The 72089-nt window shown below is 41.9% G+C and overlaps 2 protein-coding genes and 1 long non-coding RNA gene across 4 annotated transcripts in view; 2 read left to right on the top strand and 1 right to left on the bottom strand.

The window, feature by feature from the left end:
* LOC138359707 (uncharacterized) overlaps positions 1 to 10107 on the bottom strand; it is a 12677-nt gene extending 2570 nt beyond the window's left edge. The window contains exons 1-3 of the long non-coding RNA XR_011226015.1: positions 9616 to 10107; positions 6505 to 6668; positions 5169 to 5259 (exon numbers count right to left, since the gene is read on the bottom strand). This is a non-coding gene — a long non-coding RNA (uncharacterized lncRNA). The remainder of the gene's footprint in view (positions 1 to 5168; positions 5260 to 6504; positions 6669 to 9615) is intronic.
* A 5271-nt stretch (positions 10108 to 15378) lies between these two features.
* Positions 15379 to 32664, top strand: Faf2 (Fas-associated factor 2). Its single transcript, XM_045769996.2, has 8 exons — positions 15379 to 15535; positions 19506 to 19640; positions 22412 to 22661; positions 24058 to 24241; positions 24841 to 25110; positions 27650 to 27866; positions 28705 to 28847; positions 31893 to 32664. The coding sequence occupies exons 1-8, from the start codon at positions 15476 to 15478 to the stop codon at positions 32026 to 32028; spliced, it is 1395 nt and encodes a 464-aa protein (XP_045625952.2). The 5' UTR covers positions 15379 to 15475; the 3' UTR covers positions 32029 to 32664.
* Positions 32665 to 43102: 10438 nt separating this feature from the next.
* Fancl (E3 ubiquitin-protein ligase Fancl) lies at positions 43103 to 59483 on the top strand. Of its 2 annotated transcripts, none has more exons than XM_069319202.1 (11): positions 43103 to 43297; positions 44072 to 44174; positions 46988 to 47107; positions 47938 to 47994; positions 49266 to 49417; positions 50334 to 50448; positions 51178 to 51331; positions 51878 to 52002; positions 54548 to 54757; positions 55896 to 55967; positions 59410 to 59483. In XM_069319202.1, the coding sequence occupies exons 2-11, from the start codon at positions 44079 to 44081 to the stop codon at positions 59434 to 59436; spliced, it is 1128 nt and encodes a 375-aa protein (XP_069175303.1). In that variant the 5' UTR covers positions 43103 to 43297; positions 44072 to 44078; the 3' UTR covers positions 59437 to 59483. The 2 variants fall into 2 exon arrangements, with proteins under 2 accessions (XP_069175303.1, XP_069175302.1); XM_069319201.1 differs by having other exon boundaries at positions 43104 to 43311.
* The last annotated feature ends 12606 nt before the right edge of the window (positions 59484 to 72089 follow it).

Genomic DNA, 72089 nt, shown 5'->3' with positions numbered 1-72089 from the left:
CAGGGCAACCATAATCGAGTTTAGACAGGACGAGAGAGGAGTGCAAATAGAGGAGCGTGCGCCTATCCACTCCCCAAGAATTATGGGACAAAACCTTAAGGAGGTTAAGGGCCTTAGAGCATTCAACTCGGAGGCAAGAGATATGGGCTGACCGAGACAAACGAGTGTCAAAGACTAACCCCGAAAGCTTCCCGGAATCCCTGTACACAATGAGATGACCATAAAGCAACAACAATGAAGTAAAGGTCCTTTCAGTAAGAATCTATCATTCACTGAAAGTTGCTGCAGTTAAAAATAAAAGAAAATACAAGTCCCTAGAAATAAACAAGCAACCTTTTTGACTAAGGAAAAGAAGGTAGTTATTCTACTGTATAAATCTAAGTATTCACTTAGATAACTGTATCCAAGCATAGAGGTTCCCCCCCCCCCCATCCCTTTCAGAAAAACATCTACTTTCGAAAAAGTTTAACATTGGCCAACAAAAATGATTCCAGAACTAAATTGCCTAATACCAGGAACAACTGAGAGCCATGACAAACACTGCAACCCTCTCCTACCCCCAAGTCTTATGCTATTTATGATCCAAGGTAATTTGAGATACTATACTCTACTTCCTACAGATGAGTCTAGTGAGAGGGTGATCTCCTGGCGATTAAATTGAAGCACGATACAGGTGTCAACGAACATCAGTCAGCCCACTTGTCAGCACAGTGGATAACTAATGACATCATAATCTGCAGTGTTGTATGCCTCCCTGTGGCCATTTAAATCAATAAAACACAGGGTTGTGGCAATGTTTACAGCATAAGGCAAGGTATAGAGGAATCCTGGAATGCCATGTAATGTGTAGTCCTTGAATGTGCTTTAGGCAACCAAATTGAATAACAACATTTCTGGTGTTCGGCTATATAATCCGAGTTTCTCATTCGGTATAATGTTTTAAACCTAAATAGGAAATCACTTTAAAGGTCAATTTATTTGGAAAGTGCTAACCAGATTCCAAATTACTGAGCTCTGAAAGTACTACAAGGCAAGTTTAACCGAATGAGTGTTTGCCTATCCATACCCCCATGAGGTATGTGACAACACTGAATAAAGAAAGGGTCTTTGAGCATTCACCGTGCAGGTATTTGACATGACCAATATAGCCAAGTGTTAAAGATCATTCTAAGCAGTTCTGCACAATCCATATACTATCAATTAATATAATTGTACAATGGTGCTTGGTGGATGATATTTCCTATTAAAACTCATTGGACAACTGTTTGTATTAGGCATTTTAAACCTACAAATGGTAGCCCTAGATATCGCACTACAGTATTAATTACAAGATGAACAATGTAAAATCAATACCACAACAGCAAAGGATGACGGCTTTTCAACAACCGACAAACACGCAGGTCTAACACTAGCCATCCCGAGAGAGGACGTCCCAAGCATGTACACCCACAACTTTACATCACCTTTGCTACCTCACGCGAGCACGCAACAGCATGAGGATGCCATACTCCCAAACCAACTCCATGCACTTTGAGGCTTTAACAACTCAACATTTAAAAAGTTGATTTAAAAAATCAAACACCTGAATTTTTCCCTAATTAAATTTACTAGGGAAATGCACACCAAGCCATGAAACTTACAATGAAGATGAACAAACTACACACAGCTGTCACCAAACTTCCACATACCACCCCCCTCTCACTCCTGCCCTCCTTAGGTGCTCTGATTGGCTGAGCACCTAAGCCACCACCACTCACCTCTTGTTGTGAGAGCCTAAAGCATGTTTGGTTGCACTTTAAAAGTTCCCCAGTGTACTCGCCTAATTGTGAGTACCGCCTGCCCGGTTCACCATTTTGTTTTTCAATCTACCTCAATTTACCCCTTTACAGTCAAATATTATGCAAAATTCTGTTTAAGACTTGTCCCTTCTTAACTTAAATAACTGCTTTGGCCATCTGCAATCTTTCTAGGTGGGTAACAATGACTCTTGAGGCCAGAAAGGACTTATCAGACGGCGATCATAACAATACAGTACACACACAAAATCACAACCTGATATACACCAAGCAGAAAATCCACTGGAGCTGTGAGGCGACGTAAACCCTTGCCCAAGGCACTGACAGCTGCATACTCTACCACAGTATATTAGTGACTTTGTAAAAGTCTTACAACCGGATTTCCCCATAAATCACAGCAAGTTTTGAGGCCACTCCTTGAGTCAACGTCTTACGTAAGACCTACAAGCACTCAGGTGAAGGCTGAAGCAGTTCAACACCATACGCCCCAACTTCAAATACACAGTTGAGAGGCGGGACCAAAACGTGATTTTCTGTGTGTGCCTGAAGTTGGGGGCATACGGTCTTGCTTCACCCTTCACTTTACCCTTCACCGGCGTACTTCAGGGGTTTTATTTAATACAGTACTTGGACTGGCTTCAGTAGGGCCTCCAGACTTTCTGTGGCTTCACAAGTGTCACGTGAATCCCCTGCATAGCAGTGGAACTGCCTTTTCCCTTCACCTTCAATGCCTCTGCACTGGAAGTATACATCTACACCAGCCCAGAAGAGTCATCAGTCCTGCCACCTCTCCATACCCCCCAGGGCCTGGCACGGCCTGGTACGACTCAGAGGCAAGCCGGGCGCCACTGCTAACTGGCAGTTTGTCCCCACAAACAAGCAGTTAGCCGCCTTCAACTGACAGTGGTACAGCTCAACACAAAGGCACCGCCAGCCACAACGAGCAGTTTGCTAGTTGACCAGATGTCCACCTCGTGTTGACACTGGATGAGTCATCACCGCCGGACTATATAGAGCGCTGCCTCCCTGGAGAGGCAATCTCTCCCTTAGTGCTCTAGGATCACCTTCATGTCTCTAACCCGTCGTCCGCTTCCAGCCAACGTCGTGTGACTGATGCCATGGTGGTATGGTAGCTGTCTTCAGAACACCAGTACCCAGTATATCTTCATACTTTTATTCATTGCTTATAGTTTATTTTTTGCATTTAAGGTCATACTAACTTGTTCACCTTTGCATTACATGATAGTCAAGTATTGTCATGTGTTATTTTTGTTCATTACTATTTCAGTAAATTGTTTAATTATTTATTTGATAATTTTCATTTGTTTCCACCTGCAACTTACACACTGCAAGGCCAATAGCAGCATTTCTTTCATTTATGTGAGGGAGAGCCATACCATCTTGGTTCAGTATAGCTGTGATACCATAACCCGTCACACAAGATATCCAGTTGTAAGACTTTTACCATCAGTGGTGGTAGAGTATGCAACTGGCAATGCCTTTGTTACAGGTTCGCTTCATCTCACAGCCCCAGTGGATTTTCTCACACATTTGAATACATGAAACAACTTTATTTGATACATTCCAAACCAAAGTAGTGTACAGTACAGTAATTATCAAACCATCAAATGTGTGGGATAATCATAGTGCGCTAAATATCACTAACGTCGCCAATACAAGAACAAAAACGCATACGGCGAACAATATCAAAGGTATTGAATTTACCAAGAATTTTATCGAGGGACAATTGACAGTGAGGGATGGTCGGGAAGCAAGACACATAAGTCCTGGAAGTCAGGACATGTAGAGACAACGGTTTGGACAATAAGAAGCAGGGCAGCGCTCCATTAAGTGCCCGTGAGTTAAACGTGTATGACCAATATACAACCTCGCCAGAGCCGTTTCCCACCACCGGTTACGGTGGTAGGAGGAAGGCCACGGGAACACACTACTCGTAAGAGCACGCAGTTTGTTACCAGTAACAGAAGACCAACAACCCTGACAACGGGCAAGAATGGGGAAATGAATAACTGGGTAAAAGTCATAATAAGGAATACCTTTACGGGAGATGGGACAGATACGGATAGCTTCCTTAGCGGCAGTGTCCGCACGCTCATTTAAGAACACACCAATATGGGTGGGAATCCAGCGAAATTCCACTGTCTTAAATCTACTGGAGATAAGAAACAGCCAATGTTGAATTTCAACTACCAAAGGATGGACTGGATTAAAGGATTCTAGAGCCATGAGGGCACTGCAAGTGTCAACTACAAACACAGAGGAGGATTGACAGCGAGAAAAGAGTTGATGAAGAGCATAGAGAATAGCATAAAGTTCTGCCATGAAGATGCTAGTCTCCGGAGGCAGGAGACACAAAGGTGCAGTCAGGAAAAACAACAGAGTAGCCTACACCGTCTGCAGACTTAAGACCCATTGGTGAAGACGGAAATAGAGTGGAAGTGTGAAGAAAAGTGTTCAAGTAAAAGGTGATTTAGAACTGTAGGAGGGGTAAAAGTTTTAGTCATGTGGGTCAAGGCTTACAGAATTTAGGAACGGGGACCCCTCCACAGGGGCAAAGACGGAATGACACGAGGGGAAATATTGGTAACACAAACTGAAAGAGCATTTTGTAAGAGAGACAACCGTACAGAAAGAGATAGGTGGTGAAGGGGAACAGGAACCACAGGATGGGTAAAGGTCAAGGCATGACATAAGCAAGAGTGAAGGTGCTGTAAGGACCGTGCAAGGTGGAGAAGACAGTAGCGATCATGGCGATCCTGTAGAAACAGGACGCCAGTTTCAACATACAGGCTTAGGGTAGGTGTCGAAGGAAAGGTACCAGAGTTGAGCCGTAACCCAGTATGATGCAGTGTGTCCAGATGGTGAAGGGTAGAAGGAGAAGCAGACGAGTAAACAGGGCCATAATCGAGTTTAGACAGAACGAGAGAGGAATGTAAAGAGAGGAGCAGTGTCGATTAGCTCCCCAAGAAGTATGGGACATGACCTAAAGTTAGTTAAGGGCCTTAGAGCATTCAACTCGGACGTAAAAAATATGGGGCGACAAAGACAAACGAGTGTCAAAGATTAGCCCTAAAAGCTTTAGCAGATTCTTTGTACAAAAGGGGATGACCCCTGTTACCTAACAGTAAATAGGTATCTGGGAGTTAGCTGTTACAGGCTGCTTCCTAGGGGGGTGCGTGTGTGGGAGAAAAAAAATTTTAGTAGTTAACCACTGAACTGCTCTGTCTCCAAATAACACCCTGGTGCACAAGAAATAAATTCTTTCCAAAAATTTTTTTTCTCTTCTTATATTGTTAAAATGCAGAGTCTGATCACGGGGAAACTAAACAAAAAATATTGTATGTGACTTACTTTAGCTGCAATGGAGCTGGGAAGTTGAGCAAATTATGGGCGCTGAGCGTTGGGGGTCTGTCGGCCCCGCCACCCCGTGCGACGGCAGTTGCTGTGAATAAAATGTTGCGCAATTATTTTGAAGTTTCTCATTCATTTCTTCCTTTTTTTGCTGTAATATTATTTAAAAGTGTGTAATTTGTGGAATTTATATAATTCAAAGTATAGAACATCACTATGCTCAAAATTATGGGCCTCATATATGCGACATATTCTACAATCAAACAGTGTTTTTGTTGTTATTACACTATATACACACATTGTATATACCCATCTACGTATGTATTCACCATAACGATCCACTATGTTGGTATGGTGAGCCCAAAAAACATGAGTGAGCTGCCACACCCTGCCAGTCCTCCCTCCCTCCTCCAACACATTACTTGCCAACATTCCTCCTCCCAAAATACTGTTATTGTGTTTATTACACTATTTACACACGTTATGTATAAGTATGTACATGTTTTATTCATGTACATACGTACATACTTGCCATCTCCTCACCTCTCTCTCTTGCCTACTTAATGCTCTTGCTTCCCTCATCTCATCACAATCGACTTTATAATGGTCCAGGACGGATCGAAATGTCGTCGTCTATTCAATTTCCAGTGTGTGGTTTGGTCAACAATGAAATCTTCATGCAAGATCTTATAAAGAAAACCCCTAGGACGAGTTTTGCAGATACGAAAGAGTTTAAGGTGAGTAGGGGATGGTTTGAGAAATTTTGAAAAAAGACGTGGTATTCATAGTGTTGTGAGGCATGGTGAGGGTGCCAGCTCAGATAAAGTAGGGGCTGAAAGATTTGTTCGTGATTTTAAAGAATTTGTAGATACTGTATTGATGGATATATTCCACAACAAGTGTTTAATTGTGAGGAGACATGGCTATTCTGGAAAAAATTGCCGAAGAGGACATACATTACCCAAGAGGAGACGTCACTGCCCGGACACAAGCTAACTTGGGCTAACTTGTGTCAGGATAGGCTAACTCTTGTGCTGTGTGGCGATTTGAAAATTAAACCCTTGCTCGTGTATCATTCCGAAAATCCAAGAGTTTTAAAAAATATATAACGTGCAGAAAAACTGTGATGTAGAGTGGTTTGCCCTGCCATCAAAAAATATCTGCAAGAGAAAAGTTTGACACTAAAGGGCCTGCTTCTCGACAATGCTCCTGCTCATCCTCCAGACTTGGAGGATGCATTGTTGGGGCCACTTTTTTTTTTTTAGGGATATTCCTGCATGGGCCCTAAGTTTCTGGCTAATGAACCAATGACATGAAGGAGGAGTTTTCAACCTACCTTGTGTTAGGTGTGCAGGGGTCAATAGGCTGAACATAATGTCAGGAGCAAAGGGGGGCGTTTGCCTCTTCAAACACAATTGTGACCATCTTCATCTCTTCGAACTATCCTAAATGCTCTCTTCACCTGTCTGACCAAATTGGGTGTCCAGACCACCTTTGAATCTGAAATTGTAAAATTAATAGTGATTTCAGAATATTCAGTCCATTTATACTAACAAAATTATATACAGTATACTGTAATTGAAATTTTACAGAATGATAAAGGCAATTTAGTAACTTTGTTAAAATGCACATGGGGGAAATACATGAAAGTAGGTTAATATGGTTTGTAAGGTTGATGGGAAATGTTTATTACTTTTATGATTTAAAAGATGTACAGTATAGCCCTAATACTCCATCCTGGGTGCATTCCACCAGGTAATGACCACAGCAAAAGTTTTCCACGAGGCTCTATTGTCACACAAACTTTTCACATTTTCAAACTTGATTCATCTTTTTCCCCCTCGTTCCAGGGGGTTTCTTTAAAAGGTCTTCATGCAAATGCCTTGGTTTCTCACAAATGATGGCCTCTGAAATGCTATCACCTGCTAACTCCTTGTTGTGTATCCAAATTAATTAAAACTTTTTAACATCCTCAAGTGTTTGTGTTCTTTGTTTCGGGATTGTTGATATGCCTTTTGCCACTTTAATGCTCATAATGTCCTTTTTCTTAGCAAGTATAGTGCATATTGTTGACAGATTTGTTGTACTGCCTAGCTAGTTCAACAACCTGTGCACCATTTTGATGTTTATGAATGCTCTCTTGTTTTTCCTCTATGGTCATTCTCACATGTGTTTTCTTGGCTTGAACCTTACCACTGGCTTTCTTGGGACTCATGGCAAGATATATCATAACAAATTTTATGTTCAAATAGCCAAAAATCCCAAAACAAATGTAATGCTTTACAAAAAATTCAGGCGCGATACTTACTAGGCAGGAGACACTGGTAAACTGAGGCGCGATCACCATGCCACCACGCGCTAGGTCAGCCCATACGTATATCAACAAACTCCTTTCCCGAGGCAAAGTTTGTAACCCGATTCAAATTTTTCGAAGAAATTAGGCTCGTAACCCGAAAAGTTCATAAATATTCATTTGTAAGCCGAGGTGTCACTATATATAACTAAAAAATTAAACTCGGGATTACTTTCAACCCCCACCCCTTTTGCTCTACTCCATCGCCACCTACCTTCACCCCCCTCTATGATGTACTCTTCCATAGACACCTACCTTTGCCCCCCTCCTCCCCTCTACTCCTCCATCATCACCTACCTTCACACCCCCTCCCTTCTCCTCCTCCATCGTCACCTTCCTTTCACCCTCCTCTATGATGTACTCTTCCATAGACACCTACGTTCACTGCATATAATGCTCCCCTCTACTCCTCCATCGTCACCTACTTTCACCCCCCCCCCTCCGCTCTACTCCTCCAGGGTCGCAGACAATTTCATGAGCGTGAGAACTACGAGTTCTCTAACCACTCTCACACTCCTACTCTCTCACCAGTGAGGGGGAGGGAAGGAGGGAGGAAATGAAGGAAGAAAGGTGGGGGAGAGAGAATAGGCAGGGGGGAGGAGGGCCTAGATACATTTCTTCCATATAGATAGGTAGACTGAGGGAGAGCTGCTTGCCAAGAGCCCTATCAGACAGGCTTCCTATTCCTCAACCCTCCCTAATATGCCACATCCTGGTCAGGACAACTTGCTCGATTGTTATTCTTGGTGTGACTCGAGAACTGACCTCGAGGCGGGGCATGGGCATGGATTATCTCCCTGGGGCACGCACCTCCCTGCCCCAGCTCTCTCTCTCTCTCACATAATCTATCAAGGGTCTAACATGAGGTCATTGTGCCTACCAGAAGTGTATGTGTCCAAGGCTGGCCACCTGTCTGGACCATTCAAATGTATAAACACGTAATTAGTCTATTAAAATTATATATAATGCTACAATTATAAATTAATTTGTTCATGGTCATTCGTTTATCAGTATTTTAATATGAGGTATATATACGCATGTATGTATACGTTGACGTACACATATATGATTATTGTATGGAATGATTATGATTATGTGTAATCATATATGATTATATCTAATGGAATGCATTAGTAAGTGATGTGGTGGAGGCTGACTCCATACACAGGTTCAAGTGTAGATATGATAGAGCCCAATAGGCTCAGAAACCTGTACACCTGTTGATTGACGGTTGAGAGGTGGAACTAAAGAGCCAGAGCTCAACCCCAGCAAGCACAATTAGGCGAGTATATGAACGAATGCACATGTACACTTTCAAATGAATTAAGATACCTTGAGATACACAATGACTTAGTTTAAATAGTTTAAACACATTATGGTACTGATTTTGACATGCTGATGTCTGGAAGGGAGAGGGGGTGTGGGGGGTAATTGTCTGAGGTGGAGGACCAGAGGAGGGGGTCAGTGGAAGGATGGTGGCTGGAGGGATGCCATTGTTCTAATGGTTATGAAAACAATTATTGATGGCAGGAATTCAGTGGGTGTGTACTTCACCCGCACCATCACCATACTGTGCACTGCTACAACCCCCCCCCCCCCACTCCACCCATGCTGTGCAGGGCGTATTACACATTATGGGATAACCGACTGTCTGTCCATTCCTGTCTGCTCGTTATGCTGCCCTTCCTTTCGAAAATTGTCTGCTTTATCGACTTCCTTCAAGACCACACGTTAGCCTCTTATCACGCCCTCTTACCACTCTCAGGGAGCCGGCTCTTCTATACAATAGTTACCACTCAGTCCCCAAGGTGAAAGTGTCCGGGCATATGACTTGTTACGTGTACTTATTTGCGATTCGTTTGGGCTGTCACGTGTGGTGATTAGTGTTGGGTAAGGCTAGGCCAGGTCAGGTCAGACTAGGCCAGGTCAGACTAGGCTAGGTAAGGCTAGGCCAGGTCAGGTCAGACTAGGCCAGGTCAGACTAGGCTAGGTAAGGCTAGGCCAGGGCAGGTCTGGTCAGGTCTGGCTAGGCCAGGCCAGGCCAGGCCAGGCCAGGCTAGGCAGGGTGAGAGAAGTAAAGCGGCAGGTACTTACGTTTCCAAGAAAGTAGCGGCGGTAGTATATTGTTGATTTAGATTCGACGACATCCTGAAGCTAGTAGGTGGCGGCCTCATCGCTCTCGAACTTCTTGTTGTTGTAGGGGATACGAGGCACACCCAATATCCCCCTTACATTGATCACATCGCACACTAATATTTTTACTATTTCGGACACCAGATTTGTCTGTTTCGTATATGTATAATTGTTCAATATTAAAACCACAATAGAATGCTCTTAACAGTTACAATTTTCAACTTAACAGCCATATTGACAACATCGCACACTAATATTTTTACCACTTCGGGCACCAGCTTTCGATGTTTCGCATATGTGTACGTGTTCCACATTAAAACGACAATATAATGCTATTAACAATTAAAATCTTCTATTTAACAGGCATATAGTTATTAAATAAAGTTTAGTGATGTAATAGACATAATCCGGAGTTGGTAAGGACGCCGCCCGCCAGCGTAAACACAACACACCCGAATGCCCACAAACACGATACAACGCACAAAACACAACACTTCTGTCAGTTTTTAGATAAACTACTTTTATATTTATTATGTGAGAGTTATACTTGTATAAAATGATAACTATTATAGGTAAGCGCCTAATATTTAATATTAATCAATAAAAAAGAAGTCAGAAGCCACACGCCTGTCTGTACATGTCTTTTGTGTAAAAGTATTTTGGGCGCTCATGTACTTGTGCGCTAGCTGGCGTTCACAACTGTTCTCGCCTACAAGCATTAGAATTAAACAAACGAATTTATTTTTTCATTTATATACAAGAAGAGAAGGCTACCCTTGAGTCTGTAATATTCATCTGATCACTGGTCTCCCATTTGGTCCTCATTGCTTTATCTTACTATTATTGAATGTCAATAACCGTATTATGCAATTTCAATTTCTTCTATTTCTTTCTTTATTATGCACCCCATACCCATCCCGTGGGTGGTGGTGTAAAGGATTACAGAGGCACATAATCGGTTCAGGAACTGAACCCTCTAGTTCGTTTAGCTAAGCAAATAACAATGTTTGACGCTAGTTACAAAATTATTAATGTTGTATACACATGTACACACACACTCATACACACACACACACACACACATATATATATATATATATATATATATATATATATATATATATATATATATATATATATATATATATATATATATATATATATATATATATATATATATATATATATATTCATATATATATATATATATATATATATAATTACACCAGTATAATCTAATAATATATACTGGTCTAATAAAATAATTAGACCAGTTAATACTCTCACTCGTTGTGTTAGGATATGTTAGCTTGATAAAACTGACTGTTCATTGTTGAGAAATGTATTAACACAATATTTTCTGACCAGGGGGAGAAAGATACTGGCAGTATGGGGCGTTAAAGTTTATTGAAGATTAAATTCTGCAGAACATGTAAATATATAAAGTTCAAATATAAAGTAAGTAATTATATAAAGTTTATATTAAACACAGTTTATATTATAAACTTATAACAAAGTTGATATTATTAAACTTAATATTGAACATGTGAATATATAAAGTTTCAAATATAATTTAAGGAATATATAACGTGTATATTAAAATATATAAAGTAAATATATAAAGTAAGAATTAACAGTAACAATTCCAAGTCCGAGGACTAGATTTAACTTAAAAGGTACACCCGTAGTAAGTATGAGACCTTAGCCTATAGTGACATGGAAACTAATTCTGCAGAAACCTAAAGGTTAACTGGTACTAGAATTAAGGCCGAGTGCAAATGTGTAGTAATTATATAACACTAGGATATAACAGGCAGGACACAAAGAATAACTAATAAGTGAGAGACCACATAACACGTAATGTACCCGGCCAAGAGGCCGTAAAAGACCTAATGGATAAGGAGAAGGGGGTGTGACTACAAGTAGGGCTTACTAGCACCTAGACTGGGCAAAGTATTAGCTGCGGACAGCGGGACACTTGGGGACCGGCGCTGCACCCCCACCGCAGGCCAGCGACCAAATATATATATAGTATCTTAGTGTCTGTGTTTATTTGTCACCATACTTTACGTAACAATAGAAACGTTACATTGGTGACCCCAGAGATACTTTCGACGATACCTAGCCACGATGGACTACAACATGGACTCTCACTGGACCTCTACTGTTTGCTGTGATGGAACACTGCCAATACCCTCGCCACAGCTATGATTTTCATCGCGTCCATCTCTGCATTTTCATCTACTACGGCTTGCTGCTCCACGATCGTTACTCACTCATCTGACAGCCTCATCAATGATTACATCATGTTGAATCTACAGCTTGTCCTGCCGACTCTCCGTCGCTGCCAGGGCACTGCTTGTCCTACGCCCACGACAGCTGCTCTGTCATCAGATTCATCTACACGTTCACTGCATTTTGATACTCGGCCGACTCAAGCCCTTTGCGCAGTACAGGACTTACAGCTTGCGTTTCCGACTCTTCGTCGCCTCCAGGACAATTCAGCTCTAGCAGTGATTACCTCGTTGTCCTAACTACGTGCCTACATTACCTCCTATTGTCCTGGTGCCCGAGCCCATCCGCCCCGGATCTAAATGCTCCACCAGCGACCCAAGGACGCAACAATTATGCACATTCTTCTCTCCTGCTACACCGAGCTTGTCCACACACTGCCTACATCTTTTGGTACCAGACTACAATTTCCACAGTCAACAATGTAGTACTCGGCGTGTACAGTCCTAATCAACCTGTAACGGTTCTATTGTTACGTAAAGTATGGTGACAAATAAACACAGACACTAAGATACTATATATATATTTGGTCGAATATACAGAAGTACACAGGTGATACGTTGGTGTGAGTTGAGCGCACTGAGCGTTGGTACAGTATCTCGCAAGTGTCTGCTCTAGACCACACTTGAAAGTAGACTAGTTAATGTTCGCTACACCGCTGCTTATATTGCTCGGGCATCTCACCGTGTTGCCCGGGCAACGCCTCACCTCATTCATCTCCAAAGGTTGACAGGAACATTAACACTATATTTGGAGCGAGTATATTATTGGGATAATCTACTCGCTACAGAACTCCCCCTCCCAGGGGATGAAAGGAAAAATACTTGATCAAGGAACTTAGCTGGTCGGTGAATTGTACGCCCTGCTCGCGTTACATAACCATCAAAGTTAACTTCCTCCTCTTCGCTGATGTCATCTAACTGGGGTCGTAGGGTGGGAGGTCGCACAGGATCGTCCGTCGTCGTAGGATCAGGTTGTGTTGCGGCTGGTAACTGGGGTTGTAGGGTGGGAGGTCGTACAGGATCGTCCGTTGTCGTAGGTGGCGGTGCTGCTGGTAACTGTGGTCGAAAAGTGAACTGCGTAGTCGCCGGATGTGTCTCTGGATTTAGCAGTGTTGCAGACGTTGAGACGAAGCCTGGAGCAGAGCAGAGAGCTGAGTGAGGCCGGAGTCGTGGAGCTCTATGTGGGAGAGCGTGGCGGCTCGATTGAGAATTGTGAGTGTCTAAACTCGGGGAACGAGAGCGTACGTGGCGGCTCGATTGAGAATTGTGAGTGTCTAAACTCGGGGAGCGAGAGCGTGGCGGCTCGATGCGGTCGTAGTCTGCTGTCTGCTCTGTGTCGAAGCTGTAGCGTCTTGGGTTGATTAGGACTGTACACGCCGAGTACTACATTGTTGACTGTGGAAATTGTAGTCTGGTACTAAAAGATGTAGGCAGTGTGTGGACAAGCTCGGTGTAGCAGGAGAGAAGAATGTGCATAATTGTTGCGTCCTTGGGTCGCTGGTGGAGCATTTAGATCCGGGGCGGATGGGCTCGGGCACCAGGACATTAGGAGGTAATGTAGGCACGTAGTTAGGACAACGAGGTAATCACATCTAGAGCTGAATTGTCCTGAAGGCGACGAAGTGTCGGAAACGCAAGCTGTAGGTCCTGTACTGCGCAAAGGGCTTGAGTCGCCGAGTATCAAAATGCAGTGAACGTGTAGATGAATCTGATGACAGAGCAGCTGTCGTGGGCGTAGGACAAGCAGTGTCCTGGCAGCGACGGAGAGTCGGCAGGACAAGCTGAAGATCCAACATGATGTAATCATTGATGAGGCTGTCAGATGAGTGAGTAACGATCGTGGAGCAGCGAGCCGTAGTAGATGAAAATGCAGAGATGGACACGATGAAAATCATAGCTGTGGCGAGGGTAATGGCAGTATTCCATCACAGCAAACAGTAGCACTAGAGGTCCAGTGAGAGTCCATGTTGTAGTCCATCGTGACTGGGTATCGTCGAAACTTCGTGAAGGTCGAAAATAGCCTCCATCTGCATGAACCAAAATTCTGGCTCATCTGCGTTGTATGCTGGAAACCTGGTAGATAAATCCATGGCGAAGATCTAGTTTGTGACTAGGTGTTCTTTGTCACTCACTGGGTCACCAATGTAACGGTTCTATTGTTACGTAAAGTATGGTGACAAATAAACACAGACACTAAGATACTATATATATATTTGGTCGAATATACAGAAGTACACAGGTGATACGTTGGTGTGAGTTGAGCGCACTGAGCGTTGGTACAGTATCTCGCAAGTGTCTGCTCTAGACCACACTTGAAAGTAGACTAGTTAATGTTCGCTACACCGCTGCTTATATTGCTCGGGCATCTCACCGTGTTGCCCGGGCAACGCCTCACCTCATTCATCTCCAAAGGTTGACAGGAACATTAACACTATATTTGGAGCGAGTATATTATTGGGATAATCTACTCGCTACAAACCCAAGACGCTACAGCTTCGACACAGAGCAGACAGCAGACTACGACCGCATCGAGCCGCCACGCTCTCCCACGTAGAGCTCCACGACTCCGGCCTCACTCAGCTCTCTGCTCTGCTCCAGGCTTCGTCTCAAACGTCTGCGACACTGCTAAATCCAGAGACACATCCGCCGACTACGCAGTTCACTTTTCGACCACAATTACCAGCAGCACCGCCACCTACGACGACGGACGATCCTGTGCAACCTCCCACCCTACGACCCCAGTTAGATGACATCAGCGAAGAGGAGGAAGTTAACTTTGATGGTTATGTAACGCGAGCAGGGCGTACAATTCACCGACCAGCAAAGTTCCTTGATCAAGTATTTTTCCTTTCATCCCCTGGGAGGGGGAGTTCTGTAGCGAGTAGATTATCCCAATAATATACTCGCTCCAAATGCTTTGTTAATATTCCTGTCAACCTTTAGAGATGAATGAGGTGAGGCGTTGCCCGGGCAACACGGTGAGGTGTTGCTCGAGCATATAAGCAGCAGAATAGCAAACATTAACCAGAGTCTACTTTCAAGTGTGGTCTAGAGCAGACACTTGCGAGATACTGTACCGACGCTCAGTGCGCTCAACTCACACCAAAGTGTCACCTGTGTACTTCTGTATATTCGACCAAATATATATATAGTATCTTAGTGTCTGTGTTTATTTGTCACCATACTTTACGTAACAATAGAAACGTTACACTCTCAATAAATGTTATGTACTCTCGCAACCCAATGTACGTTCTTGTATATAAATAAATAGATTTCAACTGTAAGGGGATATGGTTTGCACCTTGTTATTCAAATAATGGATAAATAATTCTAATAATGGAAGCGCTAATTATATGAACAAGTGCCATGTATTTATTCAGACGAGAACAACAGCGAACACAAACCAGCGCATATACGAACGGAATGGTTTGTATGTACAAACTTCTCAGTGAACGAAGTTGTTTCTAGCCCGGTATCCGAAATTGCAGTATACGACTTGACCAGTCCCCGCCGCGGTGTACACAAACATGGCCGACGACACTGGACACCTGACACAAGAGCACACGGAGAAGATCGTCCAGTTCCAGGTATGGTGCTTGAGGAGCCCCTGGCCGGGGTGTGCGAGGCGAGGGCCGCCAGGGGTGGCACCCCCACACTGCACCTCGCCGCGACCCCCACCAGTGGGGACGGTGGGCGCTATGATATACAATTGCGGTTTAGGTGTCATGTTCCTTTCCCCCTGAGGGTATACCTGGAGAGAGAGGGAGAGATCATACTTGGAGAGAGAGGAAGAGATCATACTTGGAGAGTGAGAGAGAGAAAGCATACCTGGAGAGAAAGAGAGAAAGCATACCTGGAGAGAGAAAGCATACCTGGAGAGAGAGAGAAAACATACCTGGAGAGAGAGAGAGAGAGAAAGCATACCTGGAGAGAGAAAGCATATTTGGAGAGAGAGAGAAATCATACCTGGAGAGAGAAAGCATACCTGGAGAGAGAGAGAAAGCATACCTGGAGAGAGAGAGAGAGAAAGCATACCTGGAGAGAGAGAAAGCATACCTGGAGAGAGAGAGAGAAAGCATACCTGGAGAGAGAGAGAGAGAAAGCATACCTGGAGAGAGAGAAAGCATACCTGGAGAGAGAGAGAAAGCATACCTGGAGAGAGAGAGAGAGAAAGCATACCTGGAGAGAGAAAGCATATTTGGAGAGAGAGAGAAATCATACCTGGAGAGAGAAAGCATACCTGGAGAGAGAGAGAGAAAGCATACCTGGAGAGAGAGAGAGAAAGCATACCTGGAGAGAGAGAGAGAAAGCATACCTGGAGAGAGAGAGAGAGAAAGCATACCTGGAGAGAGAGAGAAAGCATACCTGGAGAGAGAGAGAGAAAGCATACCTGGAGAGAGAGAGAGAAAGCATACCTGGAGAGAGAGAGAGAAAGCATACCTGGAGAGAGAGAGAGAAAGCATACCTGGAGAGAGAGAGAAAGCATACCTGGAGAGAGAGAGAAAGCATACCTGGAGAGAGAGAGAGAAAGCATACCTGGAGAGAGAAAGAGAAAGCATACCTGGAGAGAAAGAGAAAGCATACCTGGAGAGAAAGAGAAAGCATACCTGGAGAGAAAGAGAAAGCATACCTGGAGAGAGAGAGAAAGCATACCTGGAGAGAGAGAGAGAGAGAAAGCATACCTGGAGAGAAAGAGAAAGCATACCTGGAGAGAAAGAGAAAGCATACCTGGAGAGAAAGAGAAAGCATACCTGGAGAGAGAGAGAGAGAGAGAGAGAGAGAAAGCATACCTGGAGAGAGAGAGAGAGAAAGCATACCTGGAGAGAGAGAGAGAGAGAGAGAGAGAGCATACCTGGAGAGAGAGAAAGCATACCTGGAGAGAGAGAAAGCATACCTGGAGAGAGAGAGAGAAAGCATACCTGGAGAGAGAGAGAGAAAGCATACCTGGAGAGAGAGAGAGAGAGAGAGCATACCTGGAGAGAGAGAGAGAAAGCATACCTGGAGAGAGAGAGAGAGAGCATACCTGGAGAGAGAGAAAGCATACCTGGAGAGAGAGAAAGCATACCCGGAGAGAGAGAGAGAGAGAGAAAGCATACCTGGAGAGAGAGAGAGAAAGCATACCTGGAGAGAGAGAGAGAAAGCATACCTGGAGAGAGAGAGAGAAAGCATACCTGGAGAGAGAGAGAAAGCATACCTGGAGAGGAGGAGAGATCATACCTGGAGAGGGAGAGATCATACCTGGAGAGGGAGAGATCATACCTGGAGAGGGAGAGATCATACCTGGAGAGGGAGAGATCATACCTGGAGAGGGAGAGATCATACCTGGAGAGGGAGAGATCATACCTGGAGAGGGAGAGATCATACCTGGAGAGGGAGAGATCATACCTGGAGAGGGAGAGATCATACCTGGAGAGGGAGAGATCATACCTGGAGAGGGAGAGATCATACCTGGAGAGGGAGAGATCATACCTGGAGAGGGAGAGATCATACCTGGAGAGGGAGAGATCATACCTGGAGAGGGAGAGATCATACCTGGAGAGGGAGAGATCATACCTGGAGAGGGAGAGATCATACCTGGAGAGGGAGAGATCATACCTGGAGAGGGAGAGATCATACCTGGAGAGGGAGAGAGCATACCTGGAGAGGGAGAGAGCATACCTGGAAATTTAAATTTAAATTTTGCCCCGAGGGGCGAGTTTATTGGGCAGCGCCACTCATCTTGTGAGTGGACACACCGCCATAGCAGTATGTACAACACTCCCCAAAAGGAAGAAAACCCGCTTGGTTGTTCATCCTGTCACTTGTACCCAGACACAGCTGGGACTTGCTTAACTGTCTCAAGTGAACAGCTCCTCAAACAAGAAGAATAACATCTGTCAACCCTTAAATGCTTACGTTATCTTGCGGGTGCAAAATGGGGGAATCTTTTAAGAACAATATCAATATTTGACAAATAGTGTTTTCCTAACTCAAGCAATGTAGGGTTCATTATTCTACACACATTTCTAATGTCTCTCAGGTGTTCACATTCACGTAGATAGTGGTCAAGGCGGTGTCCGTCACTCTCATCACAAATTCTGCAACCTCGCTGATCAACTGTTGTTTCCATTCCATATCTCCATGGATATTTGTATCCCAGACGGATTCTCGCTATTACTGATTCTCTCCCCCGCGTCCTCCTATTCGTCCATAATGATTGGGATTGCCAGCTGCAACCATGTTGTACCAGCGTACAGATTCACTGGTTTGTGCTTCTATCCTTCTTTCCTCAGTTACCATGTCACGGTGATGTTACCTGACAATACCTCTAATTTGTAGTAGAGTCTTGGGTATGAAGTATTCAATATGGTCTCCTTCAGTGCCTTCAGCAGCAGCACATCTGCTCGTACATTCCCACATACCTGGAGAGAGAGAGAGGGAGAGAGAGCATACCTGGAAAGAGAGAGGGAGAGAGCATACCTGGAGAGAGAGAGAGAGGGAGAGAGCATACCTGGAGAGAGAGAGAGAGGGAGAGAGCATACCTGGAGAGAGAGAGAGAGGGAGAGAGCATTCCTGGAGAGAGAGAGAGAGGGAGAGAGCATACCTGGAGAGAGAGAGAGAGGGAGAGAGCATACCTGGAGAGAGAGAGAGCGAGAGAGCATACCTGGGGAGAGAGGAAGAGAGCATACCTGGAGAAAGAGAGAGGGAGAGAGCATACCTGGAGAGAGAGAAATAGAGAGGGGGGGGAGAGAGCATACCTGGAGAGAGAGAAATAGAGAGGGGGGGAGAGAGCATACCTGGAGAGAGAGAAATAGAGAGGGGGGGAGAGAGCATACCTGGAGAGAGAGGGGGAGAGTATACCTGGAGATGGTTTAAAGAGTTCTGCTCCTGGAGCCCAGCCATGTGTGTAAGGTTAATGTGATGCCTGACACTCCCGGTACTGACTGTGGGGCTGTCATACAGACTGCTGGTGTCACACAAGGGCTAGAGATGAGTATTTTCGTTTAGTCTGGTTTTATCTTCATTATATAAACCTTACTTGATGTGACCCTCTTCAAGAAGTAGGTTTAGGGTTTCATATTACTTGACAAGGTAGCTTAATCCATGGTTAAGCTCAGGCGACACATTTGTTCACTGTAACGAACGATGTTCCTTACAGCGATTCTTGCTCTCCCTACCAGGCTAGTCAGTTGGTAGGTGTGTTGTTCAGCAGCTTTACAACTGAACAGGAAGAGGGCTGCATGCAAAGCCAGGTCACCTGTGGTAGCATTTGGTACTTTTTGATTTCGTGCACATTCTGAATGTTTCTTTTGTTTTGCGAGAGTTGTTTACGGACTTGTTTGAGACTGGTCTTTATTAACCCTCCAGTTGTCTGTAAAGCTTCACTGATTTTCTGGATGCTAACCTGGTGTGGTGGTGAACTGTCACTTGACCTCTGTGAAAGAGGTAGGTCTTTGCTATGGTTCCTGGTAGGCCAAGCAGCCAATGTGATGTAATTGCATGGAGAAATAGGGTAAGTGCTGGCTTGATTCTGATTTTCAGTATGAATTCCAACTGCGACAAATGTGAATTTTCCAGGAGGTAACGGGAACGGAGGACTTGGCGGAGGCACGATCACAGTTGGAAAATCACTCGTGGGACTTGGAGGCTGCCGTACAAGACCATCTTGCTCTGAGAGAGAGTCCACCTCCGACGCCTCGAGCCTCACCACAGGTCAGTTGTCCTTTGCTACATATCATCCCTTCTATTGTTCTCTTTAACCACTGTGCTGCCCCAACCAACAAATCTTGTTCTGAGAGTTGTACGTTTTTTTTTTTTAATTAGGCTATTTTTTTAATGTTTTTTAATGTTTTCATCATGCTTTGTGTTTTGAAATAAAAGTGGTTGAGTTTGGAAATATTTTGACATTACCTGAACATTTATAAAGTAACAAAAATATGTCCTTAACAATTGCATTATGAAGTTATTGCCAAAAACAGGTGGGTACTGCAGGGGTTAAGATATTCCTTGTCAAATGGCATTAACCCTTCCAGGGTGTAAATCATATATAATTTTGGCCTGACTGACTGTAGGGCACAAGGCATAAATGTTTTAGAGTACTGTGCAAGATTTAAGGCCCACAGCTACACAGGGTTCACATTGGCTTTCTCAGGGCTCAGCTTGGTCATAGTTTCCAGCTCTTCTTTACAGGTATCCAAACCCGGGCATTTTTCAGCCGCTCCGCATTTATCAGGAGATCGGCCCGGCAGTATCACTCACTGTGATACTCACTGTAGGGTGAGTATACTCACTCACTCACTGTAGGGAGCCGGTCGGCCGAGCGGACAGCACACTGGACTTGTGATCCTGTGGTCCTGGGTTCGAGTTTCTTTCACCCTATGCCCCTGTTACCTAGCAGTAAAATAGGTACCTGGGTGTTAGTCAGCTGTCACGGGCTGCTTCCTGGGGGTGGAGGCCTGGTCGAGGACCGGGCCGCGGGGACACTAAAACGCCCCGAAATCATCTCAAGATAACCTCAAGATAACTGGTTCAATCTTCTCGGCTATATGTTCCTGGACTTTTTGATGTGGGTATATCGCCATTTATATTGTGAGCAGGTGGCTGGGTTATTTACTTCCTATCTGCATCTCTCTGCAGGATGGCAGTATGAAGTTAAAGTTGTCTGGCACTTGTTTTGCCCCTTTTCAATCTCATCATTTTTCTTCAGTTTCAGCCTGGGTGGTACTGTCGTCTCTTATCATTCAGAATTGACAGAGCTGCAGCTGTTTGCATTCAGCATATTCATCTTCAGTGCTGTTCTGCAAGTTATCTTGTGCATTTTATCAACTCCTGCCAGCTCTTGCTCCTGAGCCATCCTGGTCTCTTGACAGAGTTTTTGTTTCTCTTTTCCTTGGTTTGGGTCTGGCCGAATGGGAAATCATTTGACCAGAGATGTCTTTCTAAAGGCGGTGTTTTTGTTGGCTTTTGTCTTCGGCTGTTGCATGGGGGGAGCTGTATGCTCTTATCCGGAGGTGGGAGTTCAGCCTCTTTGGCCTTGGTAGGTGTTTTGTTCATTTGCAACTTTCACCTTTTCTGGCAAAGAATGAGTTGGCTAGCTTCAGGAAGTGTCCTTTGGTGATTGATGCTCGGTTTGTCTGGCCAGGGGTACATAATTTGTTCTCTGGTGAGGCTCTTTGGTACTACCTGCTGGCCACTGGTACCACCTTCCCTACCCTTCACCACCTTCTCTATCCTTCAGCCCCTTTCCCAACCACTTGGGGTGGACAGTAGAGCGACAGTCTCACTTCATGCAGTTTGTCGTTCAAATCCAAGACCGTCCAAGTGGTTGGGCACCATTCCTTTCCCCCGTCCCATCCCAAATCCTTATCCTGACCCCTTCCCAGTGCTATAATAGTCGTAATGGCTTGGCACTTTTCCCTGATAATTCCCCTCTCCCTCTGCCTTGGTTGATGTGTTCTTGGTTGACCCTTTTTCCTTGGTGCCCTATTCCAAGGTTTGCATTTCTCAGGTTGTTCACAGTGTCATTAAGTCTAGCTAGCCTGCTGTCTGCCGTCAAACCCACAATGTTTGCAAGTACTCTGCTTTATCAGAGGTCTTTTCCAACATGTTGTGGTTTTGGCATCCTAACAGGATTATGGTTGTCCAATATGTGGGTTCTGGTGGTTCAGTATGTGTTTAACGTCCCTGGTCCAAGATGGTCTTGTGTTGCTCTGGGCCACGTTTCCAGGTCTGGGGTCTCATCTTCATCTTGGTACTTGCCTCTCCTCCCTTGTAAGTCTTCTTTCTCCCCATGGTTATTTAGCTTCAAAGAGCTAACAAGGATCTCCACAGAAACCCAGCATTGAATGTAATGAATCTCCTCTTTCTGGTAGAGGCCTGGTGACTCCCTGATTTCCTTCCCCTCCCCCTCCCCTCCCCTCTTCCTCCTATCTAGGTTTGTTAGTGAGTTATTCATCAGAGCTGATCCAGGGAAGCTGGCTGTGGACCAGGACCCAGACTGCCTAGTGGCAGCTATCGGTACTAACAGGTTTGAGCTAGCTTTGACTAAACCAATTGTTTCAGTTGAAGCCTTTGCAGAGTTGTTTGGCAGTTTCGATGCTTTGCTTACTGTGAATCTTGCAGTTGTCTGTAAAGCTTCACTGACTTTCTGGATTTTTTTCTGGTATGGTTGCATATTATCACTCACTCTAAGCCTCTGTGAGTAAGGGGGGCCAGGTTCTCGCTCTGTTCCTCAGTATGCCAAATAAAACTCCTGCAACTGATGTGACCATAGTTGGGAGCTATCTCAGCAAGATAACTTCAAGAAGCCACTGGAGCTCTACCAAAAAGAGGCATTTCATGATATTCAACACAGGGTTTGGTGAAAGCAATTATAACTTACAAAATGAAATATTTCTCTGCAGTTCTACTTTACTTAACAATTAGATCACAAAGTTTCAAACCTGATGGAATCAAACTAGTTTAACATGCATATTGATTTGCAGGAAATGGTAGATAGAGGAGGAGGGGAAGGTAGTGGTGGTGATATCAACAGAGATGACAGCGATGAAGGAATGGACAATACTCCAAGGTTTGGGAACACAGATAGACGTAGCATATTTCCCACTTGGCCTCAGAGTAGTCTGCTCAGCTGGGGCTACTACCTGATCACGCTACCATTCCGTCTTACGCTCTCCTCGCTCTCTTCCCTCTTCTTCTTTGTATACCGGATTGTCTACCCATATCCTCGAAGATGTAAGTACAGTATATATCCTGTTTTAGGGATGGGGAAGTGTCACCTATTGAAAGAATTTCTTACAAAGAAGAACTTTGCCGTTAAATTTTAATGTTTGTTGATTTATAATTATGTTATTTTGGCAAGTTTGATATTTGGCAAAATACTGTTTTACTGTATACAAAAATGTGAAACTTGCAAGAATCTTTTTCAGTATTTCACCTTAGGTATTTTTAATCTTTTTGTAGTAAAATTCCAAAAAATTATTTTATCTGTAATGATGGGTGGAATATGAAAGTGATGCCCAATTATCCATAGATACTTATTTATGTTGTTACTTAAAATTAGTGTGTTGGGTATAATGAAATTCCTTATTCAAGAGGATCCTCAGTTGTTCCCCAAAGCTTATGCACTGGCACCCCGAGGCCAATGGCATCTTGCCTGGCATGAGATTCTCACAGTACTGGGAGCAAAGACCAGAATTCTGGCCTATCATAAGAGGTGGAGAAGCTGAGGGAGGGACCATAAGACACTATATATTCAGGGGAAACTCCACCAAGAAGGCCCATAGAGGGGCAAATAAATTCAAACACTAAGATAAATGTTTTGGTACTAATGACTATCAAACAATACTTGAATCATTCCAAGTAACCATATAACACCTTACTACCCCAGACAAATAACTGGATGGGGCCCAGTGAGCCGAAAGTTTTGAGAAATTTTGTGTACTGGCCACAAAGACGTCAAATAATGTATCCAGTCTGAAATGTCCAATTGGAAATTGGAAATTCCTGAAATTGGAAATTCTCCAATCTGAAATGTCCAAGAATCGAAACCAGAATTGAAGGATATACAGCCCAAGTGATGAGCATCTTCCGCTCTATATTAAGAAATATTTGTGCTGGTAACTAGTTTTAAATATTGGAAATAAAGACACTTATAACTGATTTGTGCTATTCTTGTTAGTAGAGTTTTGCGCCTATCTAAAGGAACTTATCTAAGACAGCTGGGTGGACAGCGCTTCGGATTCGTAGTTCTGAGGTTCCGGGTTTGATCCCTGGTGGAGGCGGAGACAAATGGGCAAAATTTTTCTTTCACCCTGATGCCCCTATTACCTAGCAGTAAATAGGTACCTGGGAGATAGACAGCCGCTACGGGCTGCTTCCTGGGGGTTGTGTAACAAAAAGGAGGCCTGGTCGAGGACCAGACCATGGGGATGTTAAGCCCCGAAATTATCTCAAGATAAGAGTCCTTAATTAATCACTTGTCATCTTCATAAAGGCATATAGTAAGATATTATATCATTTGAAAAATGATTTCATCCCTATAAGGTTCTTTTTATTTTGGTCTTTTTCATTTTAAATTATACTAGAGAAGAGTGAACTTTGAATCATGACCCAACCCTCACTCCAACAGTAACTGATCCTCTCGGGGATGTGCTGCGTTTTATTGGAGAATACGAGATGGAGTATGGTCAGCAGCACCCAGCCTTCTTCCAGGGGTCTTATTCTCAAGCTCTGAGCCACGCCAAGTCAGAGCTGAAATTCATGTTGGTATATCTGCACTGTGCTGATCATCAGGACACACCAGTCTTCTGCAGGTAAATCCTCGAGGCTCTCCTCTTCCATTGGCTAGCCTCACCTTCATATCCATTGACCAGCCTCATCTTCTCTCATTATTGGCCAGCCTCCCCTTCTCTACCGTTGGCCAGCCTCCCCTTCTCTACCGTTGGCCAGCCTCCCCTTCTCTACCGTTGGCCAGCCTCCCCTTGTCGACCGTTGGCCAGCCTCCCCTTCTCTACCGTTGGCCAGCCTCCCCTTCTCTACCGTTGGCCAGCCTCCCCTTCTCGACCGTTGGCCAGCCTCCCCTTCTCTACCGTTGGCCAGCCTCCCCTCCTCTACTGTTGGCCAGCCTCCCCTTCTCTACCGTTGGCCAGCCTCCCCTTCTCTACCGTTGGCCCAGCCTCACCTTCTCGACCGTTGGCCCAGCCTCACCTTCTCGACCGTTGGCCCAGCCTCACCTTCTCGACCGTTGGCCCAGCCTCACCTTCTCGACCGTTGGCCCAGCCTCCCCATTCACTACAATTAACCAGTTCTTTTATATTAAATATGTTGAATGTTTATGGAAGAATATTTGGGCATCTTTAAATGTTCTCTAAATGTGCCACTTCATTTTGACTTGTCTCTTTTATCTTTGCAGGACCACATTGTCAGATCTCAACCTTGTGGAGTATGTTAACAATACTATGGTGTTTTGGGGCTGTTCAGTCACCACAGCAGAAGGTTACAGAGTCTCTCAGGCTCTCAGAGAGAATGCTTACCCTTTCCTGGCACTGATTGTTTTGCGTGATGGCCGCATGACAGTCGTTGGAAGGTTAGAGGGACCAAGTACACCCATCCAATTGACTGCACAACTTCAGGCACTTGTTCGGGACAATGAAGCTCATCTTGTGGTGGCCAGAGCTGAGAGGTACTTGATCTGTTTACTTAAGAAAAGATTGCAGATGGCAGAACAAGTAAGACAAGGCAACACTTGTTTCACATTCAGTGGACCATTTATAATTTCTTCAGTGTGATTTTGTGAGTGAGAATAAGTATAACAAGTTTTGAAAATAGTGTTAAAAACAAAATAAGAATAAATGTTTGCTTTATATAATTGATAACAAAATTTGTAAAAGTAAATGTTTAATGTAGAGAATATAGAATGCATGAAATCATTGTGAATGTAGCATTGATGCTTGTTTAAATTCATAAAATGCAAGATTTGTGAAAGAGTAATTGATGACAGTGAAATTTATAATAAAATTAGAGGTGATGTAGGTGATGCCGTTTAATAGACGTACTTTCAAAGAAATTGGAAAATGTAGCTTGATAAATGCGTTCTTGTGGTGCTGCAGCAAAGAAGTAAAAGCTAAGTCTGGCATGGGCATGAGAAGTTGAGTGCTAGTGCAGTAGAGATTACCAGTTGAGAGAGGTTGTGAGGTGTGAGGAGGAGAAATAGGGCAAGATGTAGGATTCAGATTTTAGCTCATAAAATTCCGGAGGTTCATAGAGATATGGATGTGTAGAATAAGTAGATAACGAGTTTGTATATTTCCTGCTGCCTGCATTAATCTGTTACCCGTTCTTAATGTCAGGATTTTATCCTCTTGCAGTTTTTTTTTATGGATTTATAGATTTTAATTTTTTATGAATTTCTCTCCGGGTGTTCTACCCACATAGTTTTTAATTATTTTTACCAATATTATGACTTACACTTGTCAATGATACAGGTTTGTAATTGAGGGGGATTCTTCCCTGCTGCCACTTTTGTAGATTGGAACTATGTTAGCCTTTTTCTACACGTCTGCTATGACTTCTGTACACAGGGATGTCTGGAAAAATCAGCTGAAGTGGAATGCTGAGCTCAGGTGCACATTCTCTCAGAACCCATGGTGAAACTCCATCTGGGGCCAACTGCTTTGTTCTTACTTAGCTCCAAGATCATTTTTTCACCTCGTTTCTTGACACCTCTTGAAATTTCTGTTGAACCAACCCTGTTTCCTAGGTCTGCATCTCTGTTTTGGTATGAATGTTTGTGTGCCTTCATTGTATACAGTATTTCACAAAATTTGGCATACATCCCATTTAATTCCTTGCCTAGCAACAAGTCTATCCAATTTTATCCATGAAAATTTTTTCTAAGTTCCCCATAGTGTCCTCTTTTGAAATCGAGTTTAAGAACTGTTTCAGTGTCCCCATTCTCTACTAGATCATATTGCAAAGCGTATTTAATAAAATAGGACATGATCACTTTCCCAAACATAATCACTCATTCCCAAATATAATCACTCATTCCCAAAGGAAGAAGGTACTGGATGTCAAATACCTCTTCTTCTTTCCTGGTGAATATTAGATCCAGTACTGACAGAACATCCCTTTCCCTCATTCTTGTGGCCTGCTTGACGTGTTGCTACATGAATGTCTCCGAAATGAGGTTTACAAATCTGCCTGTCCAAATGTCTTCCGTTCTTGCCTTGTAGGCCTTGCAGTCTATTGCCTTAAAGTTGAAGTCCTCCAGTACCAGCAATCAGGATTTACCTTTGTCTGCTCTTACCATAATCTCTCTCATGACCATTATGAGGCCCTCTCATTTGTCATCCAGTTCTTCCTTTGTCCATGTGTTGCTTGCTGGTGGGCTGTAGGCATTTAACACTTTCGCTCGGCGACAACTGATCAGCTTATCCTGATTCCAGACCTGCAATAGCATTGTGTCAATATCGCAAGGGTTTTCAATTACTCTCTTACCTTCAGGTGTTCTTTCACTAGCAGAGCCACTCCTTTCCCTTCCTAGTTTTCATGTTACGTCTTCAAACTGAGTAGCCCCTTGAAAATACAACCTCATATTTAAAATATTTTCTTCAAGTTTTGTCTCTGTTAATGCGACAATATCTGGAACCTTGAGCTGAATTATATCTTTCAACTCCAATATTTTCGATTTCACTCATTTATGTTGGTAAATACTATTTTCAGGAACGGTGTACTGTTTCCAGTGTTCTGACCTCAATTTCCATGCTACTTCGTTCATTTTGGTATCAAATTGTTCCCAATCTAAAGGCGCATATTCTAAAACTGGTCCCATAATAATTGAACAATAAATGGAACTTTAACAAATATTTTAATTTTGGATGCAAAATGCGTCTCCGCTGGATATCCGTAGAGTTAATTATGGATGCAATATCCGTCGCCACAAGCTGGAAGTGTTAAAGAACTTGGTTCCAACATAACATTGTTTTAAAACTATTGTGTTCCAATGATGCTAAAATGCTTCCTCTGTACTCCACTGTACTCCTGACTCCTGTGCTAGTCTAGGTGGTCCCCAGACCTTTTGGGCTATCTCATTTTATTATAGCAGTTTTGAGTTATGATAAACTGTCCACTAAATGACATTTAGTATGCATTAGTATGCTCAGCCTAACCCCTTCCTGCCTGTGCATTCATAATTTATATTCATCTTTCCACATTCATAGGCAAGAACGAGAGTTAACAGCTGCCTTAAGGCTGCAGCAAGATGAGGACTACCAGGAAAGTTTGCGTGCAGACCAAGAAAAAGAACGTAAAAAACAACAGGAGAAGGAAGAAGCTGATCGTAAGGAGCTTGAAGAGAAACAAAAAGAGGAGGACCAACAGAGACAGAAAGACAACATCAGACGGCTTAAAATGGAGATGATAGACAAGGTGACACGGGTGAGTTGAAGAGCTTTGAAATAGCACAAAATCACCCATCTTGTGCCATAATAAGTATTTTTCACATTCTTGTTTACAGTATTTACATGAAATTCACGTATACTGTAGTATGTTTATTTGACCCTCTTAAAGTTGCAACTCGAACCTTTGCTTTAGCGAACATATCTATTCATGCGAATAGGATGATCAGGGTGAACCCTTTCTCTCTCTCTTATTTGTATTAGTTATATGCAGATAAATTGGAAATGTATTTTTACAAAATTTTGTTGAACAATTTTTGTTAAGGATTCCTAGCTCAATAATGTTAACTGTTTTATCTCAAATTAGTCTAAAAGTTTACTAACTACAGTACAATACTGAAGTTAAGGTAATACCTTGATACCGCAATTGCAAGGAAGTGCCATATTTATCCTTTAAAGGATCGGTGTAACATTTGCAAATTTTTTTTGTAAAACTTGTTCCAATTCCGAGTGACATTAAATAGCATGGTAAAGGTTTTCACTTTCTCTGCACTGCTGGTCTGCTATAAAATCTTGGACTAAATCATAATTATTAAGTACAGTACAGTATATATATAATACCTTGTTGAAAGATATTGATATTAATGTAAAGTAATAAAAAATCTAATCCTTTAGGTGATAGAGTAAATCTTACTGTTGAGTGTTCCCCAATTCCCAGTCCAAATAAATGATTGTAGAAAATGTCGTAATCATTGAATATTTTTAACTTGTGTAAATAAATTTATAATTCCTAATGCTGCATTCCTTTAAACCTTTGCCCACTTGCTTCTGTTCAGGCAAATGAGAATTTATTATGGTTTATTTTTGTTTCTCATCAGGAGCCAGAAGAGGGCGAGGAGGGGGTGGTGCACATTGTGGTGAAGCTGCCACAGGGAACACGTCTTGAGAGACGCTTCCTCAAGACTGATAGTCTCTCTAGTCTGTATTACTACATTTTCTGTCACCCGGACTCTCCAGACAGGTGAGTTTTACCCATCTGTGGAATATCACTTCTGTTAGGGATGATGCATGATTGATGAAGGAGAGCTGGTATGTGTAGTTTGTGAAGCCTCTCCTCTGGCCATGTATAGAGGTTATCTTGAGATGATTTCGGGGCTTTAGTGTCCCCGCGGCCCGGTCCTCGACCAGGCCTCCACCCCCAGGAAGCAGCCCGTGACAGCTGACTAACACCCAGGTACCTATTTTACTTTTAGAAGAGAGGCTGAGTGTTTATTTTGGAGATGAGCTCTGTAGCTGATCCCTTATGTTGATGATTCAAGCCTCCTTCTCCTGGGGGATGAACTCTGTTGTATTACTGATACTATATATTAGGGATTCAAACCATGGTGGTATACCCAGCCCAAAGGTGTGAGGGAGATTGTATTTTTAGTGACTGTGACCTCAATTGTGGCATCAGAGAAGTTTATTTTCTGTATAACTAAATCCAAATAGAGTAAGCCCTCATTTTGTTACAAATTTGTACACTGTTATAAATGCTTTAAACATCAAAATTGATTATAGCATGAACCTGAGTGCATGGTTGTTGGTGTCGTGTGTGCCATGCCTCACTTCACATGACCCCACTTGGATGCTCTCAACCCACACAGTTCTCAGTACAAAAAGTGTCAAAACAACACGCTCGCCTCCACATGCCTCACACTTATTGTAAATTTTAAACACTTTTGTACTCCTTTTTGGCATTATTTTATCACTTTTCCACTGTGGAAATGTATTTTAGTTACTCAGCTAGAAATAGGTTTTTTAGAGGGAGGCCCCAGTGGCTCGCTGAAGCTATCTTGCGAAGAGTGCTCCATAGTAAAAGGTCATATCAGTCACAGAAGTTCTTTTTGGCCTACCGAGGACCAGACCCAGAACCTTGCCCCTCTCACAGGAGCACAGGGAGTGAGTGGCAGTCTGCCATCCCACCAGAAAAAGCCTTCAGAAAGTCAAGGAAGCTTTACAAACAAGTGAAGGTTTTGCAGAAAACAAAGCCTTGGAAGTGCCAAACAATTCTGCATATGAGTCACACAGAACAAGAGATTCATTCAAACTAACTTGAAACTAATTGGTATCACTTGCCACCACCAGGTGGCCTGGCCCCAACCCTCAGTTGGCTCTCCCTGGTCAGTTCTGTTGCTGGTAAGGGAGCAACAGTTCTGTTGCTGCCTGTAGTGTTTTGGTCTGCCAGTCGTGGACAAACCCTTTCACTTCAAGCTAAGTGCTGGCCATCTTTTGTGCGTGCTGTATTGCTCCTTATTTTAGTGTTTGCTTCACGAGTGTTTTTGTTCAGGGTTGTGTGGGCTTGGCTCTTATTGCATTTTGGGTTGCATGTACTCTGGGTTCTCTTCCCTGGGTGCCCGGTAATGCTGCCCTTGCACAGCCAGAGTTATCTCTGGTGTGTGTGTGTGAGATTTTGCCTCAGAGAGGCCTGATCACTGGGGGTGGAGATATTCCCTTCCCTTGAGCTAATCATGGATCTTCGATTCTTTTGTATTGAGATTTTGGCTGGGGGGCATTATTCTGGCAGAGCCGAGGTATAATTACCAACATGAAGTTCCAGGATGAGAGCTACACTGGCGTTCACGTGCTTGTTCAAATGGCATGCTGTGATCACTATCCATTACCTGGCTGCATTTAGTGACGGTTCTTCCAGCGAGTGGCCCCAGTGCCTGGGGTTAGCTGCCTTCAGGCCCTAGTAATCCCTGGTGGGTCTCTGGCAATGTCTGTTTTGGATTGACCCATCCTGCCTGCCCTCACCAAGTGCCAGTTCAAAAGGTTCTAATCATCTTTGCTACCTGATGATGGTCATTCTTTCTATCTCCATCAAGCAGCCTGCTTTGTTGGCAAGACCTATGATCCTGAGTTCTGTGAGATGTGTTCTCACTGGGTCTCCAATCTTTGTGATTCCTCTTCGCATTTGGAAGCTTTTCAGGCAGGTGCCGTTTTGTGAGCTAGGTTTGCTCAAGTCCTGTATATTGCCTTGGAGTTATCTTGTGAGCAATCTTAGCACCATAGCTTCAGGGGAGCCATTGGGGGCTCCTTCAGAAAGAGGTGTTTCATTACATTGAATGCTGGGTTTTCCATACTAAAATTGAAATAAGAATAGTTAATTTCAACAATTTTTTTGGCTGCATTTTAAAAAGTAAATGCTAAAAGATTAATACACCACCACCTTGGTTCCCTATTGGGTGCTTTAATAAACCAGAAGGCAGTTAAGTTTGTCAGTGAAGCTCGTCAGTGAAGCTCGTCAGTGAAGCTCGTCAGTGAAGCTCGTCAGTGAAGCTCGTCAGTGAAGCTCGTCAGTGAAGCTCGTCAGTGAAGCTCGTCAGTGAAGCTCCTTTTCTGGCCAAAGGATATAAAAGTCTTTTTCAGAGTGTTGCTTCCCTTCACGATGAGCTGTGAGGTCTTACTGTGTCATGGAGCTCTCTACATTCTGACTTGACTCCTGTTGTGGAGTCAAGCCTAAATAGTTAACTCAAAATTTAGAAGAATTAAATTAATCCATCGTCCCTTAAAAAATGCATTCCCAGAAAGCTTCATGTAAGGTGAATTTGTGGAGAGTAAAATTTAAATAGTGGAACCAATTACCGCATAACATAATAGAAGTAGGATCCCTTGATTGTTTTAAGCGTACGCTAGGCATGTATATGAATGAGTTTGAGTGGATGTAAATGAGCCTATTGCAGTTTCCTTGATTTCTTATGTTCTTAATTTATAAAACAAAAAGTAGGGCGGCCTTTCAGGCTTTCAGATACCTTTTTTTTATGTAATGACATTTTTTAACCCTTACAGTACTGAAATAAAGGTAAGGCATGTAGAATATATATAACTCATAGGTTATGCCTAGTGTGAACTTAGGTATAGTCAGTTTTCATATCATTTTATTAAGTAAATATTGTGACACTTATTTTGGACTAGAATGTTTGTGAGCATTTTTAACATTACATTTTGCTACCTCACTCATCTTACTGCAGTTTAGAATTTGTATGAATCAATACACTATGATAATAAAGGTACATTGTTGTAGATTCCAAGTGACGACAAACTTCCCACGACAAGTTGTGCCATGTGAACCAACAGCTGCCGAGGCTCAACCGCCAACTTTTGAAGAGTTTCATCTGCCACCACGCAGCATGCTCTTCGTGTCGGATTTAGATGCGTGAGTTGGTGAAGTGTTGTCTGAATGTGATAAAAGGAAGTCCTGGCTAATATTGCAGCACGCTAGTTTTAAACCATACTTAGCATTATAGCTTTCTTGTGGGTGATTCTTGTTCATCTAGGTCCTGGCAGTTACAGTCCTCAGTACCAACAACCAGGCTAGGCTACCCAATAGCACGATTATCATAAGATATATTACTGAGCAGTCTGTGATACTCTAGGATTTAAACTTTTGTAATTGCTAGAAAAGGACCCCAGGCAGAGTATTTTAGTCTCATTTATTCTTTGAAGTGTATTATGCATAAATATGGCAGTATAAAGGCCCCTGGAGAGACTGAGTTGTGTCGAATGTCCTTCAGTGATTTACATGACTGATACCGTCTTAAATATAGGAAGGTGTACACACATCTTAATATTTCCTGGATAGCTTCTTTACATTAGTGAAAGTCCGGCACAGTAAGTAAATGATCCAAAGCTATTATTGTGTTAACTGATGGTTGGCTGCGGCTGCATTTTTGCAATATTCGACAGGGATTTGTATTATTAAAAGTTTGCTGATTTTTTTATTTTTTTTATAAAGTATGACAAAAGTATATTCCTTGTTTGAACATTGTTTAATAAAAGTCAGATAAGTTGGGTAATCTCTGTGTTGTCTTTATCCTTTGCCACGACTGTATTGAGCAGTTGTAGGAGAGAGAGAGAGAGAGAGAGAGAGAGGCCATAGTCTAATGTAGTGTAGGTCTTTCGGGGCTGGAATCTGTGTTTTAGTGTGTCATGCACTTGTAATATGTTTGTTTATTTTGTAATAAATAATACTATGTAGAAGACTGGTGACCAGAATAACATTATTTATGCAGGAGCAACAATACAGCGCATCTTCTCTCAAGTGGAGCGACATGTGCTAAGCCCCATCCACTGTTAAGAGAGATCTGTTGCAAATGGCTTCAGCTGTGTTTTGCAGCAATTAATATTTGCTATTAGTTTGTAACAGATATTTTTCTATTGGTTCAGTAGATTAAAAAAATGCATTTGTACTTAACTCCACTCTTATATGCTTTCTGCAATAATAACAAAATGCTTCACCATAAGTGTTTGTCTGCGCATCTGTAAATGCATAGTCCATTTGAGTGGAGTCATACTTTACAGGTAATTCATCTAAGCCTTTAGAACCGTTGAGCTGCAAAATTCTCGCCCCTTTCTTTCAAACTTGTGTTTTTCTATAAAGTTATAAAACTCCTTATAAGATCACAGAAAATAATTTTAATTACCTTGAAAGTGGTCTTGGCAATAGATTTCCTGCTGTTAAAATGTCAAATTACAAAAAAAATAGTAATTAATTTTACATCCTTGTAAATATTTCTTTAAATATAAAATTATTTTGGAATGACATTGGAATGACTAAGGAAACTAACAAAATAAACAAGAATAATGTATTTGTGCACTACAGTATTCGGATTATTTTTCATTTCACTAATTAGTAGACGAGTGTGTTTGTGCAAACCCAGCTACAGTACCTACACTACTGTAGAAGAAAGTTCTATTCATTTCCAACCTGCTTGTGGTGGTGGGGTGAACCTTGAGGTGTTACCAGCCTCCAGTAATTTAATAATATTACCAACTATTTGCATGTTAGAAGCGAGTTCTCACACACATTCTTCAAAGCCACAGTAAATAACATTATCCTAAGCACATGCATTCAGCACGTGGGAAGAACAGTGTGATGCTTAAATTGATAAATGAAAACATTACCTATCTACATATCCATCCATCTATCCATCCACCTATCCGTCAATCTATCTATCTACCTATCTGTTCATCCATCTATGTACTCATGTCTATTCTTGTATCCATCAACTTTTCCATCCATCCATCCAGCCACTTATCCCTCTGTACTCTCTGTCTATTTGATTGTCCGTCTCCGAGACAGACAAATGGACGTTTAGTGGTGAGAAATACTCCCCAAAATTTTGTTTCCCTTTACTCTGAAAAAAGGACTCTGGCTTGAAAAACCTTAGAATCCATGGAATAGTCATTCGTTTTATGCGAGTACGGGCAAATTATTGAAAGAAAATTTGTTCATTTTCCCAAAATCAGTAAATAATGGTGCCTATAAGAAAAAAAAGTTAATTTATTATTTTTTGTTTTCTTAAGCGGTTTCAATACTTAGCCTCGTTGTCACGTGCACACCCCCACTCGAGCCGCTGTGACTCCCTTAAGTTTTTGGAAAATATTTAGCTGTGAAGCTGGAGTGCGGTACCAAAAATTATCATAGAGGGTCTGAATGTGGCCCAGGTTTCCTTTTGAATTCTGGTGACCCTGACCAGCCTATGTTCATCCCATATCCCAAACTGGTTCCCTGCCAATTTGCGGAAGTCTAACCCCAATCATATGGCCTCCAAATTTAAACAGACGGGACACATTCTCTCTTATAGTAGTATGCGTGTGTGTGTATTTAATTAATTATTAATCATTAAATTACGAATTATATAGTATGTCTTCACAAAGGATGTGTTCCTTGAAAATTTGATGCAGGGCTTGTTTAATTTAGTAATGTATTGTACATGAAAACAGGGGTGTATTCCAAAGTCCTCCAATTGTCTACCTTTTTCCATTTAATGCTTAGTTATCAATGAACACCGGAGAGTGAGAGCTCCGTCTCCTATCCATTTATACCTGTCTCACTAATTGCAAGTATCTCTCTCAACATTGACATGACACCTAAGTGATCATTAAGTCTTTACTATTTAAATATTTCTAATACTTTCTAACCAGAGATATAGTACATAATGAAGTTCAGAATAATTAAGAGATGCTGTAATGCAAGAATGTAATGAGGTCCATGGTTTTGGTACAGTATTTAAATATCATGCAACACAACAACAAATGTGGTTGAATTGACTCGAGAGCAAACCCACCCTCAATCGGTTAAAATTTTGTTGTTAAAAACAAAATTATGCAAGTGCACGATCATATGCTTCTAATTTGCATAATGAAGGGTGGAGATAGATAGATATATATAATATATATAAATATAAAATATGAAATTAATAAGAAATACTGTACACTAATTTGAAATAGAACTATGAATAATTCTCGAATGCTCTGGAAATGTACCCGATTCCAGGTGCATGCTGCCTAATGATATGAGGGTCTAAGGGCATTTTGTAAATATTGCAGATTTTCTTCCAATAATACCTATACAGTATATTATAATGAATAAGATATTTACACTAATATTGGGTATTGAAATAAATCACTTGTTTACATTGGCACTATGACCCACTGTCACTAGTAGCCAGTGTTTACTGGCAAGAGGCATGCAACTGGATGAGATTAGCAGGTGCTGGCCACAACACATTATTGCAAATTAAAAAACTTTAACATGTCTTTTTTTTTTATTTGCTTTATTGTAAATTCTGCAATTATACTGGACACAGTATTTTGTTTAATGTCTGAATAATTTAGTCGGTAAAGCTGGTATTGGGACTGCCGTCCACAAAGGATTAAGGAGTAGTTGTCAGATATTTATTTTTGTGTTAATGTTTTTGTATTAAGATGGGTAATGTTAGATTATAGGAGGTTAGGTCCTACACAGTGTGCACAGCTACAAATCAATAAATATTGATTAATTAAATCCAACACCTATTGCATGGTATGTCTCCTACAGTAGTTTTGTATACTTGTATATCCTTGAATGCATTTATATGCTTATGAAAGTGAATTTTAATACATGTACTCTGTATACAACAATTTGACCCATTGCATTTTAATCTTTTAGCTTCTTTTTTAAACATCTGAAATGTGAATTTTTTGTGAAAAGTAAATTGAACATTTGAAGTGAGGCAAGATATTTTTTTTAGAAAAGGTCATATGCCATCAGCTGAGAGTTGAGTAAAGTACATTTCATTAGAAAATGTAAGATGTCTGCTGCCTAGAATTGATTTGGGAACCTTTGTATTGAGGACTAGTTGTACACAACCACTGCTTACCAGTATCAAAAATATAATGAACAGTTATTTTTTTACCAATTACTAATTGCCCCCAGTCAATTTACAGTCGCACCCAGATTCGACTCTCGGCTCTAAACACAAGCTCCAATTTTGTATGAAGCTTCATTCTCCAATTGGAGAATTGAGAATTCTCTAATTCTCAAATTCTCAAGAATGCAAATCAGTGTATTGAAACAATAAGTACTCTATGCATCGAAGCATGAAAAGAAAGTTATGAATATCTGGTGTCAGTCATCAACTATTACAACTTACCACTGTACTATGCCCATTGTGGTATCATGGGGGAAAAGTGGGTGCATTGCCCTACGTATGACATTAGTGTATTGTAAGATTCACAACTGCGGGTACACGTAGCTCGCATCCTGTTCCTCAGGACTCCAGAAAATGGATGCCATCGTGAAAATAAATCACTGTATCCCTCATGACTGAGAGCGCCTCAGTATTGGCAGAGCAAATACATCTTGAGCACACTGCACACTTGTGCAAGTCAGGGCCACAGCACCACTTAATTGCACTTATTTTATTCATGATTATTATTTTGCAATGATAATTTCATAGAAGATCCTGACTGTAATAAAAATTAAGTACAAGGTTCTGATATTGGGACACAATGCTAGTTATGATCATAGCAGGAGGCAGTTATTCACAGTAGACAGCTGAGCTTTGTAACTCTATGCATCATGCTACATAACCTCACGTTCCTTTAGACAATAATCTTGTGGAAAATGCTTCATATTCTTAGTGACAGGAATGTGCTAATAATAGCAGTGTTTGTAGTAATAATAGCGATGTGCATAATATCTTTCTGGGTATTTGCTCTGTCAGGTAACTTCATCTGCTTGTGTCAGCTGGTTGTAGCATGTTGCTCTATACTGTGCTGAGATTTCATTACCTCACACATCAGAATTACTTAATTGTTCTTTATGGTTCATAATAATTTAGGGCTAGATATATATAATGTGAGTATATAGTGTAATAACAGCAAAAACACTTTTATTTGTCTAGTGCAGTAATATAATGTTACTAGATATTAGCACCACATTTTTAAGCAAAGCGATAATCCACTTCGGTTAAATAATTTAAATTCCTCAAATTATTCACTACTGAATATTACTGCAAAAAACTAGATATAAAGCCATTCAAAGACGTTGAAATAATAATATAAAAGTGTATTTGCACCATCTCTTGCCACACTGCTGGGCTGGAGTTCACTGCTGCAGGCATGTACTGTCAGCACCTGAATATTACCCAGACTTCCTAGTTCCATCACGGCCAAAGTATGTCGCATGCACTATTTTTTTTTCCGTATGATCAGAGAATGCATTTTAAAAATATATATAAGAAAAAAATTGAAGGAATAATTTTTTCTGTGCACCGAGGGCTTGTCATATTTAACAGCAGTGCAGCAGAGTGGTTAAGGATTAAGAAAAAAATTAAATAACTTGATTAATATTACTTAATCTCAAAGAGAAGGTGCAGCATGTTCACAACTCTTTCTAAGGAATGTGCTCCAAGGAAACTTTACGTGATCTTGCTATACAGTACTAATAATATTCGACTCATCCTTCCTTAATCTTGGCAAATATTTCAAATTTTACTGAAGGAAATGTTAGCAGACTTAACAAAATCCTTATACAGTACAGTATACTGATTTGACCATTGGAACAAAATTAAATATAAATTATTTAATCCATTGTCCACAATTAGTAAGCAGTACAAAGTGGCAAAGGTGAGCCTCTGGGTCTGCTTATAATTGCTAAGTATGACCTGGCAATGTTCATAATACATTCAGTTTCATCTTGATGCAGGCGATGAGTCACAATAACGGGGCTAAAGTATGATGACCAGACCACACACTAGAATGTGAAGGGACGACGACGTTTCGGTCCGTCCTGGACCATTCTCAAGTCGATTATTAAGGCCTGTCGGCCGTTTATCACTCCATCAAAGGAGGACGTAATGTATGGGGAGTTTGATAGGGCTGGGGGGTTTTCATCTTGATATCCTGTGAGGCAAGCTTCTTGTTAAGATTTAAGGAATGTGTGAGGTGGTGGTTTTTCTGGGTTAGAATGCAGGGTTATGCTGTACAAGGTTATCTTGGATAACAAATGTGTTACTTCCATTTATCTTTGATTGTTGGAAAGTAGTACAGCTTCATAGGCCTAGTAACTTCTGATTGTTTCTAAACATTTAAATCCTGATTTTGTTTTTTTTATCACACAGCATCAAAATTCAGACATGATAATTTTAACATACAGTATTATTTGAAACTTTGACATTTTCCACTTCTTTTGCTTTTGAAGAAACTATCACATAAACTAATAGATCTGTAAACAATGATATATTGTTTACAATGATATTATACATCAGCAATAGTTATGTATTAGGTAATCAGAACATCAGCAACAGTTATGTATTAGGTAATCAGAACATCAGCAATAGTTCTGTACTAGAATAATCAGAACACCTGCAATAGTAATAGTATTAGGATAATCAGAGCACCTGAATAGTCTGAATTACTAAGGTAATCAGAACACTTGCAATTGGCATGTACTAGGGTAGCCAGAACACTAGTAATAGTCCTAAACAAGAGTTATCAGAACACTAGCAATAGTCGTGTATTAGGGTAATCAGAACAACAGCAATTATCCTATTCTTAGATAATCAGAACACCAGCAGTAGTTCTCTATTAGGGTAATCAGAACACCAGCAATAATCATGTATAATGTTAATCAGAATACTAGCAATAGTCCTTTACTAGCGTAATCAAAACACTAGCACTATTCCTGTACTAGGGTAATCAGACAACCTGTCCTCTTACAAATTACGTCTGAATTTGGCTGTTTGCCTGTACAGTATGGCCGAAAATGGACGTCATTTGAAATGAAATTGGCTCACTAAAGTGACATACTATTCCGTTTTCCGAGTCCTGAGTTCCTCATTGAGGCACTTGAGTCCTCCGGCTTACTCTGTTAGGTTTGGAGAGGAAACTTTCAATTAACGGTTTTCACAACGTTTTGAAACCTTAGAGAACTTCCTGCCCTCCTAACCTACAGGAGGACCCTTAACCCCCTGTGATGCGCTGCATTTATTGTGACATTCTGGCTGTGAGCTGAAAATAGTGTTCCAAAAAGTGTTTGTTCTTTTGGTATTGTTAATTAGCACCCAAGAAGCACGAAAATCCAAGTAAAAAGTCTCCATCTCTTGCTGTTTAGTCGTAGTTGTCTGGAGAAGTTGTATTTTTGGGGTAAAAATTAGGAAATTTACTGCATGTTAGTAACTTTTGGTGACCTATTTTCAATGTTTCTCTCTGTATTTATTTAGTTTTTATGCTCTAATAAGTTGTATCTATGTGTCAAAGATGGTGTTTATTATATATAACTTATGTGCCCCCTTATTAAGGGGGCACTTTCATTTTCAAATTACATCCATTTTCGGCCATACAGGCAAACGGCCAAATTCTGATGTACTGTAATTTGAAAGAGGACAGGTTGAATCTGAACACTTGAATAGTCCTGTATTAGGATAATCATACAGCAATATCCCTGTACTAGGGTAATCAGAACACTACCAATATCCCTGTACTAGGGTAATATCACAAGCAATATCCCTGTACTAGGGTAATCAGAACACTAGCAATATCCCTGTACTAGGGTAATCAGAACACTAGCAATATCCCTGTATTAGGGTAATCAGAAAACTAGCAATACATTCGATTCTGCATTCTGGGATGAAGAATTTAACAGGCAAAAATCTTAATGGTATGTGCAGTACTGGGCTTTGTTAATGCATTATACAATACAGTATTATTGGTTATTTAGTTCGATTAAGGTAAACTGAAATGAAAAGTGCTGTATGATCTTTTATAGAATATGTCTAATAACTTCCCCCACACCCAGTGCAGAATTAATAGTTCAAAACTGTAGACATTTTTATTAGCACAATTAAACAACTGTTCCAAGAGATACCATCCAAAATCTTTTCTAACTTGGCAAAACTCGTACGCTCTTGGTCTAGCTATGTCTATTAATCTTCCCACCACATTTTGGAACTTAATTAATTTAATTTTTAGGTGGTGTTGTCATGCATCTATTTCCTGGATAAAACTTAAAACCACCACTCAGCCAAATTTGTTGCAAATTAATTGCTTCTATTCTGGATACAAAGACTTCTAGGCTTTAATGTTGGATGCAGAAATTATTTTTGGCTTGATATATATTGTCAAAGTACTGTACTGTATAGTACTGTAGTTTTGGTCAACACAAGTTAGATTTGTTCTAAATTGGGAGTCTACTACAGACTATGACTCCGAGATGTTTACACACAAACACTACAATATTGATTTATTTATTTATTTATTTATTTATACACTCTAGAAGAGTTTTTACATTTTTGTAAGGCCATTAACATGCATAGTGTTTTGGGTAGGTCCTTAATCCAAATTTTTCTCTAGAATACTACCCACCAAATTGTTTAACAACCAGGTACCCACTTACTGCTGGGTGAACAGAGCCTATAGTTAAGGATTGGCGCTCAGTAAATCTTCCCCGGCAAAAGCACTCACGAAGTGCCAGGTGAGTGTTTTACCACTGCGCCACAGAGACTGGTAATTTAACTGGAGTTGATTTTGTAACAAGGGAGTTAGCTTTAATGCTGTTGCTGTTTGATTTTAAAGGAAATGTTCAGGGAATCATGATTGGAAAACACATTTTGTAAAATGCCTTCTGATGTTCTAGAGTTGGAAGCTTGACAGAGTTTTTATAATGGTTAAATTACAAAAATTATGTACAGGTGTAGTTTTATGATTTAACCCCAAATATTTTATGTTTACTAAGATTACAAGGTGTTGGTGCCACAAGTTTAGCAAAATGTAGTTCTTTGATTATGGCAGGCTTCACTTGGATGTACAGTATTTTCATATTTTGTGTTTTTGCTTATGACTGGTTTTGGAAAAAATGTGTTTCTGGTCTGAGAGAAAAAAATGTAATATATAGGATGAAGAAATGTACAGTATTAATTAATTTTGTTAAATTTTAGTTGAAAATATATGATATAGACTGTATGATTATGAAACGAGAATAAATTTTCTTTTTAAATATGCCAGTTTTTTTTTGTTTCCAATAAATATTTAATTATTAAGAGAAGTGATGATAAGTAAAACTGGGAAAATCGAATATTAATACTTTTGAATAAGAAACTGAACAGCAGTGACTTCCTCTTTTTCCTACTCCACTATTTTCTTTAAATAAATGAATAAATGCAGGATTTAATATAATTGTGCATTAAATAAAGATACAAAATTACTAGCAAAGAACGATAAAATTTGTAAGAGGAAAGGTAGAGTATGTCAGAGGTAAGTGCAGATGGTGAGATAAGAGAGGCAGGAACTCACTTGTTAGGGCTTGAGCCAGAACGTTGGACATCAAATTAATTAACTTATTCCCATTGGCAACATCTATGTTAAAATTGATAGTAAACTTTGGGTAGACTATGAGCATCTTCCAATATCTGTAAGTGAATGAAATGATTACAAGCTCAAAATATATCATACCATTTAGCTTAACATCATTGATAAGTGGACATTCACTAGTTAATATACAGGTACAGTAGTGTTGAAGTGTGTGTCCTATAGCTCTTTTGTACATAGTTTATGACTGTAGTGCTCACTTATGCAGTTATCTGCCATAAGTAATAATTTCTCAGCCTAATTCTGGCATTCACGCTGGTGGACAATTTAATTATACGGGCCATACATATAGTTCTCAGTTCTAAACGTATCATAACTTTATGCTAGTAATTTCTACCTTTTAAATGTCAGTGATTGCTCTAATGTCAGCCCTATAGTTTCTTGAAGTAGATATTTGCTGTTCTGTCTGTGTCTCCAAAGTTGGAGGCCAGATGCTGGTGCTAGTCTCACTCAACTTACCAGGGGGATTGGTCTGAGGTACAGGATGATCATAAGCTGGTTGAATTCACCAGAAATCAAGAGGGAGCAACAAGTCAGGTCACATTCTAATCCCCACGTCAATTTTTGGCACTGCCCGCCAGCTACACCTAGCTAAATATTTTTAAAATCAAAATTAAAAAACTAATTTTTTCTTATTGTCTATGTGTATTAGTGTCTTTAGGCATTGTATATACTAGCTCTTCCTACAAATCCAACATTCTGTTTGTAACTCATTTTGTATGTACAGTATGTACTTTTACCTGAATATACATTATCATATCATTATTATTATAGTAACATACACCACTATTCACTGATCTAGGAAGGTTAACATAAATTTTCTGCTATTGACAGCTCAGGTAGCATAAAACAGGCCATTCTCCCACAGCTCCAAGACCTCCTCAAGCCTCTCCCCTTTCTTAAAGCAACCACGTAACTCATATTTTGTTAAAGTGTCACACTGCTAGACTCCTCAAACTGGCAGACCACCCACATGCCATTGGTACACTATTATATTAATTCTATGAGAGAGAAAGACAGATACAAATACTGTATAGGGAGAGAAGGAAGGAGAAGGGGGGATGATGTTTAAAGAGGGGAAAGGACATGCAGGTGGAAGGGGGGGAATATTTGAACAGGTGGAAAGGAGGAAAATTGATAGAGGGGGGAAATTATCAGAGGAAAGTGCCAAGCCATTATGACAATACAGCACTTGGAAGGAATCAGGGCGCAACCACATGGACGGTCGAGGATTGAACGCCAACCTGCATGAAGTAAGACGTTCTCTCTACCGTCCAGCCCAAGTGGTTGGGGGAAGGAGAGAGGGAGATTGGGAAGAGATTTGGGCACAGCCTGGTTGTATAGGGTACTGAAGTCACTACAATGATGATGATAATGTGATAATACTATTCGCTATGCTATGCAATGCTGAAACGCTATGTATGTTAGTGGCTCTGCAAGAGTATAGGAACACCAATGTTATGTACTCTCACAAACCCAATGTACCTTCTTGTATATGAATGAATGAATACATAAATAAGTAAAACAAACAATAGTAATAGTGGTGGGGGGGGGGCTGATATTATCCACCAAAGAAAACGGAAGGAGTTGTGGTGTTGGCGACCGCCCGGACAACAGCTGTTCAAAACAACTTGGTGGAGCCGCTGCGAGTCTCGCCCAGTTGGGTCCAGCCCAAGCCACGGGTCGTCATTACCCCTAAATCACCACCAACAGTATACTGTCCCCCCAAAAAAAGTCCTGATTAAACCTTGACACTTCGAAAATCTAACCTCCGCTCACGTGTGCAAGGAGCCGACGGTATGTGGAACAGGGTATGTACAATTTGACCAGAAATTACTCCTCCTGGAAGACCAACCACTTAGGCTGGACGGGTAGAGAGACGGTCTCGCTCCATGCAGGTCAGCGTTCAATTCCCGACCGTCCAAATGGTTAGCCACCATTCCTTTCTCCCCGTCCCATCCCAAATCCTTATCCTGGCACCCTTCCCAGTGCTATATCGTCGTAATGGCTTGGCGCTTTCCTCTTGATAATTCCCTCACTTCCCTCCATGCGTCACCAGATTACCATTCCTCCGGGAAGTAATATTTTTAGAACTTTCCTGTGTTTTAGGACAGGTGCGTCATGTGTGTGATGCAATGATTGTTACGTTACACCGTTCACAAACGGCATATATAAGAACTTTTTCAGTTATTATTGTGAGCTTGTTAATAATTATCATAAGATAGTTTTTTTTTTGTTTTTTTTTGTACATGATTTAAGATGATTAATGTTACATGTGTGATGTCATACACGCAAGACATCTGTCCCAGTCCAGGGGGCAGGTCTAAGGTACTGTAGGGGTTACGTTTTGCAGTATTTATAATAAGAGGTTATTCATACTTGCTCTTGTCCTCTGGTTAACATTAACTCAAGTATGATGCATAAAGAATAAGTTGACACTAATTACTTGTATACATAAACACATTTTACTATCTCATTCTAAAATGCCGTTTCATACACATTATGTACGTAAAATTAATGGAGTAATTAATACTGGACAGTACATTACATTTATAAAGTTTTATTTTGCAGGTATAATATGGCTGTATCAGATATCTGTGCAAGGTTCCCACTGCTGTGCCCGTCAGTATCTGCTGGGCATGTGCGTGATTTCCACGGCTTTATCAAGATTGGGGTAAGAACATTTTGGGCTACATGCTCTCAAGGTTTTCTTCTGTGTGTGCCCACTAATGCTGTCCTTGCACAGTCGGTTCCCTTCTCTGGTGTGTTCGAGAATTCGTCCCCTGACCCCCAAGAGGCCTGGCCATCTAGAGAGGCGCCTCACCTTGGGCTATTCAAAGATCTGAACCAGTAAAGTACATTAGAGCCACCCTCTAGAAGAGGTGGAGCCTCGAAAAATACCCTGGTTTGGACACCGAGGAAACGGCACCTGAAATCGAGACCGAGCTGAGAATGACAATTTCTTGGTAGGACTCTAACTTGGTCAGGGCCCAGAGCAACAGCCAGACTAAGGAGAATAGGTACAAGAATCCTCACCTCAACTACTCCAGCCAAAAGGTGGCTACCATTTGAGCCTCACGATTGGAGAATGGCACTGCATACAGGGAAAGGTGCTGAGACGATGCCAAAGCAAAGAGGTCCATGTCTGGGTGCCGGAACTGCTTGCAAACCCATGGGTAGGAGGTAGTACAAAGGGTCCACTCCATGGAGACAAGGAGGAACTGGGACAGGCTGTCTGTAGGGACATTGGACTCAATCACTTGACATCAATGGCATAAAACATGAAACTCCAAGAACCCAGCCGGAGAGCTACATACAGCATCGGAGCATAAAAAGTCAAGTCCATACAATATAACCGGACAGAAAATACGCACATCAAGTAAATATGATAATGGCATGTTACACTTGTGAAAAAAAAAGCCCTCACAGAATAAGTCCTTGGATGATTGTTACATAAAAGCTCTGGGATGCTGCAAGATGTGACAAAAACTTCAGCATTGCTATAGACTACGCATCACCAGATGAACTGATCTGATAACTGATGCCGGCCTGAGCTCTGGGCCACTTGATGGCATCATTCAGTACTAGTTACAGCTAGTTTTGTTTTCTTTTGTTTATTTTGTAATATTTGGCAGTTTAATGACTTTTGAGTCTTGTGATCCCAGCAGTTGTCTGTAAAGCTTCACTGCCTTTCTGGATGCTTTCCCAGTGAAATGGCAGAATGTTATTTGCTTCCTATGCATCATGGGAGGGGAGCCAGGTTTTGACTCTGGTCTCCAGTAAGCCAAATGAACTCTTGCAACTGATGTTAATGGTAGATTTGAACACTCTTGGCTATAGAGAGCCATCATGGGGGCTCCCCTAGAAAAGTTCTTCATTTTGAATAAAATTGTTTGGTTTCACACATCTTCCATATATCAGTGTAATTGCAGTGTAATATATTTGAAGAGTTGTTGACATATATGTTTAGTTTTAACCAACAGTGTAGATGCTAGAGGTTTCTGGGGAGAGGGTCTTGTGACTTTTTGAAGCTACTATCACTGAAAGTGTTCCACTACTCCTGAAGTATGTGGCCCCAGCATGGAGCCCGTACCTTGTCAAGCACAAGGTGAACCTTGAAAAAGTTTAGAGATATGCCACTAGGCTAGTCCCAGAACTAAGAGGCAAGAGTTACGAAGAAAGGCTGCAAGAAATGCACCTCACGACACTAGAAGACAGACAGAAGAGTAAGGAGAGACATGATCACTACCTACAAAATTCTCAGAGGAATTGACAGGGTAGATAAAGATAAACTGTTTAACACGGGTGGGACGCGAACAAGGGGACACAGGTGGAAACAGAGTACCCAAATGAGCCACAGGGACATTAGAAACAACTTTTTCAGTGTCAGAGTAGTTAGCAGATGGAATGTATTAGGCAGTGATGTGGTGGAGACTGAGTCCATACACAGTTTCAAATGTAGATATGATAGAGCCCAGTAGGCTCAGGAATCTGTACATCAGTTGATTGACAGTTGAGAGCCAGGACCAAAGAGCCAGAGCTCATCCCCCGCAAGCAAAATTAGATGAGTACAATTAGGTAAGTACTACTAGGTAGCATCAGCTACGGAGTTCTGTTTCCTACCTGAGACCAGAGCCAAAACCTGGACCCTCAACACAGGTGCAGGGAGCCGTGACATTTCTTATGTTTGTTTATGGCACCACCAGAGAAAGCACCCAGAAAGTCAGCGAGACAATACAAACCACTGCTGACTTCAAACGAGACCGCAGCCTCGAGAATCTCTGAAAGAACTCCCCTCAACAATGTAAACAAATGATTGAAATCTCTTGAAACTAGTGCAAGCTCATTCGCCTCGCTGCCCCCACTTGTTTGGGGGGGGGAAGTGGGGAGGCTCTCCACTGCTGCCTTCCTTCCATCGATTCTGATGCTTTGTGGGTTAGTCCTCTTGCATTGGTGCCCTATAGTCTTAATGGCTTGGCACTTTTCCCTTGATAATCCCCTTCCCTCTCACCCTGGACCTCGTTTGAAGCCAGCAGTGGTTTTTGTCTTTCTGGATGCCTTCCCCAGTGGTGGCATTAATAAATATATAACTGTCGCTGTTTTCTGCACCTCTGAGGGGGGCCAGGTTCTAGCTCCGGTCTCTGGTAGGCGATAAAACTCCATTGCTGATGTGACATAGTAGTGGTACACTGTCAGTGATTGTAGCTTCATGGAGCCACCTGGACTTGACTAGAAATTGTCATTTCATTACATTTAACATTCGGTTTTTATTTCAAATGGCCGATTCATGCTGGCTGATGATGACCGGCAACTTTATCTTTATTAAAATTGTTTTCTTTGTTCCTGATTATTATATGAATAAGTTGTATAGAATTTTATATATAGTAAATACCAATACTTTTTACATCTGCAGTTAAATGTTTGTTGAAATATGTAAACTGTGAATTTATATTTAATGGATAGAAAATGGTTTTTTTTTTTTTACAGGGTGTTGATTATGAGGCACGTCTCAGCACTCCGCACTTCCCATTATTAAGGGGCACGACTCTTAGCACTGATGCTCGACTCTCCTCTACTGTCCTTGCCTTTCAACGCCAGCTCAGTGAGGTACACACACACGTGCCTTTGATATAAACAATTAATAAATATCCTAATGTATATTACCTGTGTATCATTGAAAACATGGTTATGGCATTTTATTTGATTATTAATGGCCAGTTACCAAGGTACAATTGAGTCTTGGCTTTATGTAGCTTTATGAAGTTTCGGTTCCATGTATACTTGTACAGCAATGTGAAATATTAAATGTAACTATTAAAATCATTTGCATGGTAAATGGTTTGGCTCTAGGCTAGTTCTTGGTGCTAACGGTCATATTGTTCTCGTACCTTTTTTCATTAATATTGTTTCCATCATGTTAATATTAAATTACAAAAAGTTTTTAAATGGAAGAGGCATTTTTGGGAGTGGTATAGCTGTTTAGCATATTAAAAAGATTTTATGGACAGTTTTTAATTTTAAGTTACATTATAACTGTGCTTTTATATCATATACTAAATATAGTACAGTACTGTACATCTCTTCATGTTTCCAAAACTTGTACATGACCAAATCTTCTAAAATATTTATGTATTCATGTTAAGGTTTGACATTTTAAATGTTAAGTGTATTGAAAAAACTTTCTTTACTTTCCCTCTTTTTTTTTTGAGCTTGTCATGTGTCCCAGGGCCTCAATAAGGCTCCTGTGACTATCTGGCTCATTGGGAGCAAGAACCAACATTTTGACCCCTGTATGAGGTGGGGAGCATCTGGGGATCACTTGGAACTGTGTTCCCCTTCATACAGTATTGCATAGGAAACTTTGCTTATTCATAAAATAAATTTGACAATTCAAGATGACACTTTTTTCTACTAAATAGTGTTCAAATACTTTTCAGGTAGAACAAGAATGCAGCACGGTTCTGGAATATCTTGTCAAGTTTCAGAAAATATGCGTAAGTTAATGAGTGTATGTGTTAATTGTTAGCTAAATAAGAATTTAAAAGTGAAGGCCTTTTACAAATGGCCTTTCATCTGATAAGAGCTTGAAACATTTTACAAGTGAAAGATCTTGTTATCATTCCACAGGTAAGGTGGAACAGGTCTGGCTGGAATTCTTATGCTTTATTTACAAATCGCTCTCCATTTAATTGCTAAATAGTGTGGTCGATAGGTATTTCTTTACAGCAGGTCACACAGCTCGTATATTGTGGGTGTAATTATGTTTAGCAGCAACTGCTGCTTGAAACAATATTCCCTGCAGGATGTCGGTCACCATGTGAAGAGAGCACAATTGCTTTTTCAATCGATCTTCAGTTTTCTAGTACCACTTGGTGTTCTTCTTTGCCTTCTTAAGCTCTACATCTATACTCGAGGCCTTATTAATGATTTTTCTGGGGAAAGAACATCTCTCTTCACCCAGAGAGAGAACATCTCTTTCATTATGCCTCTGTGAGGGAAGGTGGGGGGGGGGATGCAGGTTCTGGCTTTTGTTGCCAGTAGGCCAAACAGAACCCCATGACTGATGTGACTTAGTAGTTGGGAGGAATCTCAGCAAGATAGCTTTTGGTAGCTACCAAGGCTCCTTTAAAAAAAAAAAGTTTCATTTCATTAAATGCTTTCTTTTTCTTGTGCACAATTTTGTGTAAACACCTAATTGTAGTAATGGGATAAGAGCTACACTCATGTTGTCCCAACTTCCTTATAATCTTTGTCATATTGTACTCTGAAAATAGTGTTTTGGCATCTGCTACTTTCTCGCTTAAATTGTTCCAACTGTCTACAGCTCTCTTCACAAAAGAATATTGTTGCATATTTTTAGCAACGGATTTTCCTAGGTTGAATCTATAGCCATTTGTTCTTGAAGATGTAAATTTGAAAAATACCTTAGTGTCAAATTTGTCAATTCCTGTCGCTATTTTGTATTTAATGTCGACTCATTCTCTTTATCTTGTAGCTTGGTATATTTAATGTTTGTAGCTCCTCTGTGTCATCTTGCTTGTCTTGATGTAAGTGCCATCATACAAGTTTGTCCTTGTGTTATCATGAACCCTTGCACAAGTTTCTAGCCTTCTAACTTTTTGCCTGCCATATATATTCATACATAAAAATGTTGAATAATTGCTATCTTGAAATTGTAAACATTTAAACAATTGTGTAAAATTTATTTTGAATAAAATGTAATTCTTCCTCTGTATTTTTGTATTGTATACAGTTTGTTTTGCAGAGTTCGTCAGCTGAAGGAGAACTGGAAGGCGATGATTTACCTCTGCTGTGTGGTTCACATTTTCCAAGTCTGCTCTCGCATTTAGACATTGTTGGATGGTCTAAAGTTGCACAAATTTCACCAGATTTTGAATCTATTTCTCTCAAGACCAGGTATGGTGTCTTTAACCATTTCATTACATGTATTTGTTTGCCTATTCGTTTGAGTTAAAGTAACTAAAGGTAAAGTGCATTGGTCGGTGGTTTCTTGAGGTTATCTTGAGATAATTTCGGGGCTTTTAGTGTCCAACGCGGCCTGGTCCTCGACCAGGCCTCCACCTCCAGGGAGCAGCCCGTGACAGCTGACTAACACCCAGGTACCTATTTTGCTGCTAGGTAACAGGGACATAGGGTGAAAGAAACTCTGCCCATTGTTTCTCGCCGGCACCCGGGATCGAACTCGGGACCACAGGATCACAAATCCAGTGTGCTGTCCGCTCGCCCGACCGGCTCGGTTTGTCAGTGCTCATTACTGTCGTACAGTGAGGCTGGTTGTGTGTGAACAAATGAATGATGATTGAATGGTGAGGAGAATGCATTTGAGGGTAGGAATGGAGAAGTGGTAGCAAATAAAGCATAGTGGATGTTTATTGAGGAAAAAAGAACGTTTGAAATATCTATTTATGACAACTTATGAGGAGCAGTTGACATCTAGTCTTTTGAGAAGGTGGAGTGCTGCTGTGGATGTCTTGAGTTGTGGTGTTACTTTTTGTGATGCTGTCAAGTGTGGAATTTATTGAGAATTTATGGGTGTCATTCTGAACATGTCTTAACATTATTTTTCTATATTGTTCTCCTATTATCTGGCAAAGAGAGATTCTTTGTGATGAAAGTAGGAAATGGGGTAATGATTCAGATAATGAAAAATGCTAGAGACAAACAATTTGATATTAAGTCTCTATAACACTTTACTGTTAGTTAATTATATAAGTTTCAGTTTGAGGTGAATTCACACGGTCTTGCTATTCGATTACCAAATTTCCTAATCGGCTAGTTTTATTAAACATGATGCGGAAATTGTAACTTTCAGAGATGAGAATGGTCGCTCGCACCTCCTCCGAGTGAAAATTGGTAAGGGATATCCTCAAGAGACACCAGAGGTTGAAGCTGATTTGCCAGTAGACCTTAAGTTCTCCTGGAATACTGTAAGTTGATGGTCCATTAAGAAAAATTTGAATTTTACAGTTTGTTGTACACTTGGTAATTGCAGTACTATTCTGCATCCGAATGTTTGTATTATTGTTGATTCGGTAGACAATCTTGTTTTCCATATACAGTACTTCATTAAATTACTGACTAGTACTCTCATTTTTAAGAAATGAAGAAATGTGTAAGACTTTCAATTACTAGTTAAGAAATGAGAAATGTGTATATACCTCATTTGTTAGCTAGGAAATGAGAACTATATATTATACCATTTAATCATCGAATAAAAATTAACACATGAAGTGACAAGTGCAGGTTATCCTCATCACAGTAATTAATAAAATATGATGCATTGGCCTTTTTTCTTGTGTAAATAGTGTGGTTGGTATTGTAAACAGGTATTCTGATGTATTAGAGTTGTTGCTTTATCTATTAATAATAAACATTTGGATGTACTGTATTGAAAATAATTATTTTATTAAGAAAATTGTGATGCAGGGTTTGTTTCTGAACGTGGTGATTGCTCGTGTATATAAATCGCCAAATGCAAATGCTCGGCAGTTTAAAGACCAACTATGAAAATAGAATACTGCTTGGAAAACTTCACAAATTCTGCTCATTTCATGTTACTGTAGTGCGATTTATTTGTGTACTATCGTGATTCTTGCCGTTTTGTATTAATGTTGCATCTGATGAATTTACACCAAAGTTCTCCAATTTTGTCCCAGGTTGAGGGATTATCCTGCATCATAGCAGCTTGGGAGGACCACTTGAGAGGCTTGCAGCAGTTCTGGGATGTCCTTGATGAACTGGATGAAACTGTACTGGTGTTGGACCCACCGACTCCTGCACGAAGACACACTACACGCAGGATACTTCTTAGTAAGGACCTGTGTGCAGGCATATCAGTTGATGTTTTTGTTTCATTATTCTGCCTATTACTGTGGGACATTGTAGCTAGTAGTTCATACACAAGATCACGGCTGGCCTGGAATGGACTCTAAATTCACACACGCAATTTAAAAGAATTAAAATTTTATGCGAGCTTCCAATAGGCCACTGGGTCAAGAAAATGACTGAGAGATTGGCTCAGAGAGAGGAGTTTCATTTTGCTCCATGGTCAAATTTTATTATCTGATATTTAAGTTTCAGTGAGAATAATAGCCATTAAATGGAGATTGTGCTTGTTCTAATATTTCTTTAATCATTCTTCACAAATTGTGATTTTATATTGGGAAAAATAGATTTATAGGAATGTAATTACAATATTAGATACTTGTGTACAAATTTATTAGCATAGTTAACTAGAATGAGTGTTAGTATACTAGTATGCAAATTTTCATTATACTTTAATCTTAAATCTTTAAGAATTACAATGAACTGAACTTTACTTTCCAGAATTTGCTGATTGTTTGTGTTATCACACAGGTAATCATGTGAGTGTCCAGTTGAGTGTGTCTGTTGTCCACCCTCGCAGCCTTCCTCAGTGCCACCTCCTGGGCACGTCTCGCCTCACTGCTCCTCTCAATGCTCTTCTGATGGAGAAGTATGAGGTAAGTGGTCCACCCTCTCGGCCTTCCTCGGTACCACCCTTGGCCACATATTGCCTTATTGCGTCTCTCGTCACTTTTGACAGAGAAGTAAGTCGGTGGTTCCCAATCTTTTATCTCTGGGCTGCACTCTGAGAATAGAAATTTGCTTACACCACACTGATTCATGTATTGATAATACAGTATCCACTCAATTTAACAGCCTATATGGGGCTGAGCCCAAGTCGTTATTTACGGAGCTCCGTTATTTCCGACGTTAAGTCGGGTCGGGTAATTTTTCAAGTAACATTCAGGTAGGATATATTTTATACTGTATAACTAAAATTAAATAAAGTTCATTGTGTAATTGCATTCCAATTTAGTGCACGGCCGACGATTAAGCCAGTTGCTGGCTGCTGCATGGATGATGTGTGAACACGCTCTGATCAAGTCCAGATGGGTGGGAAAAAATTGATTCATTCCTTTGTATTGAAAAATATTTCATGTATCAATCAGTGAGTTAATATTGTCTTAATAAAATTTTAGAGATGTGTTTTGATTTACCCTGAACAGTGCAGGTAATGTATTTTTAATGTTACGACACAGGCTGTGGCGGCCATGCCATAACAATGGCGATCGAGCCTTGTCGCTGAGAGCTAGCCAAGACGAAATATTTTGAGCTCGCCTTTTCTCTGCTGACGATAGAATATACATTTGCAGAGACTAATATGTAGCTTTTGTTGAAAAAAAACAATTAATATCTTGTAATACTATAATAAAATTGGTAAATTGACTTACTTTTAATGTTACGACACAGGCTGTGGCGGCCATGCCATAACAATGGCGATCGAGCCTTGTCACTGAGAGCTAGCCAAGACGAAATATTTTGAGCTCACCTTTTCTCTGCTGACGATAGAATATACATTTGCAGAGACTAATATGTAGCTTTTGTTGAAAAAAAACAATTAATATCTTGTAATACTATAATAAAATTGGTAAATTGACTTACTTTTAATGAAGCTGAAGATTACGAAGCTGTGATGATTACGTCATCCTCTGCAGCGCTTGTTTTATATTGTTTATATTGTATACAGGGTACATACTGTATGTACAGTACACTTATTTTCAGGCACTCGCTTCACACAACAGCTAGCCTTACTACTAATTCACATGAGTTCTAATTCTACTTCACTATTGACAATTATGTTGAATGTTAAAACTCTGCTGCTGCTCGTGCATGAGAATATCCTTTATCAAGTTTCTTAATTAACTCCAGCTTCTGTGCAACCGTCAGGCGCTTCCTTTGGGTAACTTTTGGCATTTTGTAAATTAAAAAGATCACAATTACAGTACAGTAATATCCTTCACAATTGAAGCTAGCTGCGCGAGTTCACGGTAAACAATGGGAACACATGGCCCGGCGGAGTACATACTAGGTCCGTGGGAAAAAAAATACCTAGTGCCTATACATACTATAAAAGGTATTTAATAAGAAAACAAAGACTTTTGCTTAATAAAAACTGTTTCAAAATATTTTATTAATAATAATTTACAATTTTCTTCATTAAAGTGAATCATTTTAAAAGAAAATTAAGATGTAATATATGACTCTGGACGATCCAGGTCGGTGGCGGCCTGGTCGCCATGTGGGGGGGACGCTGATGCCACAACAAACCCAATACCGACTGTTGGTAATATCGACCGCAGACCGGTATAGCAGGCTCCAGATACTGGGCTCCCAAACCGGTCGTTAATACCGGCAGATCGGTATAAAAGAGGCCGTTAAATTGAGTGGATACTGTACATGAATATATTGTAATACATGTAATATATTGTAATCATGTATTGATAATACATGAACCCCTTCTTTTGTTAAATAGGGACACTCCTGTGGTGCACATAAAACAAATTATTTGAAATTTTCTTGTTTTCACTTGATATTATTAATTAGCATCCAGGAAGCACAAAATTCCAAGTAAAAAGTTTCAATTTTTTATGGTTTGACTGCAATGGATTGGAGAAGTTGTGTGTTTTAGTATAAATTAGGCGATGTGCCACACAGGAATAACATTGTGGATTTATTTTTATTGTTCCTCTATTTTTTACTTTTTAATTTTAACAAGGTGTATTGATGTGTCAGTGGTGGTGTTCATTATGTATAACTTTGAAAATATAATTATATACAAATATAGTTACATGATTTTACCTGGGGGCCAATGACTCTATAGTGGCCACAACAAGGACAGGAAGCCAGCGGCTTGTAAAAGGTCCCCTATTTGTTCTGAGGATTTTTTTCAAGCTGGATTTTAGAGTTCGGCAGAGTTTTGGGATTTATGGCTTCTGTGGGTTGGCAATTCCATGGGTTTATTCCTCTGTGGGTGAAAAAGGATCTCCTGTTCTCAGTCCTGCTTTGTGGCTTGATGAGCTTGAAATTGTTGCTCCTTGTTTGTGTTACGTCTGACCTTTTAGAGAAATTGTCTGAATCAACATCCTCCAAGTTGTTAATTTATTTTAAGGATGTACAGGTACTGTCATCATTTGTTTTGTACCCATTAATCTCTTATTGTAGGAGTGGGACCCTGAACGCAGTATTGTGAGCAACTTGGAGTCACTGCTGGGTGTGAGTGTAGTAAGATCAAGGGCAGGAGACATGGGTGGAAGTGTGGAGGAGTGGAGTGCAGAATGTGCTGTGTGTTATGCCCTTCACTTCCAAGAGTCTCTACCAGATCTGACATGTGACCACTGCTCTCAGGCCTTCCATGTCCAGTGTTTATATGAGGTGGGTTTTGCTAGTTATGGCTCTATTTTAATTGTATACTTATTTTTTATTTGAACTTGTAACATTATACAGTGGAACCTTGACTTACGAATGCCCTGCTTTATGAATTTTTTGAGTTACGAGTTCAATTTCTTGGTAAAATTTGAATTGGTTTACGAGCTTTGCCGCGATTTGCGAGCTTGTTGATACACATATGGGTCAACCGAGCTTGTGGTTCCTGGTAGCACAAGCGACCGCCCTACAGGTTTACCAGTGGCTCCCGTTTAGTGATAATCGCGCTTGAACTCTTTGTAAAGAATTTCATTGTTCAGCTTTTTTTGCTTTCTAAACATAAAATTAATTATATTTAATTTTATGACGAACGCCATGGATTCGTCAACAATTAAGAAGTGGTGTGCACTACAGGAAGAAATACAAAGTTTTGTTGGAACGACTCGCCCAAATCAAGCTGCAGTAGGCCGTTGCCTTAACCTTTTTAATGACACTGTGATGCCTCACTACAGACAAGTGTTAAAACATAGGGAAAACAAGTCTCCATGGAAAGGTTCTTAGTGAGAAAAACAGTGACCCACAACCAGGTCCTAGTGGTGTGCAGGCAAAACGTGGGAGAGAGCGAGTACCCCAAAGAAGTCATCACTGCCTGATGTTATAATGGAAGGGGACTTCCCTTCCAAACACTAACACCTCTCCTCCTCCCTCCCTCCTCACCATCTTTCATATGCCTACAAGAGTCATCAATAAAGGTAAGTTATAACTTGTACATACAATACTATAGTACAAAATATTTGTGTGTATTATGTACGAAATGTAATTTGAAGTTAATATTTTTGGGGTTGTGGAAAGGATTAATTAAATTTGCAATATTTCTTGTGGGAAAATTCATTTCGGGTTGCGAATTTTGGGGTTACGAGTCATCTCTGGGAATAGATTAAATTTGAAAACCAAGATACCACTGTATTCTCGAAATTAATTGATGTATCGGTACTGAATAAATAATAAATTTTGAGGAAATGTGTTCTCTTCATATAAATAATGAATGATAATTTATCAATTGTTAATACAGTTGCGGAGTTGCATATATGTCTAAATGTTATACAGTGTGTTTAAACTAACTTTTTTTTTTTTTACATTTTTGCAGTGGTTATGTGGCCTTACGAATAGCCGGCAAAGTATGAATGTCATTTTCGGGGAGTGCCCTTACTGCACGCAGGTACTGTTGGATTTTTTTATACTCTGTGGAAACACAAGTTGAATGACTAGCTACTTGAAACATTTATTATGATACGTGCTTAGTCTAACACATTTAGGCTTTATGATGTGTTGCATGTTATGGTGTACGGAAGTAGTGACCTCATAACCAACCAGTATGTTGTGCAAATAGCCCTCATTTTCCCCTGCAATAAAGGGGGGGGGGGGGTTGAGGATTTGGTACCCATCTTCCTTAAAGTTCTGACCATGGAGAGCATATTTGACTTTGGGTTAAGATCATGCATCTGGTCAGGCCCTTGTAAACAAAGAGAACTTGTGTCGAATGTGAGGGAAATAAATGAACAACAGAAGATTAAGTTTTTAGAGAGGAAGTATACATTTTAATAAATGAAGACTGGTATGAAGAAGTGAATGATATCTCGTGGTACAGTTTAAGGTGATTTTGTATGAAGGTCATGCTAGACAGGGTTAGGGTAGCTTGCATGATTGAATATGCTCCTCAGGATGATAGAAGTGAGAATGAAAATAAAAAAAAATTGGGTAATTTACAGGCTGAGATTTGTATGATATCAAGTAGTTATAGAATCATTGTTTTTGTTGATTTGAATGATAGAGAGGGAATGATCCCTGATAATAATATATAGTAATAGTTTTAAATGGTGTACTGGGAGTAAATGATAATGACTGTACACTGCTGAAAGTTATATTTAATTAATTCACTAGTATTACCCCCATGTCCCACCTGTATGGGCGAGGAAGCAGATATACGAGTGTTATTTTCAGTGAGAAGAATATATTGAAAGATGAGTTCCCAGCCCAAACTCTACACACCTAGGTAAGGTTGCCAGTCTTTGGACATAGGCATCAAAAAATGTACAACACCTGCACACCAGTGAATACAATCATTTGAAAGAGCTTGTTAAATATAGTCCAAAAATATTTTGAAATCTGAAAAAAAAAACGTCTTTTAGAATCTTCTTGGAATAAGTTTTATAGCATTGATATTCCTATAACTCGGTGCATGGTTTGTATGAAGGGGAAGGGAACCATCAGGGGAAAGCACCAATCCATTACGACTATATAGCACTGGGAAGGGGGTCAGGGGACTCCCTGATCCCTACATAAGGATTTGGGATGGGACAGGGGGAAGGAATGGTGCCCAACCACTTGGATGGTCGGGGATTGAATGCCAACCTGCATGAAGCGAGACCGTCACTCAACCGTCCGGCCCAAGTACTTGCCTAGTAAGTGATTGGGTTTGTATGAAAATCATAAGTACTGTATTTTTTTTTTTGTGTGTGTGTGTGTGTGTGTGTGTGTGTGTGTGTGTGTGTGAGATCATAAGTAGTTCTTTATTGTCAAATGACTCGGATACTTTTGATATCGTTCGCCTTATGCGTTTCTGTTCTCGTATTGGCATCCTTGGTGATATTTAGCGCCCTCTGATTATCCCACGCATTTGATGGTGCTACATAGCCTTCCCGGTTTGGTGCCTTCTTTTGATAATTACTTGCTTACTTTATTGTCAAATTTAAATGGTTACATATGATCTAATTTATTATATTTTAGTTTTAGGCATATGTGAGGTCATTAAATTGCAGATTGACATGGGTAAGCACCAAGTAAGGTGCGTAATGAAATGTGATGGAAGCCTGATTGTAGTAGTGGGTGATGACTTTGCTGCATCCTTACATTGAGTAGTTGTTTATTAAAAGTACATGTTGACCTTGCATGTGACATTGTAGAACCTTATCACCCCCTACACCATAGAGGATGTCAACTGACTACACCTATATTGTGTCTGCATTTTAAGATGTGAACAATGAGACTGATAATTGTCCAGTAACAATAGTGACGGAACTCTGTAGAACATATAGTTCTCAATGCTTAATGGCGTAAACATGATATGACTGTAGCATTGTTTCACTCGGGTGTGTGAAGATAAAACAGCAAAGAACCTATTTTAACCGATTATGTTACTCCTTGAATTCAACGGGAGGATTTCCTTTAGTTGTAATGTGAATGCCTTATCAGTCCATGCCTTGTGCACACTGTTATACTATGACCTTATATGAACCCACAGAGTCAGTTACACTGACCAGGTAAGTGGTATAAAGACTTAGACACTGTACTCGCCAATCTCTGATGATAATGGATGACAGTTATCAAATCATCAATGTCAGATTTTGTCAATTCCTGCTGCTATTTTGCACACAGTTACCATATCACTTCCTTTTCTTCCATCTTCTAGCTTTGGTATATTTAGCACTTCTAACCTTTCCTCGTAGCTTTTTTTTTTTTTATATATATATATAGTTCTGGAAGCCATTTTGTTGTATGTGCACCTTTTCCATTTGATTGATATACTTCTCGAGATATAGGCACCATACAACTGCTGCATATTACAATCTTGGTCTCACACAGGGCATGAACAATTTCTTCTCTGTTCACCTAAAGCTGCATGTGCCCTAGGCAGCCCTTCCCCAGGTGTTCATTAGATGATGCCTCTGCCAAGATATGGTTGCTTCCGTGGTGGGTTTGGGTGTTTGTGCCAGCCGTCGACTACTCTGCGAGGCTCTCGGTTGGGATTATTAATTATGGGGTGCACTTGGGGTGTTCTCGGGTTATTAATTATGGGGTGCACTTGGGGTGTTCTCGGGTTATTAATTATGGGGTGCACTTGGGGTGTTCTCGGGTTATTAATTATGGGGGTGCACTTGAGTTCACCTGCTTTTATATGCAGCTTGCTGCTGATGCCCTTGACAGCTATGTTTTTCTTTGTGATGTGTTCAGTGTCATTGCATCCAATGAGCATCCTTAGTGCCTTGGGTGTCCTGCTTGGTCATTACTTTTAGGGCCTAGCAAGTTCTCGCAAGTCTTTGGTGCGGATCACTGTTGATTGGCACTCCAAGCAAGTCTGTGTTTTGCAAGTTTAATGGATGTCCATCGATTTTACTGTGTTGGTTATTTGTACTGTCTCCTGTGTCCCACAACATTTGGGTTTGTATGGTGTCTATTTTTAGCTAGAACCTCCCCTTATTAATTTTCTTCACTTAATTTTTGTAGTGACAAGGCTTAACAGGTGGCTGCCTCGGGTTCACTTGTCTATTTTTTGTTGTTTGAGGCTTGTACTCAAGGGGTTGCCCTTGAGTTGATTCTTTCAGGTGTGTAGGGATTTGGAATTGAAGTAGCGGGTGTATGTTACCGGTTCTACATTCCCTACTTCTTCACTTTCCGCTGTCCCTCAAGATAATGTGGAGGATATATGGCTGACCAGCACTTGTTTCTGCAATTGAGAACAAAATTAATGGGTGAAAGAATGGCATTTTATGTGCATGGTAGAACTTCCATGGATGATGATGTCTGGTCTACAGTGTGAGTATCAAGTATAGAATGCTCAACTTGGGTGCTTTGTATTAATCTTGGTTGTTTGTTTCTTTCAGCTGATATCTTGCAAGGTGCCAGCTTAAATCTTGGAAAGAAGATAGAAGTATCATAATAAAATTATTTACTTTTAGTTCATGTAGCTTTTATTTCCTCTTAATGATTAAGTTATGAACAGAATAATGGCATTAACACAATAGTAGTAAAAATAGTGGAATATTCATTATAGAGTGCATGCATTTAATTACAAAATACTCACAGTAGGGTATCTCGTGCAAAATCTGCATTGAAATTATTTAGTAGTGTATTAAAGAATCTAATGTAGCATAATGTGTGTGTGTGTGTGTGTATTGCAACAATAACTTACACCACAGCATAATGACTTCCTGTGATTCATGTAGAAATCACAGGAAATCTACTGAAGCCAGTCCAAGTTTTTACCTATGACCCCACAAGTACTTTGATGGAAGGACAAAGTGGTGATTTCAGTAAAAATCCAGTTGTATGACTTTTTTTTTTTTACAAGTCTTCGGTGGTCCAGTGGTAGAGTACTCGACTGGCAATGCCGGGGTGGTAGGGTTGTGCCCCCTCGCAGCTCTAGTGGATTTTCTAATTGATATATTTCACGTTAGTGTGATTTCTGTGGGTTTCATAGTTACTTTCTGCTGTCCTTATTTCTTTGTTAATGTTTCTAACCAGTTTGACATTCTTGTTTTAGATTGACTTCTCCTTTCTTGATCCTTTTCTACCAAGCTTTCTAGAAATGATGTACAAAAATGTAATTTTAGAAATTATTTATTTTAGAATTTATTTCATTTCTAAAATTTAGAATTTTAGAAATGATGTACAAGAATGTAACAACTCTTGTATATATCTAAAAAAAAAAAAAAAAAAAAAAAAGGTTCTTCAGCCCTGTAAGTATCCATTTGGGGGTTATTATTATTCAATCTAATCAATTTTTATGGTATATTACATGGCTGGGCTTTGCTTAGAATATTCCTTATATGTTATATTTTGAATGTACGTCACAAGATTGGGTTGAGATGAGATATATAAGAATGGGTTCAGAGTAGGATATGCAAGAGAGGGGGGGGGGCTGTATGAGTGGGTTGAATGGGGGATGTAAGAGTGTTTGGAGTAGGGGGGGGGGATGTAAGAGTGGGTGGAGTAGGGGGGGGGATGTAAGAGTGGGTGGAGTAGGGGGAATGTAAGAGAGGGTGGAGTAGGGGGGGGATGTAAGAGTGGGTGGAGTAGGGGGGGGATGTAAGAGTGGGTGGAGTAGGGGGGGGATGTAAGAGTGGGTGGAGTAGGGGGGGATGCAAGAGTGGGTGGAGTAGGGGGGGGAATGGAAGAGTGGGTGGAGTAGGGGGGGAATGGAAGAGTGGGTGGAGTAGGGGGGGGATGCAAGAGTGGGTGGAGTAGGGGGGGGATGCAAGAGTGGGTGGAGTAGGGGGGGGATGCAAGAGTGGGTGGAGTAGGGGGGGATGCAAGAGTGGGTAGAGTAGGGGGGGGGATGTAAAAGTGGGTGGAGAGGGATATATAAGAAAGGTTTGAGAGGTGGGACATAAGAGTGGGGTTGAATCGCCTATTTCAATGAAGAAACGTTTAATTCAGCAATTTATTAATGGCATAAGTAGATAGTGTGAAGGTTGTCACTGAGCGTGTCCCTAGTAGGTAAGGTGGCTGCCTAGAACTCTGCCTGGGTGTATTAAGCGTGTGTCAAATGCGCTATAACATTGCTTATTTTCAACTGGACATTGCGTCCACTGCGTTAATTAACGCAGTGGACGCCTTATTGAGGGAATTCACTAATTAATGCCCGTATCAAAACAACAATCTTAACATTGTTCTCTATAGTGTACAAGTGACAGGATGAACAACCCAGCGGGTTTTGTTCCTATTGGGGAGTGTTGTACATGCTGCTATGGCGGTATGTCCACTTGCAGGACGAGTGACGCTGCCCCATAAACAGGCCCCTCGGGGCAAAATTAAAATTAAATTCTCTACAGTATGTAGTGTAGGCGCTCAAAAAGGGTGTGGGTGCTCGTGGGGAGTTCTTACAGAAGCGCTGGAGAATTGTCTGACAATGTGTAGACAGAATTATGACACGGCGATGGTGATGGCTTCTCAAAAGCCAGTCTGGTGACAGGTGGAGGAGATGGGTGGCGCGCTAATGGCGCGTCCATATGTAGAGGAGTGCGTTCACCCTCGCCTGCTAGCTCAGGGTAGGGGCGGGGGAAGAGCACGGTCGAGCTCCAGGCAATGAAACGGGGGGTATGGACTATGGACTGTATAGCAGTCAACATTCCAGTCCTCTCCCTCCTCCCCCTTGCACTCCCTTGCTTGAGGGTAAGTCTGACTCGGGCGAGGATAGGGTCAGGGAAGGGTAGATGAATGCCATCCAGGCTGGGCTCCTCTACAAGGGTGACCCGGGGTGTATAATGGAGTGACCGGGTGGGTCATGCAGTACAACCCGACCCTTGGTGCTGCTCACCACAGCACATCTCCAGGCATCTGTACACCAGTCAAGCCTGGCCCTCACGCTCAAGAATTCCCAGAACCTACTCTAGGTATATCCCAGGTATACTGTAGGTATACCCCAGGTATACTCTGGTATACCCCAGGTATACTCTGGTATACCCCAGGAAGAAGAGTGGAGCTTCACAAGAATGATAGAGTAACGTTAGACATCTGGGAGTCAACATGTGGGAAGACCTTGACCGTGAAGAACAACGGTAGGCTGGAGAACAAGAACGTGTCCCACAAGACATTCCAGTATTGTTGGAAATTATGGCACACTAACAACTTCATTCACAGCTGGAGAATACTTATTACCCAGATCAGTTCAATATAACAAATTAGAGACCGCTAAGAATTCCCCAAACACTGTACTCGGATCGCAGACGAGTTACATAACAAAATTAATCTTGGGAAATATTAGCGGGCGCGGATCCAAGGGCGCACATTGAAGTAACTCTGTGCCCGACAAGGAGGCGGGGCGCGGGAAGGTGGCCCTCGTTGACAAACTGATGCAGGAGCAACACTTGGAGTCGATTCCCTATGCATTAAAGGGGCCCGAGACGGCTAGCCGACCTCGCGGTGTTCAAAAGGCAACGCCTCCAAAGGATACCTGATTAATGAAGCCGTGATTCATGTGTTAGAAGGCGTGCAGCGGTGTCTTAACAGGTTGGTTGAACAGACCGTCCATCAGGAGACCTGGCCCAGACTAGGGGGACATTGACCCTTGGAACTACATCAAGATGATAACCGGTAACCGTTCATCACTTGAATCAGTCACCAGCAAGTCTGTCTTGATAGGACAATCAGGTCTTCTCATAGAAGAAAACATATTATCTGGATATAACGACCTGACGTTTAATTAGCATACCAGATCAACCGTATCGTCAGCCAGAAAAATAATGAGGTGGATTATGTGAACCTTCAGATCCAGGGATTTCGCCACAGTGATCTTAGTATTCATATCACTTGTGCTTCCCGCCTTGAGTACTGCTCGGTACTCGCTTCCCCTTTCACAGCAGGAGAGGTTTCTGAAGTAGAGGGAATACAGATGACACATGTGGCACGCATAGACGCGATAAAGCACCTTAATGTTTGGGAGCGTCTCCAAGCTCTCAAAATATTGTCTAAAAGGGAGACGAGAGAGTTCTTCCCAGAATTCACTCCAGGCATCGCGGCACGTCACCGGGCATCGCGGCACGTCACCGGGCATCACGGTACATCACCGGGCATCACGGTACATCACCGGGCATCACGGTACATCACCGGGCATCACGGCACATCACCGGGCATCACGGTACATCACCGGGCATCCGGCGGAGACTCATGCGGGTCTCTAAATAAAATATATAAACACGGCCATAGTGCGCTGCAATTGCAAGCTGTCTTTCTTGACCATAGTGAAGTGTACTAAGTTTGTGTGTCAGTTCGAATACAACAATCTTAATATATGACCCGGCAAGCAAACAGTGAAGAACAGATGGGGGAAAAAATACAAATAATGGGAATAATTAGAATATACTGTTTCAAATTATTATGCATTTGCTTGCTTGTTTTGCGATGCTCACACTAGAAGGGATCCGTAACCTCCCTCTTGTAAGAGGAAATAATTCGGACTTGCCACACTAACGGCCAGGAAATATTAGTATGACGTTCGCTACTCTCCTTGTAGAGGCAAAGTTGTAAGCGACCCCTCATCTCCCCCCCCTTCCCCCACACGAACGAACGAACGTGAGGGGGATAAAACACACACAAGTTGTGACCAGTTGATTGACAGTTGAAAGGTCAAAAGCCAGTGGTCAACCCCCGCAAGCACAACTAGGCGAGTACCAAGACGGGTGGAATGGGTGAAGGGAAAGCACGCATAGCTGTTGGCCTTGACCGCTAGACGCAATATCCTCTAGGTGTCTATGTGCCATGGGTTCTTCCACTCTTATTTCTCTCTTCACTTTATCATCGTCTGTTTTACTGTTCGTTATCTCTTCACTTGGGCTGCCCAATGAAGTACTTACTGAAACCACAAGCAACGGCTGTACTCCTGTCTCACCTAAGTTGAAACCTGCTCCTAGAGACCCATTTATTTTCTGACCCTATTATATTCATCACTAGGAGTAAACTTTATTCATTAAGTAACCATCATATAAGGAATAGGATGATCCCGTAGCCAACTGTGTGCCAGAGCCTTCATGTGATCAGTTAACAGGTTGATACATGGGAGATCAGGTCGAGTGAACAAGTTCCAGATGTTAGTCAGCCTAGGAATTAATGATTGCTGATGGAATTAAGGTCTTGAGAAAGGCACTTCCAGCATGAGACTGTTGAAGACTGAGAGCTTAGTGTTACGGATGCCAACTGCTGGTTGTCCACGAAGTTGAGCCAGGTGCGGAACTTTGGGATTGTTGACCTTCTACATAACAGTAAGTTCAACATCACGACGGTGTTGCAAGCTCTGATGTTCAGACCGTTCCCATCAGTGTTGCTCTAGACTAAATATGAGCCTTGTTGCATGGCTCTCCACTTTGTCCAAAAGTCTGGTGAATGATGGAGAGCAGGCAGTCCAGAAGAGGGGAACAAATCCACAAGGGCCGTGACGAGGATTCGAACCTGCGTCCGGGAGCATCCCAGACACTGCCTTAATCGACTGAGCTACGACAGGGTAAAGAAAAGGGGGTTCATACTCTAGATGAGAGCGAACTTGTGCTACTTATAAGGTTTTGCAGATCCTGTTATCAAGGTGGTGTGAGATGCGTCGTAAGGCTGTAAGTTTCCTAGCTGCCTATTGGGCTAGGCACGTGGCTCTTTATTGTCTTTAAAAAGAGTCGAACTTCATTCCCAAAATGTCAGTTTCATCTGTGAACTCTAATTTTTTGCCGCCCATTTGCAAGCTTGTCATATTTGCAATGTGCAGTCTAATTATCATCGTCGCTTGTGTTTTCTCGGCCGCAAATGTGACCTGCCATCTCCAAGGTAGAAATCGCTGAAATTTGTGATTAATGAATCTTGTAGCAGTTGGTATTTCTTCCTTTAGGTATGTAAAGGTTAGAGTGCAGTCATCAGCCTAGACTTAAGCTTCCAGAATGAGATGAAATAGATTGTTGAAACTGACATTCTTCAGCAGAGGCCCAAGCACACTACCCTGTCATACGCTGGCATCAGTTGTGACTTTCGGATTCTGCTCCATTGAGAACTACTCGTAGAGTTCGTTCTTGAAGGTAGTTCCCTATTAGCTCCAAGATGGAGCCCGAGATGCCTAGTGCTTGAAGCTTCACTACTAATCCAGAATGTCAGACCCGATCAAAGGCTCCAGCTATTTCTAGAGCAACAACACAGCTGATCTTCTGCAGGCGATGAGTCACAATAACGTGGCTAAGGTATGTTGACCAGACCACACTAGGTGAAGGGACGACGACGTTTCGGTCCGTCCTTGACCATACTCAAGTCGATTGTGATCTCAATCGACTTGAGAATGTTCCAGGACGGACCGAAACGTCGTCGTCCCTTCACCTTCTAGTGTGTGGTCTGGTTAACAGCTGATCTTGTACTCATCCAGTGACCGATGCCACTAAGTGGAGAGATTTAACAACAGATCAGCAGCAGATTGGTCTTTTCATACTGTCGATCACATATTACCCGATGATGATCAAAAAAGATATAATTTGCTGAAAGATTAAAGATTCAAGTTTCTCGCACTCTCATATACGATAAGAGAGCTGAGCTGAGGCTGGTGGGGTATGTGGGGTTACCTGAGGGAGGGAGGTAGGGAGGGTGGCAACTAGCGGACACCATCAGATAACACTTCTCTCCTCGCCCTAGCAAATACTCGCCCTCACTATCTGCCCACCACTCTAATAATGACACCATCTTCTCCACCATCAACCCCCTCCCCCTCTCCCCCTGTTCTTCCAGCAGCAGCAGCCTGCTGCCCCCACTCTCCTCAAATCAACTCTTAATACCAAGTAGCTGCTTGCTGTCCCTCCATCCTAACATCACTAGCTGGCCTCACCCAAATTGACAGAGGGAATGGTCTGAGGTACGGGATGAACATAGCCTGGTCGGGGTCGCCAAAATTAAAAAAAAACAGCGTGCCAGTGTCATAATCTGATGCCACATGACGAATTTGTGCACCTCCCTCCGGCTACACAGTTAAACATTTGGAAAACAAATGATAGTAATATACACCATTATTCACTGATCTCGGGAAAATTTAAAAAAGAAATCCTGCTATCCATAATTTGCCCGTAGTCGCATTAAATAGACGATCCTCTTCTTGCTTCAATGGTTTCTCAAGCCACGACCCCTTCCTCAGAGTAAATGTGGTAACTGTTGTATTTTAAATATTTCACACTGCTTTGAAGCTCCTGTTACTGGCGACACAGGCATGGGCAACATCAATTGTGACCGGAAAACTGAAATAATGATGAAAATAATGATGTATAATGATCCTAATAATAATTATCCACAGAGAGTAATCGGACTAACGTGACTGCACAGTGAGAAACCCATAGTTTCGATTCCGCATCACGGTTTCTACAGATTTTCTCAATAATAGTAATGGTAATAATGGTGGTGGTGTAGGGAATGAGCCTCCCGGTCACCCATAACAGGGTGGTAACTACCCAACTATCCCAGGTAATTGTAACCCAGGTGGAGAGCGTCCTACTCGGACATTCCTGAACTGTTATCTGGCCACCTTGTACCGCAAGAGGGGCTCCCACAAGCCTCGTGAGAGAAATGCTCATGGTTGGCCTTCATAGACGCACGCGCCCTGTCTTGCCCGTCTCTCCCACCCTACATAGTACATAGCACATGTACTATGTACTACCATGCAACCCCTCCCATCTCTCACGTGCCATGGAGGACACAAGAAGTTGTGTATATATGATGGGTAAGCCTGTATAAATGAATGCGTCTGTGGTAGAACAACACGAAATGTATATAGTTTTATATATAATATAGGTGGGGGTATTCAACGGTGGCTAGGTCCGTCTCCAGGCCTCTCCTTTTTCTTACCTCAATCCCATTCTCTGTACCTGTCCTGTTCTCTCTATCCTCTCCTCCGTTCCTTTCATTCATATGCACTCACACTTCACACTCTCACTCACTACTGACTGTTGGTCTTCTGGTACTGGTAAGAAACTGCGTGCTTTTAAGGGTAGTGTGTCTCCATGGCCTTCCTCCTGCCATCGTGACCGGCGGTGGGAGACGGCTCTGGCTAGATTACATATTGGCCAGCCACGTTTAACTCACGGCCGGCCACTTAATGGAGCGCCGCCCTGCTCCTTATTGTCCCTCTTATACTCGTGCGTATTCTCGTTGAATGCCCTGACTTCCAAGACAGGCGTCTTGCTTCCCGACTGTCCCTCGATAGAATCCTTGGTGAATCAGAAACCTTTGAAATCGTTCACCTTGTGCGTTTTTGTTCTCGTATTGGCATCTCCGGTGATATTCAGCGCCTTTTGAATATCCTGCCACTTTGATGGTACTACATAGTCCCCCCAGCTTGGTGCCTTCTTTTTTTATAATATCCAACTGCAAGAATAAGCTTATTACCCTGGTGGCTTGTGTGGGTACTGTTGCTGGAAGAATAAGTTTGGCAGTACCGAGGTGGCTTGTATGGGGAGTTCGCATAGAAAGCCTCATCGCTCCCCCCCCCCCACCCACCCTCCGGGTCAAGGGTGGAGACGAACCCCATAGGATTACTGCGCGGGACTATTAAACAAGTGACTGATGGCCTTGTTGATTTGTGTAATGAGGGTGACGCGTATAGGAATAATGCTCAGGACGGTAGGCTGCTGTGGGCGTTAGCCTAGTCTGATTTATCAGCAAGTGGGTCCTGAATACTCTATCCTCTTGAAGAACATTGGTCTAGTGGGCCATGAACTCACTCCCTCCCTCTCCCTGAAGAACACTGATCTTGTGGGTATATAATACCGAACTCCCTGATGAACACTGATGTAGTAGGCCTTAAACACTTCCATTAAAGAGCACTGATTTAGTGGGCCATGAATACGCCCTCCCGCTGAAGAACACTGGTGCAGTGGTCCTCGAACACTCCCCCTACTGGACCAGGCAAAATAATTTGAATTAGGCTTCCTAACGCATACACCTGCTACTGTTATTATTTATTAAGAACGCCTAATACCCAAATACAAACCAGGCTGATATCCCAGTTTGCCATTTGTTGAGCCTAATGAGATTATAGTATCCTAAATTGTAATTTATTAATGCTTTTTGGTTTCTGTTTGTCAAATTATACTGGCGTTTGTTTTATCGGGGTCCCATTAGGGTTTTCAAATAGGAATGGTATCCTTCCGTCTAACCTTGAAACTGTTGGGTCAAATAATCTTGTCTAGCCTCTTCGCCGCCGCAAAATAGATCGCCATCCTATATATTAATGTCTATCGTATTAATATTTTGCTATATTATCTTCAAATGTGTGACGCAGTAAAACACAGTGTCTACGCTCTGGGATAATTAATGTTGGAAGGAAGGAACCAGACAGACGCAGGAGGCGGCGGCGGCGGGCGGTGCGTAGCCTAGCAGGGAGCGTGGCGGCCAGACCCGGCCGTCTCCAGCACGCCCGGGACCCACTCATTATCCCAGGCTACTCCCGTTATCACAGTATACGCCAGAGTTCCCTCACCTATCTTCTCGCTCCCTCCAGAACTTGTTGTGTAGTAACTTTGTGGCAGGTGTGTAGTAGTACCTGGGGAGAATTTGGGTCCTTTCTGATATTGATCGTCTTGGTCCAGGGGACTAGTAGTTATTACCAGGGGGAGTTACTGGTGGAGGGGGGAGGGTGAATTGTGGTTTAATTCAGAAGAGAACAGCGTGTCATTGTCACATTCAGACCCCCATAACGATTTTTTGGCACTGCCCGCTGGATACACGGCCAAATATTTTCAAACAATTTGTTTCCAATAGTAATATGGATCATATTCAGTGATCTCTGGAAAATTAACGGTAATTTTTTGCTATTAATAACTAGCCCGTACTCGCATAAAACAGACGATTCTTCCACAGCGTCAAAGGTTTCTCAAGCACTGGTGGTACTCTGACCCCTCCACCAGCGGTTCAATCACGAGGAAAAGGCAGTTTCACGCAGCCTATCCCGACAACACACACCTCGCAGTTCCGGAACTTGCCTTGTGGCGTGCCTTAGAACTTTCTCCAGCCTCGTCCTGTGCTTGATAAGGTGTGGGGATCCCCGGGCTGGAGCCGCATATTCCTGGATTGTATATATGCATATATATGTAATATACAATACCTTCTCATTGTAGGTATTGAGAAAAATATACTACTCAGGATAGGTAGACACTGTAGGTTATACTAGCTGATTTGCCAGCTTGATAGGCTTTAATCCCAGCGCCAAGACACACAAAGCCTAAGCCCAACAAATGCTAATACACCGTCATGTATATTTTCCCATGCTCTCTTTGTTCCAAAATGCATACACCATGTATACATGTATCCTTCCCTATCTTCAATATTTATTTGTTATGACTTTAAACAAAGTCAATAAAATCCGGTTGTAGTACAAGTATTAATATTGTAAGCTATAATTATCGTGGGTTTATATGATTATAGTGTTCAAGCCCTAGACCATTCTGGGACGGTAGAGAGTATTCTCGGACGGTAGGGAGTATTCTCGGACGGTAGGGAGTATTCTCGGACGGTAGGGAGTATTCTCGGACGGTAGGGAGTATTCTCGGACGGTAGGGAGTATTCTCGGACGGTAGGGAGTATTCTCGGACGGTAGGGAGTATTCTCGGACGGTAGGGAGTATTTTCGGGCGGTAGGGAGTATTTTCGGGCGGTAGGGAGTATTTTCGGGCGGTAGGGAGTATTTTCGGGCGGTAGGGAGTATTTTCGGGCGGTAGGGAGTATTCTCGGGCGGTAGGGAGTATTCTCGGGCGGTAGGGAGTATTCTCGGACGGTAGGGAGTATTCTCGGACGGTAGGGAGTATTCTCGGACGGTAGGGAGTATTCTCGGACGGTAGGGAGTATTCTCGGACGGTAGGGAGTATTTTCGGGCGGTAGGGAGTATTCTCGGACGGTAGGGAGTATTCTCGGACGGTAGGGAGTATTCTCGGACGGTAGGGAGTATTTTCGGGCGGTAGGGAGTATTTTCGGGCGGTAGGGAGTATTCTCGGACGGTAGGGAGTATTCTCGGGCGGTAGGGAGTATTTTCGGGCGGTAGGGAGTATTTTCGGGCGGTAGGGAGTATTCTCGGGCGGTAGGGAGTATTCTCGGGCGGTAGGGAGTATTCTCGGGCGGTAGGGAGTATTCTCGGGCGGTAGGGAGTATTCTCGGGCGGTAGGGAGTATTCTCGGGCGGTAGGGAGTATTCTCGGACGGTAGAGAGTATTCTCGGACGGTAGATAGTTATATTTATGGCGGACATTGAGGACACTGTCTCCCCCCCCCCGCGAGGACACTGTCCCCCCCCTGTGAGGACACTGTCTCCCCCCCCTGTGAGGACACTGTCCCCCCCCTGTGAGGACACTGTCCCCCCCCCTGTGAGGACACTGTCCCCCCCCTGTGAGGACACTGTCCCCCCCTCTCTTGTGAGGACACTGTCCCCCCCCTCTCCTGTGAGGACACTGCCCCCCCCCCTCTCTTGTGAGGACACTCCATACCAGACTCAACTGTGCGCGGGACAGACAAAAACATCAGAGAGGTGTACATAGTTGCCTAACATCGCTTGATTGATGGGGCCACCAAAGTGGTGTATGTCGACGCCTCGACCGTCACGTCCTGGGAGCTGACTGCATGACTGGTGGCTGGGTGTAAGATGCTGGTGTTCTATTAGTGTAGTTGTATGCGGAGGTGGTAAGTGGTCTTGCTAGACCACTTACCACTAGAGTAGACTCCACTACTCTAGAGTAAACTCCACAAACTCCACTAGAGTAGGAGTTGGTGTAGTCTTTCCTCTAAGCTGGTGTTGCTTTCTTTAGTGTTGGTAATTTTTTTTTTTTTAGTTCCTCCACAGGGTCGAATTACTAACCCCTTCCCCCCTCCCCCACCCCTCCCCCCCTCCCCCACCCCTCCCCCCCTCCCCCACACCTCCCCCCCTCCCCCACCCCTCCCCCCCTCCCCCACCCCTCCCCCCCTCCCCCCAGGGCGCAACCCCATAAGATGTTGACCAACTCCTGGGTACCTGTTTAGTGCTACGTGAAAGGAAATGTGCCCAACCATATCTATCCCACCCGGGGATTCGAACCCGTAATTCTCGATTGTGAGTCGAGAACGAACCCGATTGTATAGTTAGTATTGTTATATAGACAGTTGTAATTGGCTGGTAGTTGGTTGGTACCACTCTAGACACGGGATGATGTTGTTGTTGTTTTAGACGGGTGTTGTTATTGTGCCTTGATCCCTTTATTACTTTGCTGAGAGATGGTAGTGCTTTATAGTATCTTGAGGTTATCTTGAGATGATTTCGGGGCTTTTTAGTGTCCCCGCGGCCCGGTCCTCGACCAGGCCTCCACCCCCAGGAAGCAGCCTGTGACAGCTGACTAATACCCAGGTACCTATTTTACTGCTAGGTAACAGGGGCATTCAGGGTGAAAGAAACTTTGCCCATTTGTTTCTGCCTCGTGCGGGAATCGAACCCGCGCCACAGAATTACGAGTCCTGCGCGCTATCCACCAGGCTACGAGGCCCCTATGGTGTACTAGCTGGTAATGAAGTACATTACTGTACATAATGCTGGTAGTAAGCTGGTAATGATTAGTACACAGCTGGTATGAATTCATACACAGCTGGTATTGATTTGTATTAGGCTTGTATTGATTCATACACAGCTGGTATTGATTTGTATTAGGCTTGTATTGATTCATACACAGCTGGTATTGATTTGTATTAGGCTTGTATTGATTCATACACAGCTGGTATTGATTTGTATTAGGCTTGTATTGATTCATACACAGCTAGTATTGATTTGTATGTAGATTGTATTGATTCATACATATTCGTATGTAGCTGATATTAAATCGTATAAAGCTGGTACTGACTCGTGTATAGCAGGTAAAGAATGTGGAACGCCAGAGAGCGCAGAAGAGGGGGGGGGGGTGTTCAACAACATGTATACACGAGAGAGGAATGAATACACAGTTTAAAAGCAGTAGGGAAGCGCCTGGAGCCTACACTGCTGCAGAGTCACATTAGCAGACAGATGTCGCAAACGATGACGTGGTCCAGCTATATAGGTCACACAGAGAC

This window comes from Procambarus clarkii, chromosome 92 (assembly GCF_040958095.1).
Source record: "Procambarus clarkii isolate CNS0578487 chromosome 92, FALCON_Pclarkii_2.0, whole genome shotgun sequence".
Lineage (NCBI taxonomy): Eukaryota > Metazoa > Arthropoda > Malacostraca > Decapoda > Cambaridae > Procambarus > Procambarus clarkii.
This window is presented reverse-complemented; position numbering and strand designations above follow the sequence as displayed.

Excerpts from the sequence above, each read along its gene's own strand:
- Fancl (XM_069319202.1), top strand. The coding sequence starts at position 44,079 with ATGGCTGTATCAGATATCTGTGCAAGGTTCCCACTGCTGTGCCCGTCA. Across the intron at positions 44,175-46,987 it reads ACGGCTTTATCAAGATTGGG|GGTGTTGATTATGAGGCACG; the intron begins GTAAGAACATTT and ends TTTTTTTTACAG. Across the intron at positions 54,758-55,895 it reads ATGTCCAGTGTTTATATGAG|TGGTTATGTGGCCTTACGAA; the intron begins GTGGGTTTTGCT and ends ACATTTTTGCAG.
- Faf2 (XM_045769996.2), top strand. The coding sequence starts at position 15,476 with ATGGCCGACGACACTGGACACCTGACACAAGAGCACACGGAGAAGATC. Across the intron at positions 15,536-19,505 it reads AGAAGATCGTCCAGTTCCAG|GAGGTAACGGGAACGGAGGA; the intron begins GTATGGTGCTTG and ends TGAATTTTCCAG. Across the intron at positions 19,641-22,411 it reads CGCCTCGAGCCTCACCACAG|GAAATGGTAGATAGAGGAGG; the intron begins GTCAGTTGTCCT and ends ATTGATTTGCAG.